General features: G+C 37.4%; 3 protein-coding genes and 2 pseudogenes across 6 annotated transcripts; 2 read left to right on the top strand and 3 right to left on the bottom strand.

Annotated features, from left to right (window-relative positions):
* The first annotated feature begins 41284 nt into the window (after positions 1 to 41284).
* On the top strand, positions 41285 to 41588 carry LOC143619305 (general transcription and DNA repair factor IIH subunit TFB5-like). The gene is made up of 2 exons (XM_077091264.1): positions 41285 to 41319; positions 41411 to 41588. The coding sequence occupies exons 1-2, from the start codon at positions 41285 to 41287 to the stop codon at positions 41586 to 41588; spliced, it is 213 nt and encodes a 70-aa protein (XP_076947379.1).
* A 3627-nt stretch (positions 41589 to 45215) lies between these two features.
* LOC143619304 (uncharacterized) lies at positions 45216 to 49569 on the top strand. 2 transcript variants are annotated; one of them, XM_077091262.1, is made up of 10 exons: positions 45216 to 45288; positions 45534 to 45682; positions 45997 to 46084; positions 46171 to 46414; positions 46491 to 46550; positions 46634 to 46687; positions 47778 to 47875; positions 47970 to 48095; positions 48211 to 48300; positions 48985 to 49569. In XM_077091262.1, the coding sequence occupies exons 1-10, from the start codon at positions 45232 to 45234 to the stop codon at positions 49102 to 49104; spliced, it is 1086 nt and encodes a 361-aa protein (XP_076947377.1). In that variant the 5' UTR covers positions 45216 to 45231; the 3' UTR covers positions 49105 to 49569. The 2 variants fall into 2 exon arrangements, with proteins under 2 accessions (XP_076947377.1, XP_076947378.1); XM_077091263.1 differs by lacking the exon at positions 46491 to 46550 and having other exon boundaries at positions 48985 to 49511.
* Positions 49570 to 53966: 4397 nt separating this feature from the next.
* LOC143619303 (bifunctional dTDP-4-dehydrorhamnose 3,5-epimerase/dTDP-4-dehydrorhamnose reductase-like) lies at positions 53967 to 56161 on the bottom strand (annotated as a pseudogene). Its single transcript, XR_013151164.1, has 2 exons — positions 55709 to 56161; positions 53967 to 54719 (listed from the first exon to the last, which is right to left on the bottom strand). The product of XR_013151164.1 is annotated as a bifunctional dTDP-4-dehydrorhamnose 3,5-epimerase/dTDP-4-dehydrorhamnose reductase-like (transcript).
* Positions 56162 to 58043: 1882 nt separating this feature from the next.
* On the bottom strand, positions 58044 to 60331 carry LOC143619302 (homeobox protein HD1-like; annotated as a pseudogene). The gene is made up of 5 exons (XR_013151163.1): positions 60024 to 60331; positions 59630 to 59750; positions 58767 to 58942; positions 58350 to 58481; positions 58044 to 58253 (listed from the first exon to the last, which is right to left on the bottom strand). The product of XR_013151163.1 is annotated as a homeobox protein HD1-like (transcript).
* A 4741-nt stretch (positions 60332 to 65072) lies between these two features.
* LOC143619358 (putative sugar phosphate/phosphate translocator At1g12500) lies at positions 65073 to 66306 on the bottom strand. The gene is made up of 2 exons (XM_077091307.1): positions 65824 to 66306; positions 65073 to 65722 (listed from the first exon to the last, which is right to left on the bottom strand). The coding sequence occupies exons 1-2, from the start codon at positions 66237 to 66239 to the stop codon at positions 65080 to 65082; spliced, it is 1059 nt and encodes a 352-aa protein (XP_076947422.1). The 5' UTR covers positions 66240 to 66306; the 3' UTR covers positions 65073 to 65079.
* Positions 66307 to 72089: the final 5783 nt, after the last annotated feature.

The following is a 72089-nucleotide window of genomic DNA, read 5'->3' as shown; positions in this document are numbered from 1 at the left end:
GTGCTGGCCCCGCCTCTTGAACTAAGGCCAAATAAACATGCACTACAGGCGACTTTAAGAAGAGGCGAAAACCCCTCAAATCTCGAGATTTAAACCAATAGCCGAGGATAACGAGGAACAAGTCACTATATTTCATGTGCTGGCCCCGCCTCTCGAACTAAGGCTGAATAAACGTGCGCTACAGGCGACGTTAAGAAGAGATGAAAATCCCTTAAACCTTAGAAGAGATGAAAACCCCTTATACCTTAGGAATAAGCTGGCGACGAAGCCCTTTAGAAACTGGCGACGAAGGCCCAAGTTAACTTCATTCCATATGAGAATCCCTCATATCTACAAAACAGTCAACTCTACGTGAGGGGCTAACACCCCTCCGATGCTTAAGTCAGTACGTTGTTTGAAGAATAATAATATTGAAAATGAATATAAATAGAAATTTGAATACATACCTTAGTTGTTTAACATTACTGTTAAATTTTCCTTGGGATAGAAGTCTTACATAAAATATTTTTTGAAGTGGATAGCGTTCCAAGCCCTTGGTAATTAGTCACCATCCAAAGTAGACAATCTGTATGCCCCCTTTTCCTGCTTCTGACTCAATCAAGTAAGGACCTTCCCATTTTGGTGCGAGCTTTCCATCTGCAGGATTTGTAGTATTCTGAAAAGCTTTTCGGAGAACCAAATCTCCTTCTTGAAATCTTCGAACTCTGATATTCTTGTTGTAAGACTTTGCTATCTTCTGTTGATAGGATGCCATTCTGATCTTTGCCAAATCCCGGAGTTCTTCTACCGCATCTAGATCTTCAAGTAGACTTCGAGTATTATCTTCGGGATTTTGATGATTGATTCTGGCTGTCGGGATAACCATCTCTATAGGGATAACTGCTTCAGCTCCAAATACTAATGAGAAAGGAGTCTGACCAGTAGCATTCTTCGAAGTGTTTCTATCTGCCCAAAGAACAAATGGTAGTTCCTCGGCCCACTTTCCTTTCTTAGACCCCAACTTTTTCTTCAGGTTATTGATAATGATTTTGTTGCTTGATTTAGCCTGTCCATTAGCCTGAGGGTGGACAGGTGTTGACGTGATCATCTTGATTCCCCAACTGGCACATAAGTTAGTTGTTCTTTTGCCGATGAATTGCGAGCCATTGTCACACACTATCTCTGCCGGAATCCCAAATCTTGTCAGGATATTACGTTTGATGAATGAGATAACTTCTTTTTCTCTGACTTGAACAAAGGCTTCCTCTTCGATCCACTTCGAGAAATAATCCGTCATAGCCAACATAAAGACTTTACCTCCTGGGGCTCTTGGTAATTTCCCCATGATATCCATTCCCCACTTCATGAAAGGCCAAGGGGATATAATAGGATATAATGGTTCTACTGGCTGGTGCAAAATGTTGCTATGTCTCTGGCATGCATCACATTTCTGAGAATAATTCATAGCATCCCTCTTCATCGTTGGCCAGAAATATACTGTCCTCAGGATTTTGGAGAATAGTGCTCTGCCCCCAGTGTGATTCCCACAATCTCCTTCATGGATATCCTGAAGAACTTCTTGTGCTTCTGACTTCTCCAAACACCTAAGATATGGTCCTGCAAGATATTTTCTGTATAATATATCATTCATTATAGTATATGGGATTACCTTTGTGTGAAAAGCTCTTGGGTTTTCATCCTTTGGGATAACTCCATCCTGAATTATCTCCAGATCAGGATAATCCAAGAATCTTCATTATTCTGAGGATTCTTGACTCCCAAATCTTCATTATCTTCTGATATTTCATTGACACCTTGCTCTCCTATTGCTGGACCTAGGATATGTATGATGGGAATCTTGACACCTTCCGGTATTCTGAAGGATGAAGCTAAATATGCTAGGGCGTCTGCTTCAACATTATCTTCTCTAGGTACCTGTGAAATACCAAACATTTCGAAACACTTTGTTAGTTTTTTGACTAGCTCTAGATATTTCATTAGTTTTTCGCCTCTAACAGTATATGAACCATTAAAATGATTAGCTAATAATAATGAATCAACATGTACTTGAATAAACTTGATTTTCATACTGATTGCTAGTTGTAATCCTACTATCAAAGCTTCATATTCTGCCTCATTATTTGTGGCTTGAAATCCGCAGGATATGGATTGAGGTATAATGTCCCCCTGTGGCGATTTCAGCAGAATCCTAAGACCTGTTCCTCTAACATTTGAAGCACCATCAGTGTATAGAGTCCACTTATCTTTGGTTTCTTCAAGTTGTTGGACTTCTAAGTCTGCCTTTTCTTTAAGTTCACTGGTGAAATCTGCCACAAAGTCTGCTAATGCCTGGGATTTGATGGCAGTCCTAGGTTCATATGTTATATCATATGCACTTAGCTTCACAGCCATTTTGCCATTCTACCTGACATTTCTGGTTTTCTCAAAATAGACTTAATAGGATAATTAGTTTTAACACATATAGGGTGAGTTTCAAAATAGTGTCTAAGTTTAGTAGATGCCATAATAAGTGCTAAAATTAATTTTTCAAGATAAGAATACCTGGTTTCAGCATCCAAAAGACTTTTACTTACATAATATATGGGATGTTGTTGACCTTCGAGATCCTTAGCCAAAACTGTACTTATAGCATTATTTGATACCGTTAGATATAGAGATAGGGATTCACCTTCCTCGGGTTTAACCAGTAGAGGAGCGGAAGAAAGATAAGCTTTTAAGGATGCTAAAGCTTCCTCATGCTTACTGGTCCACTCGAACCTTTTGTTCTTCCTCTGGATATCATAAAATTCTGTACACTTTTCTGAGGATTTGGATATGAATCTATTGAGTGCCGTTATCCTGCCGGTTAGCCTTTGAACATCCTTGACTGATGCTGGGGATTTCAGATTCAGGATAGCTTGTATCTGCTCCGGACTTGCCTCTATCCCCCTTTTGGTGACCATGTAACCCAAGAATTTGCCAGACTTCACTCCGAAATGGCACTTTGAAGGATTCAGCTTCATGTTGTATTTGTCAAGGATATCAAATGCGGTCTTGAGATCTTGGAGGTGATCCTCAGCTTTCTTGGACTTCACCACCATATCATCAATATAGACCTCCATCGTGTCCCCCAGTTTCTCTTTGAACATCATGTTAACTAACCTCTGATAGGTCGCACCTGCATTTATAAGTCCAAAGGGCATAGCAATATAACAATAAATACATGCGGGAGTCATGAAGGCCGTATCTTCTTGATCTTAGGGCTCCATCTGGATTTGCTGAAATCCTGAGGATGCGTCCATAAATGTCAGCATCTCGTGACCGGCTGTAGCGTCTACCATCGAATCAATGTGTGGTAGAGGGAATGGATCTTTAGGACAAGCCTTATTCAAGTCTGTGAAATCTACACAAACTCTCCATTTGCCATTCTTTTTCTGTACAACCACCACATTTGCTAACCATCGGTGATATTGAACTTCCCTGATCATTTTTGCCTTCAAGTGTCTTTCTACTTCTTCTTGAATAATTATGTTTCTTTCTGGTGCAAACTTTCTTCTTTTTTGATGGATTGGCCTGAAAGAATTATCAATTCCAACTTTATGTGTTATAATATCTTTGGAAATACTTGTCATATCTTCATGTTTCCATGCAAATGTTGACAGCCTTGTCTTTAAGAAATCGAGCAGATTTGATTCAATATCCTCAGGAATACTCGTTCCTATCAGCACATTGACTTCAGGATCCTCGGGATAAAGAGGTACTTCTTTAATTTCTTTTTTCCCGGCCTCCATTACGTCTCGTGTTGGCTTCTGTAATTGCTACGCCTGCTGGGGTTTAGCAGTACCCTTCATGGAAGAGGTGTAGCAATTTTTCGCGTCTTGTTGGTCACTGATAAGTTTGATAACTCCCCACGGACTTGGGAGTTTCATGCATTGGTGATAAGTGGATGGTACCGCTTTCATGTCGTGTATCCAGGGCCTGCCTAATATAATATTGCAACAAGATAAACAGTCAATAACCCAAAATTTTTGCATTTTATTTACCCCTTCGACATATATTGGGAGCTTAATCTCCCCAATAGTGTTCTTAGTTTCTCCACTGAATCCAACCAATACTGAGGAACTGGGGATGATCTCATCCTCAGGAATATTCATCTTTTTCAGCACGTCTAATTGAATAATGTTGACAGAGCTTCCATCCTGCGAACATAATGGTTAGCCACATATAAAGTTATTACCAAACTATCATGATGAGGATCCTGAACATCGACTCTATCGCTTTCATCGAAGGATATAATCCTCTCTTGAGTGAGAACAGATGTCTTTGTTGGCCTGTCAGCCACTTCTAACTTTCTTTGGTCAGCATTTCTCTTTGTTGCGGAATAGGAGGTTCCACAGATGTCGGATCCTCCGGATATGAACATGATTGTTCTTGCATCCTTTGGTGGAGGAGTCGGCTTTTCAGGAATTTTCTCGGGATCCTGTTCTCTTCCCTTCTTCTTTCCAAGTAGCTCTTTCAAGTGTCCCTTGCTGAGAAGATAGCTGATCTCTCTTCTGAGTTCTATGCAATCATCAGTCAAGTGCCCAAAGTCTTCGTGGAATGCACACCATTTTGATTTGTCTTTCCAGGCTCCTGGTCTCTCCATTTTCCTTGGCCACCTGGCTTTCTCACCTAAATCCTGCATGGCACACATTAATCCACCAATATCAACAGAAAAATAATATTCAGAGATCTTAGGATATTCTTTATCATTTTTCTCATCTACTGCATTAATCCTGGGGTTATCAGGCTTGTAGTAAGGTTTTGCTCGATACGATTTTCCTCGGGACTCGGATTTCCAGTTTGTCTGATCATACTTCGGGATATCGTCCTTAAAGTTTTTCTTGTCGTCTTCTAGCCTGATAAATCTCAGAGCTCGGCTTCTTGCTTCGTCTAATGACCTGCATGGAGTCATAACGAGATCATCATAGAAAGAGGAGCCTTTTTCTAACCCCAACTTGAGAGCTTCCACTGCTGAAGCTGGGTTTAGATTCGGAATTTCCAGCGACTCCTTACTGAACCTGGTAATAAAATCTCTCAAGGATTCCCCAGGATTCTGGGTAACCCTATAAAGATCACCTGTCATTTTCTCAAAAGTTCGACTACAAGAAAGCTGGTTATTAAACATGTTAACTAAATGAGAAAAAGAATTGATAGTGTTAGGAGGAATACTCAGTAGCCATTTCATGGCTGCTCCGGTCAGGTAGACCCAAACCCTTTGCAAAGACATGCTTCCTTGATTTCCATAAGGATTGGATTGATCACCATACGTTCTCTATATTGTGCGACGTGTTCCTCAGGATCCGTTGAGCCATCATATAGTTTCATATTTGGGGTTTAAAACCGTTTTGGGATCTGTATGTCGCTAATTGATGGCACAAACCGGGATATCCTGTGACTATTAGTGGGAACTTAAGCTATGGAACGGATTACGCCAGGGACATTCGATATCATGTCCTTAAGTTTTTGTAATTCTCGGGCTAAACTCGAACTTATGCATGCATCCTGCAAAAATCCTTGATTAGCATTAAATGGAATCGTATTGGAAGAGTTACCCTGATTAACATTCTGAGGAGCTATCTGGGCGTTGTAGCTCGTATTCCAAAACATAGTATTTCCAGAGTTGGTAAGCGGAGCAGTTGGAGCATTGGCCTGCATCGGGATAAATTATCCCTGATGCACATCATAGAATCCTGAGGGCTGCTGAGCTTGAGCTAATCCTGAAGATACCGCCTGCTAAAAAGGACCAGCCTGATGGAACAATCCTGAGGATCCGGATTGTTGAAACAATCCTGAGGATCCTGACTGCTGGAACAATCCTGAGGATCCAGACTGTTGGAACAATCCTGAGGATCCAGACTGTTGGAACAATCCGGAGGGTCCTCCCGGCTGTGACAATTCTGAGGATCCTGCATGTTGAAAAGGCCCAACAGATGAAGCATACGGGTATCCTTGAGACCCAGATAAGTGCAATTCCGCAGACCCCAAATGCTGGAAAGATGGGGGTCCAGAGTTGTACGCCGTTGTCGGCTCTGGATGCACCAATCCTGAAGATCCTGGAAGAGTGAAATCCAGAGATCTCGGGACTAGTGGTGTGAATTCTTCTGCCGGATTCTTGGCTTTCTTGAAATCTTCCAGTTCCCTCACGAGCATCTGGTTGGTCTTGTTCTGGCGATCCATCTGTTCCTTTAGCCGTCTGTACAGAGACAGAAGGTCGTTGTTGGACACCATAACGGGATCCTGGGGAGATGGCCTCGAACCTGAGAATACAGGAGTAGCAGGTTTCTTCTGAACGTTGTCAGGTTTCTTCGGGATACCACCAGCAGGAGGGAGAGGCATAGGCGGCCTCGCTGAGGAATCTGAGGTTGCGGCAGAGGAAGAAACAATTTTTGGTTGGGAAGACATGTTGTGGATATTGAGAGCAGGGTTTCGTTTGATAGTGAATAATGATCAAAGCACCGTTTTCCCCACGGTGGGCGCCAGATTGTTTTAGTCAAAAATTAACAACATAATTTTGATCAAATTAGTGCGTGAGGTGGAGTGCTTGATCAAGAATAGGATGAACACAAAGACTTGATTTTGAGGGAAAAAGCCCTTGATCGTGAGGATCTCCGGCATAAAAAACCCCCGACGGTGAAAACTATCACTGTCTCTTTTATTAATAACAAAAAGGGTGATTACAAGTGGTAGAGCTGATAGAATATCGAGAGCTAAGTGTTACAGAGTTTGCTAGTAGCTAGGTGAGTGAAAGTGTGTGTTCTAATGATATTATCAGCTCATATATATAATAAAAGATTACAACTTTTATCCCGGGAAATCCGCCCTTGTCTTTAATGCTTTGATTACGTGGTTTAATGGCTTTAAATGCCAAGTTATGTCTCTTAGCCGTTACTCCTCACGTCTTTGACTGACTCTTTAAGGAGTCACTTGTCAAACATAGTCCCATATGCGAAATAACTTCAAATATCCGAGGATAATACAACAGCTAGCAATTATCGGGGATACCGAATATTGAAAACCTGTTAGTAAATCCAGGATCTTAAAACATAGAAATGATTCCTGACAATAATAGAGTTCTTCCACGTGTTAATATTAACTATAAGTGCGAGATTTCAGCATACAGTCAATATTTGACCTTTAACCATTAATTGGCCTTTACTCCTAACGGTTATAACACAATTGACGCGTTTTCTTCAGCCACCAACCGTGTATTTCGCATGGACTAAATCAACAATTAATATATGCAATTATAAATCAACACCAAGAGAGAAATATCTATTTATTAGTATTAATACTCAGGATACTAAACTTATTCGAGAATCCTGAACATATTCAGGATCCTGAGCATAAAATTTGGGCCCTAACAAGTATAGTACCTTGAATGTAAAGGAGAGGTGGCCAACCTCTTGATCATTACACATCTTAATAATATCCTGCATTGATATTTAAAACTTGGAAGAAACAAAATATTAAGAAGACGTTATCCTTAAATTAATAATAAGAAATTGAAAAGGATAAGTAATCAGATAGATATTACCAATTTCGGGGATCCTTGATCCTTTAAGGATAAAATTTCCTCTCAGAATACTGGATCCTGATCAAAAAAAGTATTTCTTGAGGTGGATAGCATTCCATGCTCTTGGTAATATGTTGCCTTCCATTATGAGCAAATGATATGCCCCCTTTCCTGCCTCCGACTCGATCTGATAAGGTCCTTCCTGTTAGGGCGTGAATTTTATGCTGAGGATCCTTAATCCTTAACTGTCTTATGGATAGATTATCCTTGAGATATGTATCAGGATATAAAGGATCAACGATCCTCAGTATTATTTGTTTACTAATGATTGCGTCTAGTATGGTGATGTAAGACAGGTGTAACAATTCTAAGACGTACTTGCATCAATTATCTTCATGGAGTATTCTCTAGCTGGAGTATGGATCTAGGATCCTAATTCAACATAGCTGTTAATGGAGGAATTCATGTGAAGGTTGATGTTTAAATATCAACAAACGGCTCCAAGACTCGTTCTTCCGCTTATCTCGCTACTGAACGACTATTGGCACGTGGTCAAAGTCATGGGAGTGGCTAGTGGAAGACTTCCGGATTATTAGGAAATGTAGTTATTTGTATTTTCTTATATAATCGAGTTATGATCGAGTAAAAACACACATGTATCATCACACACACTAGAGCAGAAGCCATAAACTCTCTCTAATCACTAGTTTACTTTGTAATCTCGATCATCAGCTCCACAACATTTGTATCCACCTTTTATTATCAATATAGTCGACGGTGATAGTTTTCACCGTCCGGGGGTTTTTTGTGCCGGAGATTAATATAATCACGCACTATCCGACCAAAGGTTACCTCGTTGATCCTTGATCGAAGTGATTCGACCAAAGATTACCTCGTGAATCCTTGACCAAAGTCAATCGATCATAGATTACCTTGTTAAGTTTTGACCGAAGTGAGATTATCGTATTCAAGGGCTTTTTCGATCGTGATCAAATCATTGTGTTCACCAAGATTTCGATTACACATTCACTATTATCGTGTTAGCACTATACCTCACTTGACAGAGTTGGATACATTATTCTCAGTTGATTTTTATCCAAAACACTTCCCACTTGGGTGCTAACTTTCCATCAGCCGGATTAGTAGTATTTTGGAAGGCTTTCCTCAAAACTAAATCTCCTTCTTGAAATCTTCTGATCCTTATATTCTTGTTGTATGCCCCAGCTACCCTTTTGTTGATAAGCTACCATTCTGATTTTGGCCAGGTCTCTGAGTTCTTCAACAGTATCCAAGTCTTCAAGAAGGATTTCTTCATTGGCCTCAGGATCACAGATGCTTGTTCTGGCTGTAGGGACCACCATTCTGTAGGGACTACTGCTTCTGATCCAATCACCAATGAGAAGGGTGTCTGGCCTGTTGCATTCTTGGGTGTTGTCCTGTCAGCCCAAAGGACACAAGGTAGCTCTTCAGCCCACTTTCCTTTCTTGGATCCTATCTTCTTCTTTAAGTTGTTGATGATTATCTTGTTGCTAGACTCCGCTTGACCGTTACCTTGAGGATGCACTGGAGTACATGTTATCATCTTGATGCCCCAGCTGTCACAAAAGTTAGTGGTTCTTTTCCCGATAAACTGGGAACCATTGTCACAAACAATTTCCGAGGGGATACCAAATCTAGTAATAATATTTCTTTTAATGAAAGATATCACCTCTTTTTCGCTTACTTGAACAAAAGCTTCTGCTTCTATCCATTTTGAAAAGTAATCCGTCATTGCAAGCATGAATACTTTTCCTCCTGGTGCCTTATGTAGTTTGCCTACAATATCCATACCCCATTTCATGAAAGGCCATGAAGAGGATATAGGATACATAGGTTCTGCAGGCTGGTGAAGGATGTTTGCATGTCTTGGACAAGCATCACATTTCTTTGAATATTCCATCGCGTCTCTCTTCATTGTTGGCCAGAAGTATCCTGTTCTTAGAATCCTAGAAAACAGGGCTCTACCTCCGGTGTGATTACCAAAATCACCTTCGTGAGAATCTTTGAGCACCTCTTGGATTTCAGGATCCTCGATGCACCTCAAGTATGGACCTGCAAGAGATTTCCTGTATAGCATATCATCTAATAAAATATATTGTGATACCTTGAGTTTGAAGGATTTGGGATTCTCAGTGGTTGGAATCTCTCCTATTTGAATGTACTTCTTGATCGGGAGGATCCATGATTCTTGATTATTCGAGGATAATGGATCCCAAAGTACAATCTGCTTATCACTTGTTATTTCCCCAACTTCTTGCTCTCCTATTGCTGGCGAGAGTATGTGAATAATTGGGATCTTCGTATCTTCTGGGATTTTTGGGGATGAGGCTAAATTTGCTAAAGCATCTGCCCCAATATTTTTTTCCCTTGGTACCTGTATTATACTAAACAACTCGAAGGATTTTGCCAATTCCTTAACAATTTCTAAACATTTGACCATATTCTCACCTTTCACGGTATAAGAGCTGTTAAAGTGGTTAGTTATAAGTAAAGAATCTATATAAACTTGAAGATACCTGATCCTCATGCTTTTGGCTAATTGCAAACCTGCGATCAGAGCTTCATATTCTGCCTCATTGTTGGTGGCTTGGAATGCACATGCAATGGACTGGGGTATTATGCCCCCCTGTGGCGATTTCAGTAGTATGCCCAATCCCGTTCCTCTTACGTTGGATGCTCCATCTGTAAAGAGGATCCAAGGATCCTTGGTTACATCTAGTTGCTGAACCTCTAGGTCGGCTTCTTTCTGCATGTCAATGCTGAAATCAGCCACAAAGTCTGCGAGTGCCTGTGACTTGATAGTTGTCCTAGGCTCAAACTGAATGTCGTATGCACTCAGTTTTACAGCCCACTTAGCCATTCTACCTGACAATTCTGGCTTTCTAAGAACATTCTTAACAGGATAATTAGTTTTCAAAATAATAGTATGAGTCTCAAAATAATGTCTTAATTTAGTAGAAGCCATAATTAAAGCAAGAATTAATTTTTCAAGGTGAGAGTACCTGGCTTCTGCATCTAACAGACTCTTACCTACATAATATACAGGGTGTTGTTCACCTTCATGATCCTTGACGAGAACAACACTCACTGCATTACATGAAACTGTTAGGTATAAATACAAGGATTCTCCATCCACAGGCTTCATCAGGGATGGAGCTGAGGATAAGTAATCCTTCAAGGATTTAAGCGCAGTCTCATGCTTTTCTGTCCATTCGAACTTCTTATTCTTTCTAAGAATATCATAGAAGTCTTTGCATTTCTCGGAGGATCTTGAGATGAATCGGTTGATTGAAGCTATTCTTCCCGTTAGTCTTTGGACATCCTTGGCGTTTTCAGGCGACTTTCAGTTGATGATGGCTTCAATCTGCTCTGGGCTTGCTTCAATTCCTCTTTTAGTCACCATATACCCCAGAAACTTTCCAGCCTTAACACCAAAGTAGCATTTTGACGGATTCAGTTTCATGTTATATTGGTCAAGTATATTGAAAGCTTCTTCAAGATCTTTGAGGTGATCCTCAGCCTTCTTTGATTTCACCACCATGTCATCTATGTAGACTTCCATGGTTTTGCCTAGCTGATCCTTGAACATCATGTTGACCAGTCTTTGGTATGTTGCCCCTGCATTCCTTAGTCCAAATGGCATAGCAATATAACAATATATGCCGGTAGGAGTCATGAATGCAGTATCCTCCTGATCAGATGGTTCCATCTGAATTTGTTGAAATCCAGAGGAAGCATCCATAAAGGTAAGCATTTCATGTCCTGCCGTTGCATCCACCATGGAGTCTATATGTGGTAACGGGAAAGGATCCTTGGGACATGCCTTGTTTAAATCTGTAAAGTCAACGCGTACCCTCCACTTTCCATTCTTTTTTGAAACTACAACCACGTTAGCCAACCATCGAGGATACTGAACCTCTCTGATCATACCGGCCTTAAGAAGTTTTTCAACTTCTTCTTGTATGATCTTGTTCCTCTCAGGAGCGAATTTCCTTCGCTTCTGATGGACGGGTTTAATAGATAGATCAAGGCCGAGTTTATGAGTGATTACCTATTTTGAAATACATGTCATATCTGAATGTTTGAAGGCAAAGGTGGATTTTCTTCGTGCTAAGAAGGATACCAAATCCTCCTCGTTCTTACTGGGGATACTGGATCCTTTGAACACCTTTATATCTGGATCCTTGGGGTTTAAGGATACTTCCTTTAATTCTTTCTCCCGGGCTTCCAGCACGTCCCTAGGATGTTGTTGTGGTTGCTATGCAATAGTCTGCTTGGCTGTTGGCTTCATTGATGAGGAATAATAATTCCTGGCCTCTGCTTGATCACCAACTATCTTCACAACTCCCCATGGGGTAGGTAGTTTGATGCATTGGTGGTAAGTTGAGGCCACTGCCTTCGTTCCATGCAGCCAGGGCCTACCTAAAATGACATTACAACAAGAAAGGTTATCAATAACGCAGAATTTTTTTTTTATGAATTTAACCCTTCTATATAAATTGGCAGGTTGATGTCCCCCAATGTCTTCTTAGTTTCTCCGCTGAATCCGACTAGTACTGATGTTCTTGGGACGATCTCGAAATCTGGAATGTTCATTTTCTTGAGGACATCGTGCTGGATAATGTTGATTGAACTTCCACTGTCCACTAGGATCCTGCGTACATAGTGGTTAGCGATAAATAAAGTAATAACTAAACCGTCATGGTGAGGATCCTGGATGTTCAGTTTATCTTCTTCATCGAAGAAGATCCTTTTATCTGTCGTCAAAGTGGTGGATACTATTGGTCGGTCTCCGTTGTCTAACTTGATCTCTTTGGCGAGCCTTTTTGCTACGAAAAAAGATGTTCCACATATGTTGGATCCTTCAGAGATGAAATTGACCATTTGTATATCAAGTTCATCCTGGTGAGGATCCTGGATGCTCAAACCGAAGAATATCCTTTCATCAGTTATTCGAGTAGTGGGGATGAGTGGCCTTCTTTCATCATCTAGCTTGAACTCTTCTTCAGGACAGGAAGTTTGAAGTATGTCATAATCTCTGCAGACGAAGTTGATTACATGAGCGTCTGGTGGTGGTGGCGATGCTTTTTGTGGAAGATCTTCAGGATCCTAGATATTGGATTTCTTCCTTCCCAAAAGCTCTTTGAAGTGGCCCTTGCTCAGGAGGTATCCGATCTCCCTCCTTAAGTCAATGCACTCATCCGTCGTGTGGCCAAAATCTTCGTGGTAAGCGCACCACTTAGACTTGTCTTTGAAGGTGGTTGACTTCTCGTTCTTTCGTGGCCACCTTGCTTTCTCCCCTAGATCCTTCATGGCACAAATTAAACCATGTGTATCTACGGAGAAACAGTACTCTGAAAGGCTGGGGTAGTCCTCATCATCATCCCCCTCTTCAACAGCTCTGACATTTTGGTTATTGAATTTGGAGTAGGGCTTCGAGTTGTTGTTCTTGAATGAGAATCCTTGCTTCTTGTCAGATGATTCTTGCTTTGTTTGACTCCCCAGACGATCCTGGATCCACCTGTCATATTCCAAACGTATGAATCTGAGTGCCCTGTTTCTTACTTCATCTAGGTTCCTGCACGGAGTCATCACAAGGTCATCATAAAAGGGGGAGCCCTTCTGAAGTCCCATATTGAATGCTTCAACAGCGGTAGCCATGTCAAGATTAGGGATTTCTAGAGCTTCCCTGCCGAACCTCGTAACAAAATCCCTTAGGGATTCATCACTAAGTTGGATAACTCGGTATAAATCACTAGTTAACTTCTCAAATTTCCTACTAAAGGAAAATTGGCTGTTGAACAAGTTAACTAAATGTGAGAAAGAAGTAACTGAGAAAGGAGGAAGACTTAGCAGCCATTTTAATGTTGATCCTGTGAGTGTGGATCCGAAGCCTTTGCACAAGTAGGCTTCCTTGAGTCTCTCTGGGATTAGGTTGATTTCCATCCTCTCTCTGTATTGTGCCACATGTTCTTCAGGATCAGTGGTTCTGTCGTAAGTCTTCGTGTTTGGGGTTTGGAATCGCTTCGGGATTTCATCATCACAGATAGGTGGAGCAAATATGGATAACTTATGACTCCCCTCAGGTATCTCGGGAATAGGCCGTATCACCCCGGGAACACAAGATATCATATCCTTGAGCTTCTGTAGCTCCTTGGCCATAGCTTGGTTGATACCTGCATCCTTCACGGGACCATGGTTAGAGTTAAAGGATAGAGGATCATACGAGTTACCTCTTTGTTGGGTGAAGGTAGGCATCCCAGATGAGTAGTTGGGATAAGAGGAGTCTGCAATAGGAGTTGGTCCTCCATAAGCTATGGTTTGCATTGGGATTATATCTCCTTCAAGAACATCGGAAAATCGTTGATGCTGAACTATGGAGGATCCTTGATTCTGAAAGAAGGATCCTTGAGGTTGTGAATTACAGGATCCCAGGTGATATAACCCAGAAGATCCTGGTTGAAGGATGGATGATCCTTGTGGAAAGTTGAGGATCCTTGAGCTAGTTGACCCATGGACCACGGTTGGAGGATAGATGATCCTTGCTGGAAGTATGAGGATCCTTGAGTTTGTTGACCCATGGATCCTTGTTGAAGGATAGATGATCCTGGCTGAAACAATGAGGATCCTTGAATCTGTTGACCCGTGGACCCTTGTTGAAGGATAGATGATCCTTGAGTAAACTGAGCCATGGATCCTGGACTAGTGAAATCCAGCATCCTAGGTATCAGAGGAGTGTGATCATCCGATGGCCTCTTATTCTTCTTGAGATCTTCTATCTCACGAAGGATCCTTTGATTGGTCTTGTTCTGCTGCTCCATATATGCTTTAACCTGCGAAAACATAGATGAAACATCATTGTTAGTACAAACCACCGGGGTGGCAGCAGTGGTTCTTGAGCTTTGGAAGACTGGCAGCTGTGTTTTGCTTCCAGCAGCGGCAGGCCGTGATGCTCCCGTGATTGGCGGAGGCATCGGTGGCAGAGTCCTTGATGAGAGAGGAACCGGTGACGGCATAGTTGATGAAGCAGAGGTTGATTGAGAGGCCATTGATAGTGATATGGGTATGAAAAGGTTGAAAACGATAGGAATAATATGTATTATAGCACCAATTTCCCCACGGTGGGCGCCAAATTGTTTTGGATAAAAATCTGCTAAGGATAATGTATCCAAATTCGTTTAATGAGGATTAGTGCTATGATTATGAAAACAAGTATGTATCGATTGCAAACACAAACACACGGATTTGTTACGGGGAAAAGTCCTTGATCTGGTTCGGATCGCCGGCACAAAAACCCCGGGTGATGACAACTTGTCGATCACCACTTTATTAATATAAAAAATGAGGATAAAAGGTTGGAGATTATGATCAGTATTACAACGAAAGCTATGTGTGTATGTTTTGGACAAAAATCTACTAAGGATCAAGTATCCAAATCTGTTATGTGAGGTAAGGTGCTAATTTGATAATGACAAGTGCGTAATTGTAATATTGGTGAACATAAAGGTTTGATCACGAGGGAAAAAGCCCTTAATCAAGATAGTCTTACTTCGGTCAAAACTTATCAAGGCAATCTTTGGTAAAATAACTTCGGTCAAGGATTAATAAGATAATCTTTGGTTGAATTACTTTAGTCAATGATCAACAAGGTAACCTTTGGTCGAGGAGTATATGATTATCGTGATCTCCGCCACAAAAAACCCCCGGACTGTGAAAACTATCACCGTCAAGTTTATTAATGGTCAAAATCGGGTTACAAATGCGGTGGAGTTTATGATCGAGATTACAAAGTATGCTAGTGTAGAGAGAATGCTAGTTTCTGCTCTAGTGTGTGTATTAATACATGTGTTTTTATACTCGATCATAGCTCGTTTAAATAAGATAACAACATTAACAATATTTCCTAATTATCCGGAGGTCTTCCCCCTATCCGCTCCACGATCTTTGACCACGTGCCAATAGCCGTCCAGTAGCGATATAAGCGGTAGACCAAGTCTTATAGCCGTTGTTGATATTATCGTGTTCATCTTCACATTAGTTCATCCATTAATAGCTATATTGAAGTAGGATCCTAGATCCATGCTCCAGCTAGAGGTTGCTCTATGAGGATAGTTGATACAAATACGTCTTAAAGTTGCCACACCTGTCTAACACATCACCATACTAAACGCAATCATTAGTAAACAAGTAATACCGAGGATCGTCGATCCTTTATATCCTGATACATATTTCAAGGATAACCTATCCATAAGTCAGTTAAGGATAAAGGATCCTCAGTATAAAATTCATGGCCTAACAATTGCCCCCAAAATGGCGGGTGACAGTGGAATACAGCTGTCATTTTGAGATTCAAAATCACTGTGAAAACTGATAGATGGGATGGTTTTACCAGAATATTTACCATTTAGCCCCCAAGGTTAATTATAACCGTCTATATATGCCGCCCTATATCTTTGATTATATACACGCCTTCATCCAACGCATCAGGTATCCTTCTTACCTTTCTCTCTTATTTTATTTAATCATGTCTGCTGCTTCAACTTCTTCTTCTCCGCCCCCCTCTAAACCTTCCGAGCAAACCTTCGACGGCTCTGAGTTAGCCGAAATAGAACCACAATGTCTGCTTGCTAGCCCATCTTCCGAAATCTGCAAGCTTACGAATCCCGAGGTTGAAGACTTTCGTACACTGTTTCCAGCGAAAACCCTCTTCCGACCTTACGAATCCAGCGTCAGATGTGATGTTTACTCGAAGGTTTGGATCTGCTTTTCGGCGACTCCCTTTCTTATCAGCTATAAATACCCTTTTCAACCTTTTACCCAAAGTTTTTTCGATTCTACCGGCATATCTTACATACAAGCTATGCCGGTGATTTAGAGGGTTCTTAGTACTATCGAAAGAATCATCGAGGAGGAAAAAATCGATTTCGGCCTTCCTGAGTTATCATATTTGTATACCCTTACTAACTTCGGTTCTACTCGTTTCATCTTCAAATCCAAGCCTCGACAGCCACATCCGATCTCGAAAGCCACGCTAAATGTTTCCGTGTGGAGGAATTAGTTTTTCTTCGTAAAACATGATTCAATACCATGGGGAACTAATCTTCCTTCAACGTGGGTCACGAAGGGTAGGATCCCGGATCCTTAAGGAGTAGCAGGATCCTTTATACTTCAATCTTTACCCTTATGTTGTTTTTGTTGTTTGCAGTCGAGAACTTCGCTTCATTGAGCAAATTACCTGGAACAGAAGAGAAAGCAAAACGGTTCCTGGAGCTGGATACCGCAGTTAGAACTTTTCAAGCTCGATTTGTTGAAGGTTTTTGTTATATCAAGAAATCAGGAAAGTCCGCTCTTAAGTTCTCCCTTGAAGATATCGATTGTATGGTTACCTCTCCTGCTGTCAAGAAGGAAGCTTCAAAGGCTGGAACTAGCTCTGAACCAAAGACTGCCACGACCAGGGCCAAATCCGCAGCTTCCAAGAGGAAAAGATCCTCTGATCCAGAGACCCATTGTGACATTGCCTGTTCTTTAAGTATACTGTATTCTTCTAATATTTTAGGATCCAATATTGTTCCGATTCTGATATGAAACTTGATGATAGGCCATGACCGCAATGAGGGATTACTATGAAAAGATTATCCATCAGATGAGCGAGAAAATGTCAGGTCTAGGGAAAGCTATGGTTGCTAAGGATAAAGCTATGGTCCAGCTTTCCAAGGAGAAAAAACAATTGGAGAATCAGCTATCCTTAGCCGAAGCCCAACGTCAAGACGCAGTGGAGCAGGCAACTGATGAAGCCAAGGTGTGGGCTACTAGGTCGATATTCCAAGCACGGATCAAGATGGCGACTGAGGCCGGTGATCCTGCTTTTGACAAGTCGGCCTGGGATGTGGAGAAATGGAAGGCTGCCCTTGATGACCTTGGTGGTGAGGATGATGAGGAAATGATTGAGAACACCGAGGCTGGGACCAGTGGCGTTAAGGATGCGGTTGAAGCTGGCAAGGAAGGAGGTGATGCTTTGGTTGAGGATGCAGCTTAAGTGGGCAACGAAGGATATCGAAGACAAGGCCCGAGCCCACTTTTTTATTTTGTGTTGATGTTTTTCTGAACAATTTCTATGGTCTGTAATAAACAATAGTAACTAGCATAAAGGATCCATGATCCTTAAGACAATTTGCAGGGGTGACAAAGGTGGAGGGATCCTCTGTTTGTGGGGATGAAGCATTTGTTGCCCCTGTTTTTAAATTTCATGCAATTATGAATCGTTAGTAACTCTTACTTAACCCGGATGGATGGTCCATCTTTTCGTATGGTGAAGTCCGGGTTAAGAATTTTGGATAAGTCCTCGGGGCTTATTTTAATTAATATATAAATCTTTTGACTTCTTACTTGTTAATTTTCAAAAATCTGTCAGATATAACTTTAGCATTATTAATAGTATGACAAATAATTTTAAGCAAAAGATAAAAGATCATTATGAAAATCGTTTAGTATAGCATATCCTTAAGGAAAAAATATTAGAAAAGAATATCCTTAACAGTTGATAAAATTTATACAAAAGAATTTCCTCAAAGGGCAAATTTTAGGATAAAGTTTCCTTAAGATAGGGAAAAATTTTAATATTAAAATAATTTTAAAGGAATAACTAAACTGAAAAATCCAAAACTATTGCAACAAATATCATACATAAGTTAATTAGCAGAGATCATACCAGAAGGTCAAGATAGACCTAAGTTACCAGAAGTGTTGAGTTCTCAATGATCCTTGAAGGAATAGCTTTAGGATCGGGATCCTTATATTTTTGATCTTCGTAGAAAACTTAGTAATTCTGTTGCAAATAATTCATAATATTAACTGGGATCAAATCCATTAAACTGGGGACAAGCCCAAATAATATACTGGGGACAAGCCCGTGCAACTGAGGACAAGCCCGTGTAATCTGGGTACAAGCCCGTGTAATCTGGGGACAAGCCGGTGCAACTGGGGGCAAGCCCGTGTAATCTGGGGACAAGCCCGTGTAATCTGGGGACAAGCCCGTGCAACTGGTGTTAAACTGGGGACAAGCCCAAATTGGGGACTGGCCCATAGATACAGATGTTAACTGGCGACAAGGCCCTTGAGAAGAGGTGAAAACCCCTTAAACCTTAGGAAATTGTACGTCTACCATAATTCGTAGGATCCTCCATATAGTCGGAGACAACGAAATTGTCAGCCACTAAACGTGTGGTCCCGCTGCCCCGAACTATACGTCGGATAGAGTGCGCAACTGGCGATCGTGAGAAAGGTGAAAACCTTTAAACCTTAGGGTATATGACCGTCGGGGGTCATACCCATTCGTGGGCAAGGCCAAGGGAAATAGTAAAGTACCTTATATGTAAAGGAGAGGTGGCCAACCTCTTAGACATTGAACCTCTCATTGAAATCTACATTGTTACTTAAAAACTTGAAAAAGATAAATGTTAAGAATATATTGTCCTTAGAATAACAAGAATATAAAATAGATAAGTAATCAGAAAGATATTACCGATTTTAGGATCCTTGATCCTTTAAGGATAATATATCCTCTCAGGATACTGGATCCTGATTAGAAAAAGTACTTCTTTAGGTGGATAGCATTCCATGCTCTTGGTAGTCTATTGCCTTCCATTGTGAGAAAATGATATGCCCCCTTTCCTGCTTCCTACTCAATCTGATAAGGTCCTTCCCATTTGGGCGCTAGCTTCCCATCAGCTGGATTTGTTGTGTTTTGGAAGGCTTTCCTTAATACTAGATCTCCTTCTTGAAATCTTCAGATTCGGATATTTTTGTTGTATGCCCCAGCTACCCTTTGTTGATATGCTGCCATCTTGATCTTGGCTAGGTCTCTGAGTTCTTCTATTGTATCCAAGTCTTCAAGAAGGGTTTCTTCATTGGCTATAGGATCACGGATGCTCGTTCTTGCCGTAGGAACCACCATTTCTGTGGGAATTACTGCTTTCGATCCAAACACCAATGAGAAGGGTGTTTGGCCTATTGCATTTTTGGGCGTAGTCCTGTCTGCCCAAAGGACATAAGGAAGTTCTTCAGCCCATTTTCCCTTCTTGGATCCTAACTTCTTTTTTAGATTGTTGATGATGATCTTGTTGCTAGACTCAGCTTGACCATTGGCTTGGGGATGAACCGGAGTGGAAGTAATCATTTTGATGCCCCAACTGTCACAAAAGTTAGTGGTTCTATTCCCGATAAAATGGGAACCATTGTCACAAACAATTTCAGCAGGAATACCAAATCTAGTTATAATATTTCGTTTAATAAAAGATATCACTTCCCTTTCTCGGACTTGTACAAATGCTTCTGCCTCAATCCATTTGGAGAAGTAGTCAGTCATGGCAAGCATAAAGACTTTTCCACCGGGTGCTTTTGGTAGCTTGCCTACAATATCCATACCCCATTTCATGAAAGGCCATGAGAAGGATATATGATATAAAGGCTCCGCTGGCTGATGAAGGATGTTTGCATGTCTTTGACAAGCATCACATTTCCTTGAATACTCCACCGAATCCTTCTTCATTGTTGGCCAGAAGTATCCAGTTCTAAGTATTCTAGAAAATAATGCTCTTCCACCTGTGTGATTGCTGCAATCTACTTCATGAAAATCCTTAAGTACTTCTTTGATCTCAGGATCCTCAATGCACCTCAAGTATGGACCTGCAAGAGATTTTCTATGTAGCATATCATCTAATAAAATATACTGTGATACCTTGAGTTTGAAGGATCTGGGATTCTCTGTTGTTGGAATTTCTACTGTTTGGCTGTACTTTTTGATCGGGAGGATCCAGGATCCTTGATTGTCCGAGGATAGTGGATCCCAAAGTACAATCTGCTTATCACTTGTTATTTCCCCAACTTCTTGTTCTCCTATTGCTGGCGAGAGTATGTGGATAATTGGGATCTTCGTATCTTCTGGAATTTTCAAAGATGAGGCTAAATTTGCAAAAGCATCTGCCCCGGCATTTTCTTCTCTTGGTATCTGTACAATGCTAAATAATTCGAAGGATTTTGCTAATTCCTTAACAACATCTAGGTATCTGATTAGTTTTTCTCCTTTAACAGCATATGAGCCCTTAAAGTGGTTAGCAATCAATAATGAATCTATATATACTTGAAGATACCTGATCCTCATGCACTTAGCTAGTTGCAAACCTGCGATCAAAGCCTCATATTCAGCTTCATTGTTTGTTGCTTGAAACTCACAGGCTATAGACTGGGGTAATATGTCCCTCTGTGGCGATTTCAGTAGGATCCCTAATCCTGTTCCTCTTATGTTGGAAGCACCATTGGTGAAGAGTATCCAAGGATTCTTAGTTTATTCCAGTTGTTGGACCACCAAGTCAGCTTTTTTTTGTAGATCACTAGTGAAATCAGCCACAAAGTCCACTAATACTTGAGACTTGATCGCTGTTCTTGGCTCATATTGGATATCATATGCACTTAACTTCACTGCCCATTTGGCCATTCTACCTGATAGCTCTGGTTTTCTAAGAACATTCTTCACATGATAATTAGTTCTCAAAATAATAGGATGAGTTTCAAAATAATGTATTAATTTAGTGGATGCCATAATGAGTGCAAGAATTAACTTTTCTAAATGATAATACCTGGCTTCCGCATCTAGAAGACTTTTACTTACATAGTAAACGGGATGTTTTTCACCATCATGATCCTTCACCAAGACGGCACTTACTGCGTTTCCTGAGATGGCTAAATACAGGTATAACGATTCTCCATCCACAGGCTTCATTAGGGCTGGAGCTGAGGATAAGTAATCCTTCAAGGCTGCAAGCGCAGCCTCATGCCTTTCCGTCCATTCAAACTTTTTATTCTTCCTAAGAATGTCGTAGAAGTCCTTGCACTTCTCGGATGATCTTGAGATGAACCTATTGAGGGCAGCTATTCTTCCTGTGAGCCTTTGGACATCCTTTGTGTTTGCAGGAGATTTAAAATTGAGGATGGCTTCAATCTGCTCGGGGCTTGCTTCAATTCCTCTCTTCGTCACCATATATCCCAGAAATTTCCAGCCTTAACACCAAAGTGGCATTTTGACGGATTCAATTTCATGTTATATTGGCCGAAGATGTTGACTAATCTTTGATTTTACCACCATATCATCTATGTAGACCTCCATAGTCTTACCCAAATTATCCTTGAACATCATGTTGACTAATCTTTGGTATGTTGCCCCTGCATTTCTTAGTCCAAACGGCATAGCAGTATAACAGTATATGCCGGTAGGAGTCATGAATGTTGTATCCTCTTGATCAGATGGTTCCATCTGAATTTGTTGAAATCCAGAGGAAGCATCCATAAAGGTAAGCATTTCATGTCATGCCGTTATATCCACCATGGAATCTATATGTGGTAATGGGAAAGGATCCTTGGGGCATGCCTTGTTTAAATCAGTAAAATCGACACACACCCTCCACTTTCCATTCTTTTTTGAAACAACGACCACATTAGCTAGCAATCGAGGATATTGAACCTCTCTGATCATACCGGCCTTAAGAAGTTTTTCAACTTCTTCTTGTATGATCTTGTTCCTCTCAGGAGCGAATTTCCTTCGCTTCTGATGGGCGGGTTTAACAGATAAATCAAGGCCGAGTTTGTGAGTGATTACCTCTTTTGAAATACCTGTCATGTCCGAGTGCTTGAAGGAAAAAGTAGATCTCCTTCGAACTAAGAAGGATATTATATCCTCCTCAATCTTACTGGGGATACTGGATCCTAGGAACACCTTTATTTATGGATCCTCGGGGTCCAATGATACTTCTTTAAGGTCTTTCTCCCGAGCTTCCAGCACGTCCCTAGGATGTTGTTGTAGTTGCTATGCTATGGTTGGCTTGGCGGTTGGCTTCATTGATGATGAATAATAGTTCTTGGCCTCCGCTTGGTTACCTACTATCTTTACAACTCCCCAAGGAGTAGGTAGCTTGATGCACTGGTGATAAGTTGAGGCTACAACCTTCATTCCATGGAGCCACGGCCTACCTAAATTAACATTGCAACAGGAAAGGTTATCTATAACACAAAATTTTTTGTATGAATTTAACCCTTCGATATAAATTGGGAGGTTGATATCCCCCAGTGTCTTCTTGGTTTCGCCACTGAAACCAACTAGCACCGAAGTTCTAGGAATGTTCATTTTCTTAAGGACATCATGTTGGATAATGTTGACCGAGCTGCCGCCGTCTACTAGGATCCTGTGTACATAATGGTTAGAGATAAATAAAGTAATAATCAAACCGTCATGATGAGGATCCTGAATGTTCATTTTGTCTTCCTCATCGAAGAATATTCTCTTGTCTGTTGTTAGGGTGGTTGACACGATTGGTTGATCTCCGTTATCCATCTTTATCTCTTTAGCGAGTCTTTTTGCTGCAGAGAAAGAAGTTCCACATATCTCTGAACCACCTGAAATGAAATTGACCGTTCGCACATCCAGCTTGTCCTGGTGAGGATCCTGGATCCTTGAATTAAATAAGATTCTCTTATCAGTCACTCGAGTAGTAGGGATGAGCTGTCTTCTCTCGTCGTCCAGTTCGAATTCTACCACGGGATCTTCTCTTATGGCACAAGAATCTTGAAATAATTCGTAGTCTCTGGAGACAAAGTTGATCACATGAGCATCTGGCGGTGGCGGTGTTGCTTTCTGTGGAAGGTCTTCAGGATCTTGGATCTTGGATTTCTTCCTTCCCAAGAGTTCTTTAAAGTGACCCTTGCTCAGGAGGTAACCAATTTCCCTCCTTAAGCCGATGCATTCATCTGTTGTGTGGCCAAAATCTTCGTGGAAAGCGCACCACTTAGATTTGTCCTTGAAGCCGACAACCTTCTCATTTTTTCGGGGCCACCTTGCTTTTTCTCCCAGATCCTTCATGGCACAGATCAAGCCATGAGTATCCACAGAGAAACAATAATCGGAGATGCAAGGATAGTCTTCATCGTCATCCCCTTCTTCAACTGCCCGCACGTTGTGATTATTGGACTTGGCGTACGGCTTTGAATTGTTGTTCCTATTCCAGGATCCTTTATTCTTCTCGGGAGTTTCTTGCTTCGTTTGTCCTCCAAGACGATCCTGGATCCTTTTGTCTTCTCCAATCGGATGTATCGTAACGCCCTGTTTCTGACTTCGTCTAATGTCCTGCATGGAGTCATCACTAAATCATCATAAACGGGGGAGCTCTTCTGAATTCCCATCTTGAATGCTTCAACAGCAGTAGTCATGTCAAGATTTGGGATTTCTAGAGCTTCCTTGTCGAATCTGGTGACAAAATCCCTAAGGGATTCATCACTGGGTTGGACAACACAATATAAATCACTAGTTAACCTCTCAAATTTCCGACTACAGGAAAATTGAATGTTAAACAAGTTAACTAACTGAGAGAAAGAAGTAATTGAAAAGGGAGGAAGACTTAGCAGCCATTTTGGAGCGGCTCCCGTTAGTGTGGATCCAAAGCCCTTGCATAGGCAAGCTTCCTTAAGTCTCTCCGGAATAGGATTGATCTCCATCCTTTCCCTATACGGTGCTACATGTTCTTCAGGATCAGTGGTCCCGTCGTAAGTCTTCATATTCGGAGTCTGGAACCGCTTCGGGATTTCAGCATCACAGATAGGCGGAGTGAATCTGGATACTCTGTGGCTTCCCTCAGGTATCTCGGGAATTGGTCTTATGACCCCGGGAACACTGGATATCATATCCTTGAGCTTCTGCAGCTCCTTGGCCATAGCTTGGTTGATACCTGCGTCCTGCATGGAACCACGGTTAGCATCTAAGGATAAAGGATCGTACAAGTTACCTCTTTGCTGAGTGAAGGTTGGTATCTCGGATGAGTAGATGGGATAGGAGGAGTCTGCGATAAGAGTTGGTCCTCCAGAGGCTATAGTCTGCATGGGGATTATGTCTCCTTCATGGACTTCGGAGGATCGTTGATGTTGGACGCCTGAGGATCCTTGATTCGGAAAGAAGGATCCTTGATTTGGGATGAAGGTTCCTTGAGGTTGGGTACCATAGGATCCTTGTGGAAGGATGACTGATCCTTGCCGATAATATGAGGATCCTTGATTCTGCTGACCCATGGATCCCTGTTGAAGGATAGATGATCCTGGCTGAAATAGCGAGGATCCTTGAGTCTGTTGACCCATGGACCCCTGTTGAAGGATAGATGATCCTGGCTGAAATAGCGAGGATCTTTGAGTCTGTTGACCCATGGACCCCTGTTGAAGGATAGATGATCCTTGTGAGAACTGAGTCATGGATTCTGGACTGGTGAAATCTAGCATCCTTGGCATCAGGGGGGTGAGATCCTCTGCTAGCCTCTTGTTCTTCTTGAGATCCTCTATCTCACGGAGGATCCTCTGATTAGTCTTGTTCTGCTGCTCCATGTACTCTTTAACCTGCGAAAACATAGATGAAACATCATTGTTAGTACTAACCACCGGGGTAGCAGCATCGGTTTTTGAGCTCTGGAAGACTGGTAGTTGCGTCTTGCTCCCAGCAGCAGCAGGCCATTGCGTTCCCGTGATTGGCGGAGGCATCGGTGGCAAAGTCCTTGATGAGAGAGGAACCGTAGCCGGCATAGTTGATGAAGCAGAGGTTGATTGAGAGGCCATTGATAGTGATATGGGTATGAAAAAGTTGAGAATGATAAGGATAATATGGATTATAGCACCATTTGCCCCACGGTGGGCGCCAAATTGTTTTGGACAAAAATCTACTAAGGATCAAGCATCCAAATCCGTTATGTGAGGTAAGGTGCTAATTTGATAATGACAAGTGCGTAATTGTAATATTGGTGAACACAAAAGTTTGATCACGAGGGAAAAAGCTCTTAATCAAGATAGTCTTACTTCGGTCAAAACTTATCAAGGCAATCTTTGGTAAAATAACTTCGGTCAAGGATTAATAAGATAATCTTTAGTCGAATTACTTTAGTCAATGATCAACAAGGTAACCTTTGGTCGAGGGGTATATGATTATCGTGATCTATGGCACAAAAAACCCCCCGGACGGTGAAAACTATCACCGTCAAGTTTATTAATGGTCAAAATCGGGTTACAAATGCGGTGGAGTTTATGATCTAGATTACAAAGTATGCTAGTGTAGAGAGAATGCTAGTTTCCGCTCTAGTGTGTGTATTAATACATGTGTTTTTCTACTCGATCATAGCTCGTTTAAATAAGATAACAACATTAACAATATTTCCTAATTATCCGGAGGTCTTCCACCTATCCACTCCACGATCTTTAACCACGTGCCAATAGCCGTCCAGTAGCGATATAAGTGGTAGACCAAGTCTTATAGCCGTTGTTGATATTATCGCGTTCATCTTCACATTAGTTCATCCATTAATAGCTATATTGAAGTAGGATCCTGGATCCATGCTCCAGCTAGAGGTTGCTCTATGAGGATAGTTGATACAAATACGTCTTAAAGTTGCCACACCTGTCTAACACATCACCATACTAAACGCAATCATTAGTAAACAAGTAATACCGAGGATCGTCGATCCTTTATATCCTGATACATATTTCAAGGATAACCTATCCATAAGTCAGTTAAGGATAAAGGATCCTCAGTATAAAATTCATGGCCTAACAGTGTATGCTGCTAAATTCGTAGTGAGCAGAGTGTGTTGTTGTGTATTTTCTTAACTGATCATAGCCTCTATTTATACATCAAAGAAAATAACTCAATGGAGTTATGAATAATAAAGACTATTAACTAATAATCCCTAAAAATCCGCCATTGCCTTCAATATAATCGTAACTGCCACTTTGACCACGTGCTCCATCACTCAGACTGCGAAATAGGGGTAGACCAGGTCTTGGAGCCGTTACACTTGATAAATATCAGCCTTCATATAATAAACAACCGTTAATAGCACCAAATACCGAGGATCCATGATCCTGACATAACTCTGGAACTCTTTAGAAGGATAATTGATCCAAACACGTTAATATCTTCTTGACTGCAAGTTAGTGGATAGACTGTGTCTTCTAATCGTTATACCTGCTAAATATAAGACTACACATGAGAACAACCGTTAATTAGTAATAAGTACGGTGGATCCTTGATCCTGACGGGATATGGAACACACGATAAGGATAACTGATCCAAAACATATGCCAGGATAACATATCCACAATGTCAAATTTCTGTGCACTAACAGCATATACTTACCAAATGTTCTCTGTTACATCCCACAAAATCATGCATAACCCATCATAAAACAATAGCGACACTCTCATCCGTTAGATTATTGACATCACTAAATAATTAATTAAATTAACAGTTAGTAAATTAAAAAAAAAAGGAAAAAACCACACTCCCATCTGCTAGCCATCATACATCAACATATATCCATATATAAACATGCAACGACATACATGACAAAAAAAAAAGAGAAAAAAAAGAAGGTAGCTGTCATGTGAAATAGGTTTGAATAATATATAGAAAACAAGTTATCAGAGTAGTTTGTACATATGGGAAGATGACGATTATGAACTAATCTATGAATATACCTGTAAGCAAAGCAGTGTCGGTGCCAACATTTGCTCATCATATGAAGCAAATCAGACGAAGAATGTGGTATGCTTGTGTTGAAATGGGTTCAAATTTTCCTTTTTCCTGAATTTCAAAGATGCCTTATGTTTGACTATGGGCATAGTCTTTATTGTTGATAACTATGTAGTTAACTATGTAGTTAATTTGTGACTGTATAGCATTAGTCTACCTAAATTATCAGACTTATAGTACCTCTTGTCATTTAAGTCAGTTGTGGCTCAATAGTATCGCCCTGCGTTAAGCCGAATAGATATGAGTTTTAGCAAATCACTTTTTTCACATTATAGATATTCGTATGTATCCAACCTACACATGTCTAAAAACCGGTAACAAATTTCTTGTCCTTGACCAATCGCCAAGCAGTGCCGATTTTTTAACGACTCTCATTTGCGATAGAATGGGCTTCTATCAATCTATCATACTTTAATGTTGGAAAGGCATACAGAAGACATGTTGTTAGCATATTTAATTAAATACTAAGCTATGACTACGAAATTACAGTTTGTAAGAAAAATGTACCGGAAAAAAGATTTTAACTTGCTATTTTTCGCCAATTTTTCTTGACCCATTTTTCATTCTTTTCTATAAAATGGAATTTCACGTATGCCCCAAGAGAATTTAACAGTCTTCAATGCCTTCTCGAGTCATTCTTTATCTTCCGGTGACATAAAATCTCTTTTAAATATATGTCATTCAGCATACATTTTAGCTTCAAGCCTGCAAACAAAAATAATATCAAGCTTCAAATTTTACATTTATGTTCCAAAAATATATAAGAACATAAGTTAGATGATAAAAGCATCACTATCCAAAGTAATTAGATCCTCTAGAGAGAAACAGGAAAGAAAATCATGTACGTCTATAGCCAGTTAGTAGTAACAGCTAGCAAAATGTCTCCTCATTCAATTTTAAAACTTAAGCTCTGGACACAATTTATTATGTTTTATTTTGATAGCCACTTTTACAGTGGTTATGTAGTAATGAGATTTAAAGCATCAAGTAAGCATAACTAAAAGTCATTTCACATGATCTTAAAACTTAAAAGTCATTTAAAATGTGTTAAACATATTAAGTCAGTGTTCAAACTAAAATTACTTGACATAATTTTTTAGATAGCTGGACCTTTTTACCTTGACCTCAGAAGTTATGTTAACACAGGTTAAATATAACACACATACACAACCTAATGATGCATCAAAAAAACTGAAAACCTAAATACGAAATACAGATAACTCAAAAGCTAATATAAACAACCAACAATGGACATAACAAATGTGAGCCAAATTGAAAAGATAAACGAACAACCTAGCTACAATTAAGTCCATCCATCTCAAGAATTAAAGTGACAAAAAAAATAACCTAAACTCCAATTAATTTGAAGAACACGCGGACCATCTTCATACAAACCCATGGCGGAAGGAGTCAGAGGAGCAGTTACCGGACAACTAACACCGGACGCCATCTCCCCCCAACGCCGCCACCTGGGGTTACCAAATGCAACCCGGCGACAGCTACGGCTGCAACCTGGCACCAGTAGAATCGAAATCGATACGACCGTCGCCTAGGGTTTGTAAGCTGAAACCGTCGAAGCAGCGATGGTGGTGGCGTCACGGTTGAGTGTAGTGCCGTGATATAAGTGAATCCCGTGTAAAGTTTTGTTTCTTTAATGTTTTGAGTTCGGTTTAGTTCATGTTTCGTTTATCTTATATTTGTCGTGTTTTTAATCTTTTGGTATCTTGAATGTTAAACTTAATTCATTATATTTTTCATGCGAAGTTTATGCTCGTTTTGTTCATCATTGGTTACAAGATTACTCCATTTAGTGTTTTGATTTGTTTTCATGTAGATGATGATTTGTAAGTCAAGGAGAAGAAGTTCCAGAAGGTTCTTATTGTTGCTTGGAAGCTAAGGAAGAGATCTAGCAAGTTTAGGTAATAAATAACATGAAAAATTCGTGGGCTACATCAGAAGGGCGCCGTGCCGCGCTAAGGCAAGGGCCAAGGCGGTCGCGGGGCGCCTAGGGCTCCCTGGTCAGCACGTTTTGCAAGTTACAAGGCCCGGTTCGTTTAATATATAAAGGGTTATAACCTAGCCGATAAGGAGACTTTTGGCAGCCGATTTTGAGAGGTTTTACAAGGTTTTGAAGGTGATTTGAAGCTAGGAACCGAGGATCAAGAGTTCTTTCATCCAGGTGTTCAAGGATCAATTGCTAAGGGTTTTATCGCTCTAACCTTCGTTCCTTGTTCATTATTTTTGATGTCTTTCCTCTTTGCTTTTAATACTTGTTTAGGATTGTTTTTAATAATGATTCTAGGCTAGACTTCATGTCTACCTAGGTTTGATGAACATGTTTGATGCATGATTTTTTGCTTTGGATAATGTTTTGATTATGGTTTCGTTATTTTAATAGTAAAGACTTGATTTTGTTTTCATGATACGTATAAGTTTTTATTATCTTGATTGATTATTAATTATTGCTTCACATGGATCTTGCTTTCTATTGATTGTGTTCTTTAGATATTAGGGTTCATATTTAATCATTACTTGGTGCTTTGATTATTATGGTTGAAATAGGCCTATTAGATCATAGAAGCTTGTTAATCGTTGATTAGGATTTTAAATGCTTTGCTAAATTCCAAAAGTTGTAAGGTGAGGAGTTATTCATGTGTCTTGGTCAATTGCATGCTAGGATAGATAGTGACAATATTCTTGTTTATCGTGTTGATCCATGTTCATGATGTCATGTTAAGTTTATCAAGTTATCTAGGGTTTAGTGTTTCGTAAGATTTCTTACTTTAGATACTATTAATTAACCCTATTTGATAACCGTGAGGAAATCAATACAACTAATCGCTTAATAATCTAATATTCATTTTTTAGGATTTTACTTGATGCGATTGAGGGTCCTTTAGGGTTTGTTAGATGAATACGTTTAGAAATCAGTTTCCATATCATGTTATTTGTCCATTGCTTGATGATTGTTGATACATGGGATTCTTACCTAGGTAGATTCCTTCTCTGATTGGTTTCGATCTTGTGTTTAAATGCTTATTTCTCGTTTACTTTTTTATTTAATTTCTTAGTTAAATCTTAGTTTAAAAACCCCCTTTAAACATTAATAATAAATAGTCGTGTCGTAAGTCGAGTCTAATTAGTTAATTAATGTAATTTATAGAGTCCTGTGGGTTCGATATTCCGGACTTACTTAGCTTTAGTACAATTGACCGGTTCACTTGCCGGTGTTTTGTGTAGTTGAGTCTTAAGTCTAGTTTTTATTACTTGTTTAGTTTAGTTAATATTAATTGACTGTTTCTAGCACATCAAATTTTTGGCGTCGTTGCCGGGGACTCTTGGCAATTGCGTTATTATTAATTGGACTTATTTTCTACATTCGTGCTATTTGTTTATTTTCGTTTGAGTCGTAGGAGTCTAATTTAAGTTTAATTTATTTTTATTTTTAAGTATTCGAGTCTACTCACTTGGTCTGTTGCGTCTTTAAGGATCACCGTTAGATTATCTGGATTTTTCTCCGTTGAAGACCGAGGCTAGCTCGTCAGCAGAGAAACAACCGTCAGAACCCGCGTCTACACCAAATTTGTCACCACCCAGTTCACCGCCTGAAAGTCCGAGAAATCAAGATCAAATGACCGACGATAGAACAATTGCTGCCCAAGCCTTCGATGGCTTAACCGGAAACCAGTCATGCATCGTCGTTCCCGCAATCAACAATCCCAACTCATGGCAGATTCCGTCATACATCATGAACAACATCGTTAATACTAATCAGTTCACGGGGCGTGATGATGAGGATGCACCGGCTCATATTAACCGACTTTACCGCGTTTTGAAAACTTTCAATTTACAAGGTGCTACTGAAGATGTTCTATTCTTACATCTATTTCCGTTTTCACTTGAGGGTAAAGCTGCTATTTGGCTTGACACTCAACCACCTGGCACGTTTACTACTTGGGAGGCGTTACGTTCAGCGTTTATCAAGAAGTACTTCTCACCTGCTAAAGCGGCTGTTCTTCGCGATCAAATTCGTTTCACATGGAACCGGGGGAGAAATATTGTCATGCTTGGGAACGTTTTCAGAACATGCTAGCTCGTTGCTCCCAGAATGGTCTCACACCATGGTCTCTTGTGGAGAAATTTTACAATGGGCTGAACTACGAAACCCAAGTTCGGTTCGACACGGCCGCGGTAGGAAGTTTACTAGCGAGGAAAAATGTCAACGAGGAAAAATGTCAACGAGTGTAACGAGATGTTTGAGAGCTTCGCTCAATCGGACCTTGCCAAAGAGCCACAACGCGGGAATTCCACTCCCGTCAGCAGTACATCCTCATTCGCTCGAGATGTACACCAGGTTAATCTGGATACGAGTGTGGCTGCTGCTTTGGAATCACTGACTAGAGAGGTTAAGAAACTGAAGGCCAAGGTGGATAGATGTGAGTTTTGTAGAGGTGTACATGGTACTTTGGAGTGCCCGGTGATGAATCAACAGGTCGATTTTGTTGCTGGTCAGAATAGGTTTCCCAACAACTTCAACAACAGTCAGAATTGGAACACCTTCAAGAACCCAAATCAGAATAATGCTAATTGGTGTCCGTCTGGTGCACCACCCGAATTTCAAAACTCTTATAATTAAGGACAAGGTCAGTATTATAATAATAACACTGATGGTACTAATGTTCAAAATAATGTGCTGGATTCGAACGGTGGAATGAGGCGTTTGGAAGAGATGATGAATCTAATCATGGAGAGAGATCAAGTTACACAAAAAAAGTTAGCCGAACACGATTTGCTCTTTAAGATTCAACAATATTCTATTCTTGATATTCAAAGAACTGTTGGTGATATCGCTTGTCGTTTAGAAGAAAGGCCCCCAGATCAGTTTTCGGGTATCCCTCAAACTAATCCGGCTGCTCAATTGAACGCCATCTCTACTCGTAGTGGTAGGGTTTTAGGTCCGGAGGTAGTTAGTAGAGAAAGTAGGAAAGATAGGGACGATGAGTTGATAGATGAGGAGATAGAGGTAGAGGCTCCACGTAAGTCACATAGTACAACACCAATCATAGAGCCGCAAGTTAAGAAAAACACTGATAAGATGCCGGTTGGAGTCCGGCCACCATCACACACCATTGACCTAGCCTATGTCCCGTATCCCGCTCGTCTAAAGAATCAAAGGTACACGAAAGATTACGGGAATTTTCTTAATATGTTTAGTCAATGAATGTCAACCTTCCGTTCGTAGAAGTCCTTCAGCATATGCCTAAGTACGCCAAATTTTTGAAAGACCTTCTTAAAAGAAAGGATAAGTTGGAGGAGCTGTCGACTGTGCCCCTAAATGGAGAATGTTCCGCAGTAGTGCTCAATAAAGTTCCAGAGAAATTACCCGACCCCGGTGTTTTTACCATTCCATGCCTTTTCGGAAGTGATACGACATGTCAAGCATTAGCCGATCTAGGAACTAGTATAAACCTTATGCCATATTCTTTATACGAAAAGTTAGACCTAGGAGAGCTCATCCCCACTCGTATGACGTTGTCTTTAGCCGATCGTTCCGTTAAGTACCCGAGGGGTGTCGTAGAGAATTTGCTCGTTAAGGTAGATAATTTGGTTTTCCCCGTAGATTTTGTTGTTTTAGATATGGAGGCCGACGAGAGAGTTCCAATCATTTTAGGTCGTCCATTCTTACGTACTGCTAGAGCGGTCATTGACGTGTTTGAAGGAAAGATTACTCTTAGAGCCGGTGATGATAGTGCCACCTATTTGGCTAAGTCCATGAGACATCCGAGTGGTCAAGACGGTCTCATTGATCCATGTCACCCAGTTTACTCGTTAGAATCATTTATCTCGGGCATGGATCCTAGTCTTGATTGTTCCCGCTCTGTAAGTTTAAGTGTGGGGAAGGAGCGAGCGGTTTCTAGTTCTTGGGAAATGGTGAAGCATGTTGGAGTAAAAATTGGTGGTAAGCGTAAGTTTGAGAAGGTATGTGGAGTTAGAAAGAAGAAGACCAAGATTGACGAATGGTCGGATCGTGATTCGGTATCTTTAAGGGCATTGGAGTTTTACCGAGGTTTAGGAAGGTCCACTCAGTCCGCCACGTGATTAGCATAGCATGGGTTCTTGAGTGAAAACTCAAAGAGTTTATACAATTTCTTTCATTTTATTTTTATTTTCTTTGATTCACTAACGTAGTTTTTTGTAGTTCGACTTTGTTTTATGTTTTTGAGTTTTGTAGTTTTTTGCAGCATCTGCATCTGAGTGTTTATCTTCCGATTTGTCGGAGTTGGCACGAGTGATATGGAGATTTTGGTCGCGAAAGGAGAAGATAACTGAGAAAAGCTTAGCTACAAGGAAGGAGAATATGAGGCCGAATAATATTGATTGAGTGTATTGTTGCCAGTCAAACATTGTAAACAAACAAACAAACCCTACAAACCTAATTGAATATGTAGAGATGGAAACTGAGGAGGAATCCGGTGAGATTGCACTGGGTTTTAATAAATTTAATTTTAGTTGGCTTTACTGATGATCAAACCTAAACTATTGGACTCAAATCACTCATCAGATAGCCTGCAAAATAAATTACTATTGTTTTTATTTATTTAAACTACCAATCTGTCAATCTTAAATATATATAAACGAAATCTTTAAAGTCTCTCTGGTAGATAAAAACACTTGTTTTTATTTATTTAAACTATCAATCTATCTATCTAGCGAATAAGTGTACTATAAAACTGATGTTTTATAACTCATATATCAAGTTTCCTGTTACGGTGTATTACAATAACACCAAAATGGTTAAACGTCATGTAAGGTTAAAATTATAAGACCCAAGTGTCAAGTGTCATATTAAGTTATGTTATAATAAAACTCTAGCGAATAAGCGTCTTATAAAACATATGTTTTATGACTACAATATTAAGTATCCTATTACGGTGTATTATAATAACACCACAATGATTAAGCGTCCTATAAAGGTTAAAGTTAAAAGATTCAAGTGCCAAGTGTCCTGTTAAGTTATGTTATAATAAAACTCCAGCAAATAATCGTCCTATAAACCAGATGTTTTATGACTAAAATATATCAAATGTTCTATTACGGTGTATTATAATAACACCACAATGATTATGCATCTTATAAAGGTTAAAGTTATATGACCATAGTGTAAAATGTCCTATTAAGTTATATTCTTATATGACTTCGACTAGAAAGGGTCCTATAACAACGAACATATATGACTTAACTACAAAGTGTCCTATTAAGTTATGTTATAATAAGATCTCTAGTGATAAAGTGTCCTATTACATTACCACATATGGGACACTAGCAATTACATGTCTTATAGATTACTTTATTAGGATTTACATTTTAAGTGTCTTATTAAGTTATATGATAATACGACCCCAAAGAATCATCCATCCTATTAAATAACTTTTTAGGACACCGGTTCTGTAGCGTATATTGTAAAAGGACTCCAAATGTTCATTTGTCCTATTAAATAGATTTTATGACCCTATTTTACAAACGTCCTACACAAAAGGTCCTAAAAAGCCCTTTTTGTTGTAGTGAATTACTAAGCTAATATATAATAAGGTATAATTAATTATTTTGATCTATTATTATATAAATGATAATGATGGTTATATAAATAAATATATAAAATATATTTATTCTTACAGAATCACCATTCAAAAATACAGTGTGTGAATGACGTAACAATTCTACTCTTACTGATTTATGATCTCGTCGTCATAACATGAGAAGTGTTTATACAACTAAAAATTTAAAAGAAAAAAGATATAAACTTTTAATATACGTGTTTATAAGAGGATACTCATTAATGATGTAAACATTGAAAAGATATTCAGGGGACACTTGGTCGATCTAAGCATGATCCTTCTAGTTCTGGGAGTAACGTTGCCTTTAGATGTACTTATATATATTTTCCTTTTTTTGCCTCTTGACAAACCCACACAACTGTTTACCGTTTTTCCACTAAGAAAATGAGATTCAAACTATTTTATAAAACTTTATCTTAGTCTATAAAATTCTTACATATATATTTGTCATTGTATAAGAACGACTAACTCGCATACCCCCTAATTCTTTATCTAAATGTGCACCAAAATGCTAACATAAAAGAAAATTTCCTTTTGTTGTGTGACATTTGCCATATTACTCCGCTATTCAACCATTCCTTTACCGACGTATTATTATTTTTCTTATATATAATAGCTTTACAAAATAAAAGTCACTTAAATATAAATAATATTGTTAAATAAATTTCTTTGGTCTTGAACCTTTAATGTCCTTAAATCTTTTATAAATAAATAAATGACATAGTATACAAATATCATCGCATTTACTATTAAGGTTGATAGAAACACAAAACTTTGATAGTAAATGCCTTCAACATGATATTCGTATACCATTTAGAGCATGTTTGGGATTGAGTTTGAAAAATGCTTATTGGATTATTGATGTTTTCAAAAAGCTAAAATGTTTAAATGTGTTTGACAATCACAAAAAGCTTTCTTATTTTAGCTTTTTAAAAGGGTTACAAAACAATTTTTCAAAAACCTTAAATCCTGGCTTTTTAAAATGGCTTTTTGAAAAAGCACATAAACCAATAAGCATTTTTCAAACTCAACATATATACTAAGTAAATTAACATTTATATATATCTATAATATATATAAACAAAGACATAAAAATTCTACATGTCGCGACGTGGCAGCTCCCTCTTTTTTTATGGAGTCACCAGATTTGCTTGATTTTTAAATAGATGCTTCACATGCATTTGACCCGAATTTATGGGTATGGGTCTTACCAAACCCAGATATTCCTTACACGGGTTATAACATCTCATTAAATTAAAAATTATTCTCACCAAATTATTGATGTAAAAATCCTATAAAATAGGATATAATAAAAACTAATATCTTATTTATTTTAAAAAAGATATATATATATATATATTATTTAAATTAAAAAACCAATTTGATAGTAAAAAAAATAAAAGAGTCTTGGGTCTCATCAAAACCATATAACTTTTTAACCGGGTTATAACATATCATTTATTTGTGAAACGATTTATCATCAAACCATAAATATATTATTAACTTTTATACAATAAAAAATTATAAATTCAAAAAATAAATAAATATTAGAACGGACAATATAAAACAACCCCCATAATACGGGGGATAAAAACTGGTATATATATATATGTATTGGATCATTTCAGAAGTTTTTTTATAGCGAGAAGTGCGAGAAGTTAAGATGTAACTCCATTAATCCCTAATTTCACTCCCTTTCTTCTGTGTAGGTGCGTTGTGTAGGTGCATATGTATGTGTGTAAGTACATATGTTTGTATAGTGTACGCATGTTTGTATATGTGTATGTATGTCTGTATGTGTGTGGGTACATAGGTTTGAATGTGGCTCGGTACATTTATATGTTTTTTGGTTGGTTTGAATGTGTAATTAAGACATAAATACAACCAACCTACATATATGTATGTAACATCATATGAAAGGGAGTGAAATTAGGGATTAATGGGGTTATACATTTACTTATTGCACTTCTTGCTGTAATATCATTTCTCGCAATATACATATATATATATATATATATATATATATATATATATATATATAGAAAATTGTTCAAAAAAAAAGAAAGAGTTTCCTAGAAATGGTAAGAACCAATAGAATTTTAACATGTGCCATTACAACATATGGTGAAAGAACAAATTTAGGAAACTATGTCGGTTATAATGGTAAAAGAGTAATTCTAGGAAACTATGATGGTTTTTGATAATTTTAAATCTCAATCATTGATTAACATGATCCAATGGCTATGATTTATTCTTAATTTTCCTAGGAAATTATTTGGTTTTAGAATAACCCTCCCCTATATATATTTATACAATCTTGAGAAACATAATTTTATGAATTGTTTGTTTGGGCGTTTAAAGTTCCTTTTCAAAATAGATAAGGGAGAATTAATTGAGTTGAATCTAGCATTTTCTAGTGAACTAAGGGGGTGTTTGGTAGAGAGATTTGAGGGTGGAGAATTAGGTTTCTCTTGTTTGGGAGAATTAGGCGGAGAATTGGGCGGAGAATTGGTTTTCTCTGAGAATTGGGTGTAGGCAAAAAGTAGAGAAATCTAATTCTCTCCATTTGGAAGAGAAATTGAATTCTCTCTGCTTCTAAATCGCGTCTCTGCTCTACTCCGTTCGCGTATGATGATGATGATGCTCCGACCGGCGATGGTGATGATGATGCCGACGTCCGGCACGGCGGCCGACGCCGCAGCCACGTCCGTTCGCGTCTCTGAGCCAAAACGAAACCCTAAATCGCGAGGCGGTGTTGCGAGGCGGAACCCTAAATCGCGGTGTTGATGTTGCGCGGCGATGATGATGACGCTCTACTCCGTTCGCGGTGTTGCGACGCGTCTCTGAGCCACCATTTCTCCACCATGATGATGCCGAGGCGGAACCCTAATCACGTCTCTGCTCCCGTTTCTCCACCCATTTCTCTATTGTACCAAACAAAGGAAATGATTGTCAATTCTCCACCCATTTCTATTTCTCTCCAATTCCATTTCTCTCCCATTTCTATTTCCATTTCTTCCCATTCTTTTTCTCTGTACCAAACACCCCCTAAGAGTAATATAATCATAAATGAATTATGAATGTTTTGTGACTTTTCATGAATATCTAGATACATGTGGTATTGTTTCAATGAATAAGAGACAAAATATCCACATTTTGGGCCTATTTTTTACAAGTTTTTATTTTTAATTAAATTGATAAACAAGTTTTTTAATTAAAATAAAGGCAAAACATGTAAAAATGATTAAAATTGATCAATTTCAAACGAAGAAACAATCAAACGTCGTTATAAATAAAAAATCGATGTTTATTTTTTAATTTACGTAAATATTCTAAAATTGAAAATGTGCATGAATGTTTTCAACTAAATATTTCGTGTAGTTTTAAGCATAATTAAAAACTTTTTTTTTTATCAAAAACATGTTGACTCTAGTCTAACTTTCATTTTGACAAGAACTTAATTTTGTGTTAAATAATTAACTTACTAGCTAGTATCTCACATATTTCTCAGGGCCGGCCCTACAGTGATATTAGGTAAAGCTAGGGCTTGAGGCCCCCGAAAAATTAAGGCATCCGTTTAAAATTTTAAATACTCATTCAGTCATTTGTATGCAGTTTCCGTATTAAAAACATATAATTGAATTGTGTAGCACTAGTATTCATTGCCCCAGTGGTTAAAGCTCTGGTTTCCCACCTTCCAAAGGCATTTGTTTGGCCATGTTTGACTCTCGTAAGAACCATTTTTTGTTGTTTCTCAATAGATTTTTTTTTCTTTCTCATTTTCTTTCTCACTTTTTTTTATAGATGCATCTACCTTGAATTTACATCATACATAATTCACGTCCATCCATTTTCTAAAATAAAAGATCAAAATTTTATATATAAAACACGGCATATCGATCGGTAAATTTAAAAATAAGATTATATATACGTGTGTGTTTATATACATGTGTGTATATACAAATTCCTTTCATTTGTATTGTTCATATATCAAAATCTATTTTTAAAAAGAAAATGGATTCTTATGTAATTTCCATGTACAGAACATGGCAATCGCTCGGTAAACTTTAAAATAAGAATTTTAAATTCTATAATTTCATTAAGAAGACACAAGTGCGGAAGATGAAGGTAGCAGAAATGAGAATGCTACGTTGGATGTGTGGGCACACAAGGTTAGACCGAATAACAAACGTTGTGTTTCGGGAGAGATTAGGGGTAGCGAACATAGCAGACAAGATAAGAGAGTGGAGATTGAGATGGTTTAGACATGTGAAGAGAAGACAGACGACGAATCCTTTTAAATCCGTAGAAAGCATTACTATAGAGGGGAGGAGGGGTAGAGGACAACCTAAATTGACTTGGGACGAGAGGATTAGGCATGATTTGATAGACCTAAACCTCTCCGAGAACATGGTTGAGGATAGGAATTCTTGGAGAAGTAGAATTAAAGTTAAGAATTTTTAGAGAGAAAGGAATACCTTAGGGCTTCTATTTTCCTTATTTTGATCACACACCAGAATGATATTCTCTTTACATATATATAGTATTATTATTATTACTATTATAATTATTATTAGTATTATTAGTATTTTATATTAATGTTGAACTTTGATTACCTTTGTATTGATTTATACATATGCACTTTAGAGCTGAGGGTCTCTCTGGAAGCCACCTCTTTATCCCTTTGGATAGAGGTACGGTGTGCCTACATCCCACCCTCCCCAGACCCTACTTATAGCTTTGCTGTTGGTTGGACTTCACTTGGTATGATTGATTGATTGATTGACATCTCCCAAACTCATGGTAAGGCCCTAAAATTTCCGTTTGCTTTAGGCCTCCAAAATGGTTGGGCCGCCACTGATATTTCTTACACTAAAATAAGATTCATTCTACGTACCAAAACCCATTTCTCATAGTTAATAATAGACTTAAAACATACAAACTTAGTTACCTGTTTTAATCTCTAATTTGTATGTTGTGACATGAAATTGGCAGTTTTCGTTTTGTTCCTGAGTCTCACTTAAGAGAGGAAAGGAAATGAAATGGAAGGAAATGTAAAAGGGAGTGTGTTCCTAAGGTTTTTTTTGGAAGGAAAGAAAAGGAATTATTAAAATCTTGTGTTCCCTAGATTCATTTAAGATAAAAAAAAAGAAAATGAAAAGAGAAGAAAAGTAAAGGATTTAAAGAGCAGGTGATTTCCTTCCAATTTAAAAGGAATTAGACAGAAATAAAAAAAACGAAAGGAGAATGAATGAAAATGAAAAGAAAATATACTTTTTCCTTTCTTTTATTACATGAACTCGAGAACACAACACAGTGTTAGGCTAGAATGAAACATGGGTAAAAAGTGATTGGGACCGAGCATCTCAAAAAACCTAATATGTTTAAGTAACGTGAAACATATCACCTGTCTTCGTAAATGAGTGGGACTTGTGCATCAAATGTTCAATTATTAACTTTCACACCAAGTGCCACCGATTTGCCCCAAAAAACACACGTGCTATAACGGTTTGATATTATTTTTTTATAATGCATTGATATTTAATATATAGCCATTAAGAAATATAAATGATTTATAACGAAAGTTAGTCGTTTAATTCGTGTTTGTTTGTCGATCAGGACTTGAATCTAATGAATCCTACGGGCCTATGAAATTCATTAATTATGTAATAGGTTTATGGGGTTGCAATTATGATTTATTATATTTGGTAATTACTTGTTGGCCAAGTTCGGGTTACCGTATAAATACATAGTCATGATAGGGTTATTGTATTATGAAAGGGATTATTGTATTCGATTTTTGAGTCAGTATCTTGATTATAATAATACTAGAGGTTTACCCTAAACACTGTGTGCTCGTTTGTGTTTCTATCATCAATTCGTTCTTGAAGTTTTCTTGTTGTAATCTTGGGTAGTATCCTCATTTAGAAAACTAGCGTTTCTAATTTGATCGATCAAATTCCTTTTTCTATTTGGTGCTTTTGTATGTAGAAACTATTATTTGATAGCAAATTTATAGAATTGGTTGTCACAATGCTACCTACGTTGTTCGTTTAAATTTATAATGTTTGAAGAAACAGGTTTTCGATAGCAAAAATAAGCAGGTTTTGGATTGTTATTTCTTCCTCATTTAACTAGCAGGTCATGTTTTGTTTTATAAACAACTACACGAGTCATGTTCGGTTTGACCTGCTCAACCTGTTTAACTCGTTACAACTTGATCACAACCCGGTTGACTTGGTAGATAAATAGGTTGCATGGTGTCGTGTTTATCTTACAACCGACACGATTGACAACGCTAGTTTCATTCATGTTCTTGCTATTAAAATTGTTTTCTTCATTTGAAAAATTGTATCACCAAAGTATCCAAACTATACCTATTAAGAATATCTTTATTTGTGCAACAATGATCATCTGTTAATCTTATAAATCTAACTTCTGCAGGGTTGCCATTGCATTTAACTACTAAAACTTTGTAGATTCAACATCATGGTACATGCAGCCAAAGGACTCTTTATTTCATGGTAAGACACTTTATATTGTCCAAATCTATGTTTAATTACAATTTTGTACGAACCGTAAGAGAACCTATCTGTTAATTTGTGATCGATGCAGCGACATACCAATGGCGCAATTTATAATCAATTACAACACGTCGGTACCGCAATCACAGAAGTTCATTATACACATTTTGGATGATACTCGTCTTTTTGTTAGAAGCGATGCGGATAGAATGATAAGAGATGCCATTAAAGAGTTTAGAGAGAAGAACGCCTATGAGAAACCTGCTTGATTTGCGAACTTTGTCATCTAAAAGTTTATTTTTTTTGTGTTTTGTGCTTGTATATATATCATAACTAACTAGTCAGGTGCCCGCGCGATGCAACGGAGAACAACACAAAGGTTGTTAGCGAGTTAAACCTAGCCAAGTCAAGGCTAGCTCAACCTCGACTCGAATTTCATACCGAGTTGGCTCAACTAAGCTCGAAATTAAAGCTTAAACCTTAAACTCGAGTTCGTCTTGATTATTATGATATCTATAAAACTTGAGTACTTTTAATCAGATCTATATCTAGTGAGGTTTAAATTATTAATGTTGTGCACACGATATGAAAATTTCATTTGGATCAATTTTGACGGTCAAAATTTAGATAATATTTATTTTTATTTTATAAAATCCTATAAAATTAAAATCATATAAAACACATAGTTGATAATTAGTAAAACATTTATAAGGAATTTAATGTGTTTTAATAATGTTAAAATACACAATATCACACAAGAGCTAGGATTAGTTAAAACTATAGCTAAAATGGAGGAAACTTATGTATTTAGATAACTTATTATTCAAAAGAAAAATACTACAAAAAAGTACCTTTAAGAGACTTGTACGTTGATGCAACTATGACTTGTACCTTATTATCCGTATCTCGATATTCAATAAAATTTATATCGAAACGTAGACAAAAATAAGCACTTCATAGCGGTATGTTTGAAATTTTTTTAAAACTTAATATATTCAAAGATATAAAAGAAAAACAAAAATAAAATAAAATTGAGGAATGTATGGGTAAACTTAAGGGGTGGAAGAGTAATAATTATTAAAATTATGTATAGTTGAGGGGTAGAAATTGTATTTATAATTTAACAATTAAAAGTCTGGAAGATTATTGATTATTCTTTAAGACATATAGTATGAAAAAAAGGTTAGACCTCTTAAAAATTAAGAGATACCTGAGATTCTTTTTTTTTATATATAGTAAATATATAGATTATTATTCTTTTTATATATAGTAAAGATATAGATAATTGACATTATTAATAAGTAAATAATATATATTATATGTATAGGATGTGGATTATTAATAAATTGTTTAGTAATGTGACAAAATACATGACGGCGGCAGCCGGCAGTGGGGTGATAGAGAAATAATAAGGGTTCTATTTATTATTTTTATTAAAGAGTGAAAATAAAGGATAACAAATTCTAATGTAGTATAGATAATATTCTATTTTGGATATAACAAATTACATGGCATTGTGGTTACTTTAAGTCTTTAACATGTACATACTTAAGCTATGATACAGTGAATACTTGAAGTTGTTTTCAATATAATTAAACATTGTTGGAAGGTTGGTTGAGTACGAATATCAACTAGACCATATACTTTTTCAATGTACAATCGTTATATAGATATTAAGTCGAAGGATGATAGTTTGTTTGGTTCCTATTAAACTTAACAGGAGCGAAAAATAGAATAGTAAAAATGTTTATGCACATGTCAAAACCTAATTCACATTTACCACAATCCGAAACCAATCTAATCCAAAATTCGGTATGGGAGAAACCTGTTTGAAACAGTACCAATCCGCCAATTTGTAATCGATTTGTATATATTACTGCTGGAATCGGTTTGTGTGCAACTGGCCGGTTCGTACCGTTTGAATGTTTATAGTTGTTATGTCACCGCTAGTTACTGTTATTTTATCCTTTATATATTACGTTACTTACCCTATGCCCCATATTTGCTCGTATATGTGGTATTATATGTATTGGCTACTCACAACATTGGAAAACTCTATTTAATCATAACCCATAAACTAATGATTTAATAGCATGGTGTTTGTCTCCCCAAAAGTGAGGTCGGTGGTTCAAATTGGGAGTGAGCTCAGTGCCATAACGGTACCGATCCCGAATTTCCCAAAAAATTGGTACCGGTACCAAACCGTACCGGTATCATACTAATCCCGAAACCTCAAATAGTTTGTATCGAATCGGTACTAACAAACAATACCCATTTTGGTATCGGAATCAATTGCACATCCCTGGTTTAAATGCTTATAAGTGTAAGGTTAGAAGGATTTTATATGGAAAAATAGATTGTTAAAAAAACATCAAAAACTCTAATGGCATATGAATATGGTCAATCACGGTTTTTCATTGGTCTTGGATGTTCGACAAACCACTCAATGGTTTACAAACCGGTTTCAAATCTTCTGGTCACAAACCTATCCTAACCAGTTTGTATAGCTTGAATTTTCTCCCTAAAAGTCGTTTTTTTAAGCTGGCAATCGTCATGACAAACTTTTATTTAAACTAAACAGAAACAATAAACTAAGTTTTAGTTTATCAATTAAACTTGGGCTTAGCTCTAGCTTGGCCCATAACCCTAATCCACCCTATTTCCGGTTCCAAATAAAGCTGGTTCTAGTACATAACCGATTTTGAAATACCCGGTTTTGTCCACCTCCTACTCCTAGGCTCTAGGAACATTACGGCCCAAATTTAATCTAAGCCCAATTCAATCGGCCCAACATATTTGAGGAAGAACATAAGTACATAACTGCATAACATATTTCATACCACATCAGCTGATACTATGATGTCAGGATCCATGAAATAGTCTACTTCACTCATAATTAACACAATCAACTTTCATTCAAATATCCCGCGATCAAACTATTCATCGCATACCAAATTACCAATCATTTCACGAGGTTTTCAATTTGCATATCGATGTGGTAACTCCTAACAATCTCTTCTTTACATTTCAGAGAATATGAAATCAAATCAAATAAATCAAATTGTTTTCAAAACTATTCAAGAAGCCATCAAAGCCCAAGTTCATTTCTTAACCCCTTTAATTAATTTCGATGTATTCATTCATTTTAGTTTTCCCTAATGTCTTGACATAATATTATGTCATGTAGACAAATTAACCATACCAATGGTTAAGTGAATTTGATTAACCGCCCTTTCGGTTATGGTTACGCTTTACGTGTCTTCGTTAACCAGACTTAACGAAGCCGAACCGAATGTTGTATTGTTTTTTTCGTTCAAAGTTTTTACCTCTGTGACTAAGCTTGGAACCGACATATTTCAGCTTCGAATAATTGAGCTACAAGCACCATAACCGAACTATTTTAAACTGAAACAAAGAAAAAAATACAAAGAGCAATTAACCAAAACTTACCCATAACTAATGGTTAATCTGACTAAACCGAACCGTCTTTGTACACCTCTAAATAGATGTCTAGTGCATTGATGATAAAGTATGTGTTATTGGAGGCAAAACAAAGTTAGTCCAAGATGAGAACCAATATAAAATACGCATTAACGCATGTATCTTATCAACACAAACATGACTGAATCTAATAAAAAAAACGCCATCACCATATTCACCTATAGTGGCCTTATGTATTATATTTGGACATGGCCCATAAAATAATAAGTTGATATTTGGGCCATGCCGATGCCGCCCAGATCCTACGGCTGTAATTAAAATATCATAACCCCACCTAAATTCAACGGCTAAAATCAGAAATTAAAACCCTAAAATACTAATTCTTTTTTAGATGTATGTATTTATAAAGAGGTATTTTGTGATTTACACAAGAACCTAATTCCAATTTTCCAATCTTCAATTCATTGATTCATGAAAGGAACCAAGCGGCTTGGCGTATCGGAATCCACTGCAGACACCAATTCGTTTGTACGAATCCTAATTTTAATACTTTTGTTTCAGCTTCTGTAATTGTTGATTACTGAATTCAGCTCAATTTGATTGGTTTAGTTTCCGATTGTATGATTTTAGCTGTTTTTTGATCTGGGTTTTAATCAGAATTCAATTCTAGCTAAATCTTGATCATTTGATTGTAGTTTTAGTTGTTGGTGATATAATGGTGGTTTAAAGGTTAAAACTTTCAATTGTTTATATATAATTTGTATTGTTTTCAGAGTAAGAAACTTATGATGGGACCCCAGATTGACTTCCCGTGGGCTGCGTCTTCCGCTCAACCGAAAGCAATGGGTACTTCCGCGTTAGATATGCAACGGGCTGAATCATCGAGGCAACATGTGAGAGCTCTTAATAACCAATTTACAAGGTATATCATTTAATTTGCAACTTGAAGTTTTTTGATAGTTCAATTGGTACGCAGTGTTGTAGAAATTGCTAGGCGCTAGTCGGGTGGTGGGGTAGGGACTAGCGATTAAACGGATTAATTGGATTGGAATTTATATGTAAATTTTCAAATACGCATATACATATACAATTTTCAGTTTTGACTAAATAGCGATTAATTAGCCACTAGTCGGTAGGGTACTGACTAGCTAGCGATTAATCGGAGCCTAGGCAGGGAATTACAACCATGTTTGATGCATTTTGGTTTTGAATAATTTGTATTTTGATTATGTGCAGTTGGGTTCAATCTCAATTAAAGAACCATCCTGATGAACTTTGGGAAGACGGGGTTCGCGACTACCTTGCTCACGCCTCAAACATTTTGGTTCCGACCTAAACTCATAGATTAAGTTATATTTGCTATATGCTAGGAAAAATAATGTTTACCATCAGTTGAATTTATTGATATAGGAGAAATTTAGTGACGTTGTTAACTGGCTAAAATCAAACTCACCAAAAAGTGAAAATTTGTTGGAGTCCGGATCACATGTTGCTCAGAAGAAACTTGTTACCGAAAATAAGGAAATTACAAATGTACCCTTACAAGAGAAGACACCAAACGCCCCCGTGGCCCCACTTTCTGGGCCCACTACAATGTTTGCAACTTCAGGCTTTGCAAGCTCATGGAGTAACAATCAGTCCTCTTTTTCGTTTGGTAGGTATCGTTGACTTGTTTCCTGTTATTTTGGTGACTTTTAGTGGTATTGAGTTGTTATTTTATTTTCTTTCAGGTTTACCTAGTTCAGTTGGTGTAAAGGCAGATGCTTCAAAAGAGTCCTCTTTTTCGTTTGGTGGGTGTTGTTGACTTGTTTCCTGTTATTTTGACTTTCTTTGACTTTTAGTGATATTGAGTTGCTATTTTATTTTCTTTTAGGGTTACCTAGTTCAATTGGTGTGAAGCCGGATACTTCAAATGACGCAGAGGGCGGTAAGACAATAAATGTGATCTTTTATTGTTTTGTAACATATTTTTGTGATCTTATATAGTTTCATTTAATTAAGAGTTATTTACTCAGATGGTCCCTGGGGTTTGCCCATATTCCAAGTTTGATCCTTAAGTTTGAAAAATTACATTTATGCTTCCCACTGTTTCTAAAATGCAACCCAAATGGTCCTTGAATGGATAAACGCTTATTTTCCAGTTAAGGGTGTTTGATAGGTAGCCGATTCGAGATGGCTAATCTCCCAAGAGACCCGTAGAGTGGGTTAGGCTCCAAAGAATATAGATGAAGAAGACTAGAACTTTTCAACAATTTTTCTCATTAAACTCAAAGTGTAACGTACATGGAATATAAATATGCAAACAAATAATGCATGCAGTAATTGAAATGTTATCCTATTTTAATGCAATGGAATTTCTTTCAACTAATGACAACGTGGGACACGTAAAAATGAAACTTCTCCTAAATGCATGCAACATAAAACCAACTAAACGTGAGAGCTTCACGGGTCGGGTCAACGGGTCACAGGATCGTATCAGTGTTTTAGTCATTGCACATGCACTTAAATGGAAAAACTAAGGGGGTGTTTGGGATTCCTTATTTTACCTCCTTATAACTTTTCAATAAGTTTGTAAGTTACGAAAGTGTAACTTATGGAACTTTTCCTCTCACATCAAAAGCAATCCCAAACACCTTATTCCTTTTCAAAAGTTAATAACTTATAAGTTGGTGAAAATAAGCAAATCCCAAACACCCCCTAAGTAACTAACGCCCGTCCATTCCAAGGACCACACCACACTGGGGATCATACACATGATTTCTCAAACTGAAGGACCAAGCTTGCATTATGGTAAAACCACAGGGACCATTGTTTCTAAAACGTAACACGAACGTTCCTTAGATTGGATGGGGTGTTAGTTTTACTAGTCCAGGGTATTTTAGTCATTTCACACGCGCTTAACTATACATTTAATTTCTCAAACTTTAGGACTAAACTTGCAAAATGGGCAAAAACCAATAACCATAGGGACTATCCGAGTAATTAAAGTCTTTCACTAAAATTATAATATGCAACAGATGATGAAGTTGAGCAGCCAAGTAGCCCATCTGTGAAGAAGACCGAAGAAACTGGCATCTTGGTGGTACATGAAATCAAATGTAAGCTCTATATTAAGGTAATTATATACTTTTAGACATATATACAATCTTTTTATAAATAATACATAAATTTTGCTAATTATATGGTCAAATTTGACTTCTTTTTATCAGTCGACTGATCCAACGGATAAAGTTTCATGGAAAGATAGAGGCACAGGAAAATTATCCATCAAATGCAAAGAAGGTGTTACCAAAGGCACTAAAGACTCCAAACCAACAATTCTTGTTAGAAATGATGTATGTGTTTTTTTTATAATAATATTATTTATGTTTAATAACATAAATAATATTATTTATGTTTGTAACTTTTGTATATGTTTAATAACATATTTTTGTATGTCACCTATGTCAGGTGGGAAGATTGCTTCTTAACGCATTATTATACCCGGGCATTAAAACAAACTTGCAAAAGAACTCCATTGTTGCTATTTTTCATACCGCGGTACGTTCATACTTTGTATACTTATCGCATATTTGTTTTTTTTTGGGGGGGGCTTAGAGGGGTTGTTTGATTGTATATAGGGGTCGAAATTTTGACACGACACGAACTGACCACGAAACAATGAAAAATGTGTTTAATGGTATAACTTAAACTGATTGGTTTTTTTTTCCGATTGTTTTAAAAGACAGAGAAGAGTATCATGGTTTATACTTTATAGTTTAAACCTAATTGTGTTGTGCACATTTGTATTTATTGTTCTAAAATTTGTATATTTAGAGTATTAAGACCCAAAAAGCCACTCTGTAGCGAAAAAACCGAACCAAAACAAAAACTGTCAGCTTGGTTTTATGTTTTCGTAAATACCAAATTTTCTGTTCGGTTCTGGTTTTGCATATAATTAAAAACTAAAAAACGAACCGAACTAAATGTATGGATTTTCATTTTTTTGTTTGAATGTTAAGTAATTTATAAGAATATAACAAATACTGTAACCCAAATATGTAATAATCAACTAATCATTAATTAACAAAAGATTTAGGTCCAAATGATAAAACCGAACAATTTTATAAATCGATTTTTCAATAAACTAAAATTTCTGGTTCATGATGGGTTTACCTGCCATCTGCCAACCCACAAACATGACCCATTTAGCATCCGTAATTCATGTGACCATGTTTTTCTTAGGATGATAGTGGGAGCGACGATAACAAAGTTGTTGCAAGAACATTTTTGATAAGGACTAAAAACGAGGAGGATCAGGACAAGCTCGCAGCTGCTATTAAAGAATATGCTCCTGCTGCTTGAGTGTGTGACATGTGTCATTCTCTCATTGGTACACCATTAACCGAAAGCAAATGATGTGGTTTTGTGGACGGGATACCCGCTAATCTTATAATGGGTGTGACCACGAAGACCAGTTATGAACCAGGTTAGCGGAATGGTGTGAGTTGAGGTCAGTTTATTTATTAATTTACAAGTTGGGGAATTCCCTCATACATGTTGTCTGTATGGTATAAATCAGATGCGAAGATGTATTATCGATTATGATTTAATGCAATTAGAGAGCGTTTTCTCTTCTCACCGTTGAAAAATACTTTTTGGTTTTATTGCGGTTGAGCTTGCAGAATTGAAATGTAGGTGTCCTTTGCTATTGTTTATGTTATTATCTTCTAGTTCGATCTTTTAAATTGTTCCGATAAAATATTTGACATGAATATTGAAAACAGTTACTACTGTGGCCGTGGAGTTAAAGATTGTGGATCAAATGGATGGATGGGTGTATGTATTTTACAGTAACTATAGGCATCTCTTCCATCTCTTTAAGATATCATTCCCTATGGACCCCCTATCCATCTCCATACATTCATGTGTAAATATCATGCTTCTAATAGAATCTAACACCTTTCTTGAGATGAAGAAACTTTAGCTTTCATGGAATCAGATCTCTTTCACTGAGGATAATAATATCCATGGCATAAACCATTGGCATATCCTATTTCTTCAATGGTCTATAAGTCAAAACAAACACACATATATATGCATCAAGTATATGAACTTTCACAGCAGGATCATATGCACAAACACAAGCTCACAAACGCAAATGTTCGGTTTTACAGTCTAATAAGCAAATTAGTTATAGGGTTTCTCTCCCTTGGCAGCTAAATATTCGTGTTAAAGAAATACTCGTTTTGATCTACAATATTTTAACCGCCAAAGGAGAGTTGCCCTGTGACTACTTTGTTTACAATCAAGAATGCCAGTTTGTGTCAAGTTTGTTCGATACATGCCTTGCAGAATCAAAGGTATGATGAAATATTTTGATAAAATTGGGGCTTTGTGTATGGCAACCTGTATTCTATATGGTGGTATCTTGTAACACTATCCATTGAAAATAAGGGTATGTATTATGGTGTACATTTCGGAAATGAAAATGATACATAAAAGCATGTTAAAAACGAAAAAAATGTGTTAACTATGTTTAATTAAATATGCATTTTAATGACCACATGTCCATTTATCTCCATACAAACTCAAGAAATTTAGTGAAGTATGTTAGCCACTGATGATAATACCATATGATGCTCAATGGTTGTGTTAAGTTTTACCTCCCACACGCAAACACGGTCCATTTAGCACCCCCTAAATTCTTCTGACCACTTTTTCATATGATGATAATGCGAGTGACAACAAGTTGTTGCAAGAACGTGTTTGATAACGACAAAAAGAGGAGGACCGAGACAAACTTGCAGCTGCTATTCAAGAATATACTCTTGCTGCTTGAGCCCGTGACATGTGCTATCCTCTCATTGGTACATCGTTAACCGAAAGCAATTGATCTGGTTTTGTGGATGGGTTAATCATTAATGCTATAGTGGCTATGAACATGATGACCAGCTATGAACAGGGTTAGCAGAATGGGTCGTTTATTTTACAATGTAGAGACACGAAGCTGTAATGTCGATTGTGGTTTGTTTGAATAATCAAATCTTAGTTTTATGACTTTATCATAAGTTTCAATAATGGTTATTATTTGTATTATAAATTATATCCTAGGTATGATAGTTATAGTGAGTTAAGTTAGTTAATTGGCTGTTATTGGCGGTAAAACCAACCATGATGGTAGTTACCGTTAACTAACAGTTAGTTTGTGTGTATAAATACTTGCAAACTCTTCATCTGTAAATAAGTAATACATGTGTGTGAATATTGAATAATAAAGTGAAATCGCCTCCAAATCGTTCTTCAAATTTCTTTCATTTGTTCTATGTTTATTGTTAGTACATACAAGTCCCTCTGAATCGACTCTCTTGATCATACAAAGATCCTGGTGGTGCAGAAACTGTGTGTGCTGGAGGTGATCTCGATGCAGGTGTAAAGATGGAAGTAGTTGGAGAAAATGGAGTGATCAAGACCGATGTATGTAGGTTGATGGATGAAGGCGAGTAATCGATGAAAGAGCAAAGTTGTTGAGGCAACAATCAAAGAACACACATCAACCAAAGATTTATCATAAAGCCTTGATCAAGGGGGAGATTGTTGAAATAATCACGTCTTAGTTTTATCATAAAATTTATTGTTATTATATGTATTATAAATTATATCCTAAGTAAGGAAGTTACAGTAGTTTAAGTTAGTTAAATGGAGGTTATTGCCAATTTTACTAATCATGATGATAGTTACTGCTAAACCATAAATTAGTTTGTGTCTACATATATACTCTTCATTTGTAGAACATATGCGCGCGTGTAAATAATGAAGGGAAACCACATATCCTTGCATGTTCACTTGAAGGTTGAATTAAATTTCATTCTATCTTTAAGAGAGACTCGAAATATGTTTTATGGGGCTCGTGTTTAATGCAAAGACTCACCCACCATCTCAACTTTTTAGTTAGTTCATTCTTGCAGCCAATTACACTCTTGAAGTTCTCATCGATGGCACTGATTCGATTCACGTTCATGTTAATTAATCTTGGAGGTTAACATTTTGCAATCTGTTTCATTAACAGTATTCTACAACACACGTCCCATACAAATAAAGACGTGTCTTTATTGTATATCTATTATTAACATTTTAATCAAATGGTATAATTTTACCTAATAAGTACTTGTGTTTTTACACACAATTCTTACCCCCAAACAACAACAACTCCAATGACCACACGTTTCACCGCTTGTATGGTACAAGGCTTGATTTATGCAAACCCTGGTGGGCTACCGGGCTTACTGTTTTCCTGCATGCACCAGTTCAAAAAATTATTTATAACCAAGTGTGAATTTCTGCTTGTAATCCTTGTAAATGACACATTAAGGGGTTATATATTTATGACCGACTTGTTAAATTACATACGGAAAATATCCTAGAAAGTCAGAAGGATGTGTTGAAGGGATCAGAATCACTATTGACTATTTTAACGGGTTTTTTTAAAAAGTATTTTTCACCTACAGGATTTGAACCTTCACCCTTTAGAAAGACAATCTTATCGGACTCCTTGATACACTAGCCACTTGACCAAAGGTCTTTTGGCGAATTCTTCTAATTTGATCTTCAAATTGTCCCCATAAAATATTTTGAATTTAATATAAAAATAACATAGGCACAACTTCCATCTCCTTTAGATATCATTCCCTAAATACCCTATCAATCTTCACACATTCATGTGTTAATATTATGCTTCAAACAGAATCTAAAACTTTTTATTTTTGAGCTTTCATGGAATAGATCTTCCTCTCTATGAGGATAATAATATCCAAAGCATAAACCTTTGGTATATCCAAATTCTTCAATGGTTTATACGTCAAAACAAACACATATATAAGCTCCAAGTATGGGACCTTTCAAAGCATGATCGATCGTGCACAAACACAGATGTTCGATTTACAATCTAATAAGCAAACTAGTTATAGGGTTTCTCTCTCTTGGCAGTCATATGCGATGTGTTAAAGAAAGACCCGTCTTGATCTTGAATCAAGACATCAATACTGTCTTTTTTATCCAACAAACTATAACCGCCAAAGGAGAGTTGCCCTGTGACAACTTTGCTTACAATCAAGAATATATGTTCATGTCAAGTTTGTTTGTTATATATCTTGCAAGTAAAATATCTAGATGTTTTGGTTTGGAATTATAAATTGCAGATGACTAACACTTTGAAGGCGACTGGACAAGATAAAGTTGGAACTTGGAACTACCACTTCACCAACGGGCTCACGAAGTTTAAAAGACATATATCATCAAACCGAGCCCAGTTTCTCGCTTTGTACATAGGGCATAATAAGGAAGGAGCAAGGAAGTTTAACAAAAGAAGACGCTTTGATTTCAGTCCCGTCGTTGAAGCTGTTAAATTTTGGGGATGATGTTAAGAAAGACGTTTAAACTTAGCATTAGTTTTTTATTATCATTATTGATCGAATTATGTAATATGTAACGATTAAGACATTATCTCATGACACGGCGGCTTCTTAACGACCTATTATCAAACCGTTGCAAGGGCGATAACCACCAAATCAAGTATTCATGTATGTAAAGCATTCACCAAGTTATCATTTGTTGTTCTTGTTACTTTGTTGTTCATTCACTGTATACACAAACACACAATTTGTGGGTTTAGTTTTGTTTATTAATTTTGGTTTCCATCGGTACAAGGTAAAACTTAGGTGGTAGCGCTTGACTAGTCGGGTCTTATGATAGTTTTTTAGTTCGAAAGGAGCATCGCCTCCTTTATTAAAGGCAAATTCACCATTAGACTTGTACAAGATTGCATGGGGTTGGTATTTAACTTTGATGTTGACTAACTTGATTGTGGTGTTAATCTAAACATTCATATTTTCTTGCATATAAGTCATCATCAAATGAGTCTTACTATACTTAAGATTCACATGTTCTTGCTGTGTGTATTATCAATGTGGTCATCTTCATTACAAATTTACAATCTTCACTCAAATTGGCAATTTATAAAAGCTGTCAGAGAAACGGTTTTAAAAAACTCAAAACCGAAATTTCGGTTTGAGTCCAAAACTGACCCGTGCACACCCGAAATGTATAATTAAATAAGTTCATGGGGTTGACCAATTTAATTAAAAGGGTTAAACAAGGACAACCCAAAAACCGATTACTGTCGTTGTGTCACGAATTATCGCCCTTGTGCATTACTTAATTCTTGTTACTTGAAATTCTGGGTTAAAATCATTTACTGATCAATGTCGCAGGCATCCCAACAAGCCGCAAAACCATATTGTGATAAAAAAAAAAGGTCGAACCGGGAACTTTAATCAACAAGCAAGTTGGCAACATGTACATGGCTTCTATAGCAAACCGTTGCAACATATTTTATTACCAATCAAATCAATCTAAATGATACAACACTAAAAATACAATGCATATCATGTAGAAAAACAAAAGAACCATAATCACCATAACAACAATAACCACAAATATAAAACGGTTCAAAAAGAAGCCAAACCTCTAAGAAGTCTTCGGTGTCTTACGATTCGGCTCAAACACATACTTTATAAGCGAATCTTTAATCGACAAAAGCTCGGGAAACTCGGTTTTCAGCTTGGTGGTGTCAACCTCATTATTACTTCTAGGAGCAATAATTACTTTAGCCTGCTCCTCAAGGTTAAAATTCTTCCAAGTAAACTTTGGGTCGATGTAATCGCGATACATTTCCAATATTTGGTTGTGGCTAATGCACCCGGGGTTTGTAAAGTTGTATATCCCGGTTAGGTTTCTTTTTGCCATTTCTATTGATATCGGAAGAAGCTCGTCAAGAACCGTCATGGAGTTTGGGATATTGACCACTTTCTCATAACGAGTGATTTTTGTGATAAAGTTTCGCGGGTTTGTTAAGTCTGATGATATGGGCATACGAACGCGTAATGTGCAACGTTTTCATAGTTCTTAAGCAAATCTTCCACCTAAACATGATAAGAAGTTAGACTACAATTTATATCTTATGCTCAAAGATATTACATTTGACCTTCAAAATTGAATCACAATTTGAATCATGAAGATGGAAAACTTAATAATATTGGATTTTCACAAGTCACAAAGCACAGTTGATGCAAAATTTGTAAGAATATTGATATCAATTCTAAACTCAAAAGTCTTTACTTTGACTTCTTAAAGTCAAAATTTAAATGGGTTCTAAAATATGAGAGTTAATTAGTCAAGAATGAACATTATAAAACAAACTAGATATCATAATATTAAACTTGACACTAAATCCATAAAGCATTCATATGAAATTCAAATTTCAAGATAATAGTCTTCAATTTGACTCTAAAAAGTTAAAATAATCGGATCTCGAATATCATTTCTCAAAAATAGGAATGGAAGGGATGCAAACGAGCTGAGCCACTCGAAATTGGATCGATAAAAAGCTTGAGCCGAGCCCGAGCCTCAATTAAGGCTTGTTTAGGCATCGAGCCGGGCTCGAGCCTTGCATGGGAAGCTCGTCGAGCCTTGGGTATACTTAAGTTTTACCTCTTTTGGACAATGTATTAATTTCACATTGCACAACGGAGCTCTGGTCAAGCTTTGACTCACTTAAGGCACTACACGAGCTACCAGCCGGGCTTAGGCTCATTAAAGGTTTTTCTCAAAATAAATAAAAATAATTTAAAACGTATATAGGTTAATTAATTAATATATGATAATAACCTAGCCTAGCCCGAACTTAAAAAGTGTCTCACAAGCCTAGTTCCAACTTTCTACTAAAGAGCTTGAAATGATCCGAGCTCGAAACTCTTGAAAATCAAAGTGAGCTAAGCTCGAGCTCAACTCCGCTCGTTTACACACACCCCTACTCAAAAACTTGAAATTTCACGAAAATCAAGATTCACATATAAACATCAAAATCTCATAACAAAAATTAAAACTTGATTCCAAGTAACAACAACATTACCATGGCTTTGGTCTTGGAATAAAACGACCCGACGAAATTCGGAGTATCCTCTTCCTTAAACCCGACACCCGACCCGATGGGATGCCCCGAATCATACTCAAATATACACCCGGTGGCAAAATTAACCAAGACCAACCCATTCTCACGGCAGACGTCAGCAAGCGTCAGGGTTCCGACAACATTAGCACGAATGGTCTCCACCTTATGCGACTCGCACCAGTCAACGTTTGGTCGTCCGGTAACGCAGGCGGCGTTGAAGACATGGGTGGGTTTGACGGCGTTAATGTCGGCGATTAAGGAGTCACGTGACTCGAGACGACCCGAGGCGTATGAGTAACTGATGGATTGGGACTGGCAGAGCTTGCCCAATAAGCCTCCGATCCAACCGGTTTTGCCGTAGATCAGGAAGTTTAACGGCGTCGTTTTGGACGGTCCGTTTAATTGGGAAGCCATGATGGGGTACTGGGACGGTGGTGGGGTGGGAGATATTATTATTATTATTATTGGATCGGAGGTGGTGCGAGAAATGTGGCGGTAAAAAAGATTGGGATATTTGTTGGTGTCTGTAAAATGGTGATTTTGTGTGGGTGAAAGATGGGATATTTTCAGTTTGACCCCACTTTTGACATAGAGTACGTTTTTTCATATTTGTGTTTTCTACTGTTTAGAGTTTAGACTTTAGTGCACACACAGTAAAATTCAGGACTATGAACTGACTCGAAAATCAAATCGAAATGAAACTGGTTTGAAATCGATTATATAGAAACCGGTTTGGAACCAACTGAAATCATAGGTTCAGGAGCGGTTTGTAATTTTCTCCACAGAAACCGGTTCCAAACCAGTTAACTGAACCAAATCGGCCAAAACCCGAACGGAAACCGATCGTAATATGGTCAAGAAACCGGTTTCAACCCGAATCAAAACCGATCATAAATCGGTTTTGACTTTGATGCCCAAACCGGTTTTGGGTTTTAAACCGGTTTGTGTACATCTAGTCGGGAGCGGTCGGGAAACCCGGAGCCGGGCTTGAACACCACCTCCGTGGATTCAAATCACTTTCTGTGCTCTTATTGAGTAAGCATAAATAGGGTTGTTGATGAGCTGAAATGAACCGAGTGAGGGCTTGCTCGTGTTAGCTCGTTTACGAATAAAACCTAGTCGACCAACTAATTTTACGAACCGAGTCAAAATTGAATGAGCATTTTATGAGCTATTTTTTGAGCGAGTTTCGAGTGTTACTAATTTCTTTTAAAAGAAATTAAATGAAAAAAGTTATGAAGTTGAAAATCATGTACTTCAAAACGAATTAGTAACTTTTAGTCAAACTTAAACTTATAGATTGCAGATCTCTAAAAGAAAGAAGTTTAAAGTTTGATTGAATATATATGTGACAAACTTCTAATAGCCTGACAACTTAAAGTGAGGAAATGAAACTATAAAAATAATGAGAGTGAGAGAAATTTAAAAATGTTTAAATAATTGTATGTATGTGTGTGTACATAATATTTAATTCGAGCCAATCGAACCGAACCTCACTTGAGTGAACCTTTGCTCATGCATGGCTCGTTTACTAACCGAACCGAGCTGATCAACTTGTTTACAAACCAAAGCAAAATAGTACGATCATTTTGTCGAGCAGTTTGGACAACATAAACATAAATCATTTTACCGTAAATACTACAAAGATGTTACAAATGGGTGGGTTTGAGAGACTTATTTATAGTTTTGCTAAGTTACATGGTTAAGTTAAAAGTTTTCATTTTTATCCTATTTTATTAAGCATATAAATATCTTCTTCTTTTTGATCACTCGTCACACTTTTAGTCATTTAAAGGGAGTCATCAGGCCCGGCCATCTTTAGTTAGTTCGATCAAGCACATTAATACTTGAGAAACGGTGTTTTTTGTGATCAATAAATCTTCAGAACGAGACACTGATGCACGAATCATCAAGTCCAAGCCATGGTCCAATTCGTACAATTCACATACTACATCCGAACAGACCGAGACCACTACAGATCATGAAGAGTCAGGAAGGTTTGATTAGATTGAGTGAATCAGGATTCTTACATGTTATTTAGATCTCTATACTCCCAACAGCTATATTCATACCAACAGGGGATACAAACTCATGTGACATATATACATGCTCACTTCCAAGCAAACTATATTGCAACAATATATCTAGAATCTAGAGAATAAAAATGAGAAGCTTGAGGAATCATGTGAACACAATGCTAATTAGTGAGATACCGAAATGTGTTAGAACTAAGCCAGTCATACATGCAATGGTTAGCATATATTTTACAACTAGATCGATAATTAGGTCTTTCCTTAAAAACTAAGTTATCATCTCCCCACCATAGTTTTGATCATGACAAATGCAACAATTTTGGTTTCATGTTCTATCTTTTGCGCTTGGGCTTTAGAGTGGTTACAAAGTTCGAACTGCTCTGCCAATTTCTTTTCCTTTGATTAATAAACCAATTGTTAATTTGCTTTAGTTGTAGCCCCGTTTCTTCCACCAGTTTAGCCTTCTCATCTTCCTATTAAAAAGTCACAACATAACTTGTTACCATATGTTGCTTAAATAATACTTGAGTTTAACTTTGTTTCTATTTTTCAAAATATTTATCACTTACCGTTGGATACGGCCATTTGGAATGTTGTTGCCACCAATCTTTGAGCACAGAAGTAGTATCTCCTGGTAATTTTCCTGCCCTCCTCTTTCTCAGTATTTCCTCTCTTACATCCTCTATTTTCGTTCTAAATCCCTAAATACAAACATTTTAAATGCTATATATTTAGTAGTAGAACTAATGATATGTGAGTTGCAAGATTACACGACTAGAAAAGTATTTATAATTTCGCAACTGATAAAAAAGTTGCAAATATGGTGATCAACCCAGATCCAGTCGCATATCTTATTTCAGTACGTTGCAACGGAAGCAAAAATCATACAAAGTAATTAATGAAAATAAAAATATAAACACCAGTAATAAATATGTGAATAATAAGAAGAAAAAATATAATATGGTCACAATATATAAAGTGGGCACCTGTTTGAGTTCGATTTTCAATTCTTGATGAACTCTGTCTATTAAAGTACGTTCAGATTCGAGAAGAGGACCAAAGCCTGACATTTCACCAGATTGATCTGATGAAAAATCCATTGCCATCTCATCTTCATCATCATCTGACATTGTTGCTCCTGCGCCTTCTCCAAGTTTTACTCCTGAAATTAGTTAACATTAGATAAAAACATTTTTTGTATAAATACTACGTTTACAACAATTTTTATTCATTATCTTTCTTTGCATATAGTATATACATAGACATGTTATTGTACAAATACCTGTTAGCATTTTAACCAAATTAGCACCATTTTCATTTATGTGACGACAATGTAAATGATATGTCTTGTTATGTGCTTCCATAAATTTCATTTTTTTTAGTTTGTATAATAATGTTATCTTGTGATGTTAAATAAATATATCTTGCAAAATACATAAATGTAGACTAAAAGCTAACAAGAACATGACATAAATAGTAGGTGGTGATGTAAATGTTCGTTCACTCCATCAACTCAACTAACTCCACCTTCTTTCGGCTCCTGACTATTTATTAAAAATACAATAAGGTAAACCATAGATAGAAATTAAGTGGTGGTCCTACATTACACCCACCTTTGTGATGTATGAGTTGTCATTGAAGATTAAAACAAACCCGGACCCGAGGTGATGATAACTATGATATAGTTCAAAACGTGACACGACTTTCATTGCTGAATGACTAGTTTATTGTTTGGATAACGTAATATATTGGATAAATTAACAAGGTTTGTTTTGAGTTAAAAATATCTATAAGCATTAAGACACAATAGTATATTCATGTGTATGTGAATATGAAGAGAAGGTGTTACCGGTCATAGCTTGTAAGTTGTGCTCAATTTCACGGCAAGCCATGACAGCCTCGACAGCATCAACTCTCACATGTTTTTGCAAGCGATCTTTAAACGCATTTTAAACCATCAAATATTGTGTCTGTTCCATGTAAAAGAAAAGTTGGTAAATACTCAAAAAAGACATGACCAAAACGTCTTTGGTCTAGCAGTATCAGAATAATTAATGTTACTGGATAAGTCTTTGTCTTTTCAAGTTTTAAGGATTTGAGTCCCGTCATTGTAAAACAAGGGTGTTGTAGTTTAGGAGTAAAGTTAGATTTGTGGTTTATAAAAGAAGTTAACAAAAGAAAACTAAATAAGAAGTGGCAGCCATCAAGAATGAACATTCATTCACAAACACTACTAAACGTACCATAATATTGTCAAGCTCATGGCGGTCTTCGTGGCCAGTCTGCTGGTGGTTGTTGGCCATGTAGGGAAGGAGGAGACTGTGGGAGTGGGACAATTGAGCGTCGATAAGCGGTAGTTGGTCGATCGGAGTGGCCACACGTAGACACCCTACATGGGCAGAGAGAAGATGCTGATAGAGATGGTGGTTGGCAATCTCGGCCTTCATTTGGCGGTTTTGATGACCCGAAAGGGTTACCAACATATCCGCAAAAGCACCAGTGTCATCACCACTTGTTACCACCATTCCTAGAGCTAGATCTTGCATATTATTTTGTTTTTTTTTTTTTAAAAAAAACAATGAATCAAAGTTGTTTGTAAAAGACAATTAATAAGCGTAAATTTGATGTCAGAAATGGAGGTGAAGCTAGATGGGTGTTTTATAAAAGCATGTGGGGTTTTAGGACCACTTGAGCTTTAAAGAAGCATATTGCCAGCCATTGAAAGCAATCTCTCTTCTTTTATTTTTATTTTTATTTTTTACATGGAAAAGTGAGAAAGAGCAGAGGACGGATTTTTAGGGATTAGATACCAAATAATTTTTTTGTTCACTTCTGTGAATCAGTTTAATTCAGTTTTACTTGGACAGGTAAAAATATCTGTTCATATTTGAATTAATTAGTTAAAAGTTTCACACATATATATAATAAAGAAGTTCACACATACCCGTTAATATCTATCTTAATTATAAATTTCTTTAGGTATATTCGTAAAGCTTTGTGTTAATTGTTAAACCTACATTATAAATTTCTTTAATATATCCCGTAAAACCATCTAGGTTGTATTTCAAGAAATTGATTACAGGATACCATACATTACTAGACTATGGAGTGTTACCAATCAGCCGATATCCCAATGGTTGAGCACTTGAGTGTTATGTGTCTTATGCCCAAGTCTTGATGCAAAACTACTAACGAGTCGGGGTTCTTACCGAAAGCAGCCTCTCTAATCCTACAAGGTAGAGGTTATAAGGTTGTTTACATCTTACCCTCCTCAGACCCTACCATAGCTTTGTTATTGGTAGGATTTAATAAGTACAATGATGATGATGATGATGATGATGATGATGATGAAAGGTTTGTATGAGATCCCGTCACTTAGTCTTGGAAAGATCAACAATCACCGATGTTTACCCACAAAAACCAATGCTAAAACGTCGATATAATTTTGAGGGACCTTATTGTCGTTGGTATGAGTATGACAAAACCCCAAAAGATTGTTATCAATCAATTGTGTCATAAGCCCCAAAATGACTGTAATTTGTAACACAATGTTTGTTCGCCTAACATAAACTCTCAATAACAAATGGTAAGATCCATTAAGGCCTACAATTGTACAAGTAATCTTACACAATGTAAGACGAAAATAACCCCTATCACATGGTAAAGCCTATTAAGGCACTTAAACCTACAACTCTACAAGTAATCATACACATGCATCAAAAGCCCCCAAATGACCGTGATCTTTCTATAAACATTAAGTATTAGAAAATTATTTGAAAGCTCATTTTATAGAAGGTTTGAATTATAGTACATGTGTTTGGCATGATCAAAAGTGTGACCACCGACATATATGTCAAAGCAAGAGTAAGATGTGTGGTTTGATAGTACGAGCTTCAAAGAAGCATGATTGTCGCCAATGACAGCAATATCTCTTCTTTTTTTGTACATGTACAGGATAGAGAGCGACGGGATTAGACACCATAACATTTAACATATTTGTTCGGTCAGGAGAAATCATTTTATCCGATAAAACCATAAATACATTCCTAAAGTTAGATATGTTTTAAATATATGTATCATTACTCTTGGGCCTTGGCCTCTGGGGTTCATGTGGCCATGTGGGAGTGTGGTATTCTTTGTTAAATTTATTCAAGAAGTTTTAAGTTAATGACATAAATGGCCCCAATGGATTGCCAAAAATAACAGTCTAAGGGCAAAGAAGTAACATGTAATTAAGTTAGGTTATTTACACTAACTAATGTTAGAATTACTTAAATTGTCAGTTGGGGTAAAAAGACCTACTGTTACAACATCGTGTCTAAGACTGTCCGTATCAGTTTGGTGCAATTTTTTACACAAACAACCTAGTCAGCATGTCACATCAGCTTTTCATTCATTCTTTCCACAAACACTTTTTACCTACAACACTAACATATTCATTCATTCCACAAACAACCTTATATTTTTCACATCACCAACATTAGGGACCCACCAACCACCATTCTCCACCATCCATGGTGAAGGATGCTCAAGGATGGATGGTCTCCACCTCAACCTTCACAATAGTTGTCTTTTCCATCATTCTCACAAATATCCTCCACATAAGCCATGGATGGCCTTGATGCGGAATGTCTAATATATTACAAGATGTGTTCAACTTTAACCTGCAGTTTTTTTTTCTTTAGTAATTATTATATTTCTCATTAAAACAATTGATTAAAACCCACAGTTGATAAAACAATACGTCCAACTTTCCAGGTCTAGTTCAATTTTCTAACTAGTTCTGATTACGAAGGTATGTTTCTCCCGTTACAAGGGTGTATCCAACCTATTGTATGATGTAACCTTGTGTATAGAGATGTAAAAAAAAACGATTTGGAACAGGTTCACTGCAAACCAACCCAAACCGGTTTGACAAAAGAACCAGTTTCAACCAAACTGGGTCCCAAACCGACCCAGCCCGCTGATTGTATCACCAGTTCCCCTTCTGAACTACCAAACCGGTTTGAGAAAAAACCGGTTTAAATTGCGTTTAAATCGGTTCTAAACATAACCAAATCGATTTGGACCAATTCGATCTTTCATGCTCCTAAACAAGTTTCTAAACTGAATCGATTTGAGTTAAGCCAGTTTTGACCATGGTTTGACCAGAGCGGTTCGGTTTGACAAAAAACCGTGTTTGTACAGCTTCACTTGTGTATATTGTTACCAAAACCATTTGTAGTTAATTTGTATTTAGAAAACTATTGTGATTTATCAACGGTAAACGTTAATTACGCAAATCATGATCACAAACAACCATAGAACCCCATGCCATAATGTAGCAAAGCGGGCTCAACTGCAATTAATGAGCATTGGTTTGTGTTTCAACTCGTCTTCAATGGCTCAACTTGAAAGAAACGTATGAACAGTCATGCACGCCTCAATTGTAAATTTGTAATTACCTCATGTCAGTGATTCTTAAAGGGAGATTAGTAATGGGATTTTAGGCAATTAGCGTTTTAAGGATCCTTGCTTTGTTATCATAGATATTTATGTACAACGGTATTTTAAAAAAGAACTAAAGAAGTGACAAGAGTACAAATGTAGCAATGAAATTGCATACACATTTCTTGTATGTCAATGTGACATCCTAAACTTTTGTGGGTCCCATCTTATACAAGTATCCTACACTGTCGGAATACTAAACTAGACATAGTCAGAGTGAGTTATCTAAAAGAGATGGCATCAACCCAATATATGGAAAATTCTAACATAAATTTGAGGCAACAAGAACAAATTAGTGTAAACAACACTTAACTAATTGCAAACTTAGCTTCTAAGCAAAAAATCTGTTTCTCCCAACAGTCAATGTAATACCATTATCATATTCTGATCTATGATTACAAGTAAACTTGAATCAGAACACACTCAAAAGCAGCTAATTTAACACAACACACAAATCAATATCAAGAAATATGATCATTCAGTACAAAAATCAGATGGCTAAATTAACAAACAATTAGGAAACTTATAAATCATGTTTAGTAATTGAAGAGGTAGGTCCCAGCAGAGCCCAGTTGGACCCGCAAGACTCACCTTCAAAAGAGACGTCTGCGCAGAAACCAACTGAATACGCAGGACCCACCATGCTCAGAGACGTGACGTCCTTACGCGCAGTACGCAAGCTGTTCCCGCAGGAAATGCCTCCCAATGGTGAAGTACTCTGCCTGTTCCCGCAGCTGCGAATACAAGCCATCAGGGAAGGCCACCCGCGCAGCAAGGCTACACGCACAAGGCACTTAGCTCTCAATCATTCAATGTCACCTGAAGGAATGAGCAAAGCCGGGAACAATCCCGCACAAAGGCGGGAGGGGGAATACTCCCGCCCATAAGCCAGTCCGTACGATACGGGAAGATCTTCTGTACTGTACCTGACGAGGTATGGGCAAAAGATCTGACCAAAGATACGACAGCTCATTGACAGCAGTATGGCGAGCAGCATGCTCTTGTACTGTATGTCACTATTAGCCGCTGCCTACTCACCAACTCCTGTCATACCACGTGCATAGCCGGCAGTTGGTGGAAAAGGAATAGTACACAGCAGGCCTGGTCACTATCAGCCGCTGCCTACCCACCAACTACCAGCAGGGCACGTGCGTAGGCCACAGTTGGTAGAACAGGAATACTATTCAGCCGGCCACACCTCCTTGGAAACCTACCTTCGGCTATAAATACCCCAAATGGTATGATCATCTCATCTTATCACATTATCATCATATTATACCTGATATCTGCTCTAGCAATCTCTTAATATACATTTATATTTAAAGAGCAATCTAGTCTGATTCTCACGCCGGAGGGTGGTCACAAGGAGGAACCCCCCCCCCCTTCTCAGTGACGAGCTCACGGTGTCTGTTTTGCAGGTTATCAGAAGAACCATCTTTGCCGGGTCTAACCCCTCGTGGGAAACATCTATCTAACCCCCAGGTTACCCGTAATCTGCCCGGGGTCCGGTTAGTGTTTCTTCAGTAATTGAGCTTTCTACCCAAATAACAACAAAAAATGATATAATTTGAACAATTTCTCATGTAATTAGTATTACAAACTATGCAATAAAGCATAAATTTCAAAAAGAACCCACCCTCTTTTCCCAATCCAATTGATCTTATCTGTTACCCAATAGAAGAATCAAATCATGTTCTTTGCTTTACATTTAACCCAACTTTGAATAAATCATGAAACAAATTGAACAACAAAAGAACAGAGGATTCGGATTCGCATTTGCATTCGCACCGTGTGATCTCTTTTACTTACCTGTCAATGAGCTGTAACCTTCAACCTCCTCTTTGCCTCACTGTAAAGGACCACTCCCATTATTGTCACACCGAACCCCGAAATCCCCATAACCGTCACCGGATTCCTAAAAATCAAAACCGACACCACCGCAGCCACCGCAGCCTTCGCATTCCCAAGCACCTGCAACGTCAACGCACTCGTATGCTTCGTCACCAAAAAATTCGTCAAGTTCACCAGATACGCCACGGTCGCGTTCCCAATCAACAACACCGCCATAAACGAATCTGAACCGAACTTCTCCACCGTTTTCGCAAACACATTCCCTTCAATATACAAACTAAACGGCAACAGTATCATCGCCGCCATCGGCGCCATATACAACAACAAATTCATCGAATGCAGCTTCTCCGAATCCGAAGTTAATAACAACCCTTGGACTACCGATTTCAACGCCCGGCCCGCAGTAGATCCAACACACATTAGAAATCCGAATAAATGAAACAACGGCTCGCTATTACTCGCTAATACGATCCCAAACACAACAGGTAGTAAAGTCAAGTATACCTCAGCAGATTCCCTCTTACACGTAATTAAAAACGCGAAAATCGCAGTGAAAAACGGCGTCGTGGCGCCAATTGCTTGATTGAAGGATACCGGAAGGTACCTAATATAATATATAATATTAGAACATAATCCGATTCATTAGGATTTATTAGAACTTACAATATATCATAAGGAATCGAGTTAGGTTCTAATAATATATACCTGAGTGATGTGTTGCCGCAGACGACTGAGAAGCAGAAGATAGCGGACAATGCGAAGATCTTAAAAAACTGTTTTCTCGACGAGATCTGCTGAAACGGGACGATGTGGAACCAGCGGATGGCGATTAAGCTGTAGAATGTGCAGGAAAGCATGTGGAGCATGGTGAGGAAGATGGGGTACTTGAAGCCGTAGAAGCTGAGGAGGTACTTGTTGAGTAACAAGACGCCGATGTTGGACAGGTACCAAGAGGCGATGATGAGTGCGGTGAGGATGGTGGGAGAGATGAATGAGGTGGCGAAGATGTTGTTGTTGGTGCCGTAACGGACTTCGCCGGTCGGAGTGGACGGGATGTCCACCGAGGTTTCGAACCTAGGGTTGCTGCTCCGGCGAGTGGTCCATGACTGTGAGTCAACCATTGGGTATTGGGGGTAGGATGGTAATTTTGAGGAAAGTGGAGTGTGTGTGTGTGTGTGTGTGTGTGTGTGTGTGTGTGTGTGTGTGTGTGGGTTTGGATTGGATCCAGAATATGTGAGTGTGTGTGAAGATGATTATGATAGGACCAGTGGTGGTTTTTTGAAATAGTCCCTGAAGTTTGGTTTTATGGCAATCTGTATCCTGAATAAATTAAAATATAAAGATCTAGATTTATTATACAAAGGGGAGGCTAAAATATATGGTCTTGATAATTTGGTTTAGTCATCTTAGTCTCAACATAAGTATGCTATCGTGCTCATGCATATATATCGGGCACACACTATACATTACCTATTAGGTTTTTTTGATATACTTGCGTGTTTCAAGCTGTATGTCTGCTTATGGTCCTATATAGTTAAAAAGTACTTATCAAAATGTTAATTACTAAAACTCAATCATAAATACACCTAAAACAACCACTAAAAGATAAGTTGTTAACTATACTTGTAACACTTATATTATTTTTTATGTAATTTTAAGTTTCCAACAATCTTAACAAATTATTTGAATTTATATGATATATAATAAATTGGTTTAGGTAATTAAACAAGTATTCTCTTATACCGTACTCTATCCCAACCCAAGATTTTTTTCAAACCAATTACAACCCTGAACCTATCCCATTACTTGTTTCGAGTGTTTTAAATCTTCTCATCATATTCGATTTCTTTTATGGTTCTTTGTTCTTATATATTTTGGAATAAATTAATGAACCGTCCTTTAGTTATACCTGGATTGGGGTGCAATGAAAGAGTCTTTAAGTACAAGTAAAGTTATTAGAGAGTTATTGATAATTATCAACTTTGGATTAAATATCTTAATTGTTTTTATTATTTTATTAGAGTCCTAGTTATAGTCTAAACGAGTTATGTCTAGTTATATATATCAAGTCATGATAAGGGTTGTATTAGATTGCGTTTCAAAGTTAAACGTTTTATTCAAATACGTTTATGTTTAGTTTTGAGTTATTTCACCACCGTTAATATGATTCCCCGTATTACAACATGATAGTTTTGTTTTAATCGCAAAGATCCCCATACATGAGGGACTTACTAGAGATATATATTGAATCTGATCAGAGGGACAAAATTGTGAGAGAACATAGGAAAGAGTGAGGACGTTAGCTGAAGCGAAATAATTATTAGATCTAGGCTTGTTAATATTGCGTCAACAAAGTGTCGGTATACGAAGAAATAACTAAATACCATAGCAAATAATGAAATAAAAATAATCATTTTTAACAGCAAATTATCATTTGTTGAGGAGGTAGATTATTGTAATAAAACTACAAGGCTTAGTGTAGTGGGTGAGAACTTGGGGTGATGAGGGGTGAATTTTTGTTGGAACCCCCCCCCCTCTCCCCCGCGAACGATAACTAGGGCGAGGAGGGTGGGGGGGCAAATACTACTCGCCTTGCTTTATTATTATAATCAAATTGACCGTTGGAACGGTCATAAATTTAAAAAAATATACAAAATTAATTAAAACAATATATATATATACACACACCTCTTTTTCTCCAACCTCATATTCATTTCATACAAACCGTTAACCAAATTCTTAAAAAAAACATACAAAAATGAATCCTAGAAACAACCCGAACCAACCATTCTCTCATTTCGGTCAATACCATGGTCCGCAAAACCAACCGAACATAAACTATCGGTTTCCTTTTCCCGACCCGAAATTTAACATGTAAGCCAACTACCTCATGGCCCAAAACCTCATGCCGGTGTTCGGGTCTACCCAACCGGAGCCGGTGACAGTGCCAGAGACTCAAACGACACGGGCCTCCGGTTCAAGCAAAAAGGCGACCCGTAAGCACAAAAAAAACCGGGGAGCCGATGGTGACGTGATTCATACGTGCAATGGACCGAGGACGAGGAAGTAGCCCTCGCAAGGGCTTGGATTGTCGTTTCGGAGGATCCCGACGTTGGTAAGGTTTTTAATATTAAGTATTTATATAACTTTATTTAGTGTTTATTAAAAATCTATTTTAATATAAATTTAATTTGTAGCTAACTTTCAAGCCGTCGGAATATTTTGGAGGAAAGTATTTGAAGCTTGGCTTGCGTTAACGGGTAAGCCGGAAGACTACCGGGGTAAAGAAGTGGTTTAAGCCCACTAAAAGGCCATTAATTCAGAATGCCAAAAGTTTACCGAGATATACAACAGCTTGCGTCGAAGCGGTTGGCGTAGCGGGCAAAACGACGCCGACATCCAATCTAAAGCGTTAAGCGACTTTCGAACTTAAGGGCAAACCGAAGGGCGGATCGGGAAAGCGTTTAAGCATTTAAGTTGTTGGGAAAAACTAAGGGTATGCCCGAAATGGAATGGGGCACCCACTGTTCCGGTCGCTCGACGAGCCGACACATCATCCCGAGCTTCAAAATAGTCGAGGACATTGTCGTCGACAAATCCGAGCACACCAAACACACCCTCCGATGCTCGTAACTTCAACCTTGTTGATGAACACGACGCGCTTAATTTAGACGCCGACGCCGACAAAGTACATGAGTTGGCTCGACCCCCCGGGAGAGCAAGAAAAAATAATACAAAAAATGGAAGGGTTCGTTGTCGTCATAATCAATACGGCGGCCAGTGAAGAAGTCGAATATATAAATGAGATGTTCGGTCGTTTCGAAACACACACTGTGGAAATGGTAAAGGACATAAAAGAATCCAACAAATACCACGAAAAGCTAGCCCAGATGTTGGAATTGCGACAAATGAATAAAGACCACGAATCCCTCAAAGTGGCCGGTGAACACGAAGAGGCCGCATTATTACAACGACGACGACGACTTGAAAAAATGCACGAATATTATGGATATTCGTTTTTTTGTTATGTATTTTTTTTGTATTTTTTTTAATTTTAATGTATTTTTATTTAATTATTTAATTTAATGGGTTTTTATTTGTCTAGTTTATTTATAAAAAAATAATAATAACAAAAGGTGACGTGGCAAAGGAGGTGCTATAACACCATTATACCCCAAAAACAAAAACCTACACTTTACCGACTGGACGTCATGTGTCGCAATTCACCCATTTGTAGTACATCCACTACACATAGCCTAATATTTTGTTTTTCTTTTATAACTTCTAATATATAACTAAGTGTTATTACTCGTATGTTGCTCCTTAGCACGTTTTTTACATTTTAGTTTTTAAGTATTAACATAATAAAGTAGCCAACAAATATCAATTTGAGATTGCTCATGTAATCATTAAAGTTAAAAAAAATAGTAACTAAAGTACTTAACTCAATCCACGTATAAAATACTAACACTGCATTCTGAGGTTTAAAATACAAAAAAAGAAATGATAAGATTGGATAGGGGAAGAAAGGAAAAGAAATTGTATACTTAAAAGGAATTCTCGAGTAAAAATAAAAGAAAAGAAAAGAAAATGTTAATTACATTCTTGAGTTAGATCGGAAGGAAATGATAGGGAAAAAAATTGTAACTTTACAATTATGTCTTCATAGCAACATGAAAAAGAGAATTGAGATAGGATAAATTAGTAATATTGTAATGAGCTATAAATTTTCCTTCACAATCATGTCATATTTGGTAGGAAAGTTTTGAAAGAAAAAAGACTTTAAGTTTTCTTTTCATTCTCTTTATTTTCTTTTAATGAAAAAACTCAAGAATGAAAAAAGAAAATTTTTCTTATCTTTTCTTTTCCAGGCCGTTAAATAAAAAACTCAAGAATGCAGTGTAAAATTTTAGTTTTTAAGTATTAACATAATAAAGTAGCCAACAAATATCAATTTGAGATTGCTCATGTAATCATTAAAGTTAAAAAAAATAGTAACTAAAGTACTTAACTCAATCCACGTATAAAATACTAACACTGCATTCTGAGGTTTAAAATACAAAAAAAGAAATGATAAGATTGGATAGGGGAAGAAAGGAAAAGAAATTGTATACTTAAAAGGAATTCTCGAGTAAAAATAAAAGAAAAGAAAAGAAAATGTTAATTACATTCTTGAGTTAGATCGGAAGGAAATGATAGGGAAAAAAATTGTAACTTTACAATTATGTCTTCATAGCAACATGAAAAAGAGAATTGAGATAGGATAAATTAGTAATATTGTAATGAGCTATAAATTTTCCTTCACAATCATGTCATATTTGGTAGGAAAGTTTTGAAAGAAAAAAGACTTTAAGTTTTCTTTTCATTCTCTTTATTTTCTTTTAATGAAAAAACTCAAGAATGAAAAAAGAAAATTTTTCTTATCTTTTCTTTTCCAGGCCGTTAAATAAAAAACTCAAGAATGCAGTGTAAAAGATGTAATCCTATAAGTGGTCCTTATCAACTCTAACGCTATGATTCCGAGTTCATTATATAAGAGAAAAAAAGGAAAAATATTTCTTTTATTTTATTTCCTCTTTTACCTTTCTTTAAGGCTTGGGTTATACATACACCATGTTGGTTTTTCACACACCAGGGTAGCCTATACGAGTCGTATAGGCTCTATACGGCTCGTATAAGTGAATAGTCAAGTTATTTTCAAGCAGAAGTGTCAGGTTTTATTCTTTTTTATCGTATAGCCCCTAAACGGCTCGTATAGGGCTATATGACTCGTATAGGGGCTATTTGACTCGTATAGTTTTTTTTTCAATTTTAAAATTACAAAATATTAAATATAACACCCGAGTAGGTTACAAAATAAATCTTACACCCAAATGTACAATAAGACATACAACTTTTGGTATTATCTTACAAAGCAACACACAAATCTTACATGGTTTGAGAAATAAAATCCGATACATGGTCTATACGGGTCGTATACCACCTATACGAGTCGTATAGACCATAAAAGTAATTAAAAATATCTGGTTAAAGTACATGTTGACATGTTGTATATATGAGTCGTATAGACCCTATACGGGTCGTATACCACCTATACGAGTCGTATAGACCATAAAAGTAATTAAAAATATCTAGTTAAAGTACATGTTGACATGCTGTATATATGAGTCGTATAGACCCTATACGGGTCGTATAGGTCAGACGAGTTACGCAGGCTATACGAGCTGGAAAATCTATACGGCTCGAATAGACTGCAAAAAGCTGCCACACTGACACGTTCGTACGTAGGTCAATAAGTTAAGGTTATACGGCTCGTATAGGGCATACGAATCGTATAGGCCCTATACGAGCCGTATAACCTTATTCCCACACCAGGGGCTGGTGTATGCATAGCATGACCCTTCTTTAATTTCTTTCTTTTCATTTCTTTTCAATTGGAAAGAAAATAATTCCTTCCAACTTACTCTTTATTTCTCCTTATTTTCTTTCCATCTGTTTTCTTTCAGTTAATAAAAGTCGGAAACATAATTTTCTCTCATCTTCTTTCTTTTCCTTCTTTTAGAAAAACCTTTGGAACACAATAATTCTTTTCTTTCCCCCCATTTCATTTCTTTTCTTCTAATAAATTAACTCGGGAACACAATGTAAATGTATATCATCTTCATCAAGTATGTTTGGGTTCAGTTTAGAAGTTTTATAAAATTGTTGAAAACGCCTTCGCACCCAGATTATTGTGGGTGAGTTGTTATTGAGGGTAAGAGGACCTTGTGTGATGAATTCTTCTTGGGTAGTTTGTTCCATATCCCTCCTCTCACTTTTGACTTGGGTAATCGTTTGAAATAACTACTATATCTTACATGAAATTTACTGACTCCTTAATTATCTTACATATTTATACTAAACTATCCTTACTTGAAACTACTAGCTAATACTTGAAAAGCTTTTGAGAATGTTGTTGTCAATGCCATGCT

Source organism: Bidens hawaiensis, unplaced genomic scaffold (genome assembly GCF_021521415.1).
Source record: "Bidens hawaiensis isolate Kalapana, Puna unplaced genomic scaffold, B.hawaiensis_p1.1 tig00002423_1, whole genome shotgun sequence".
Lineage (NCBI taxonomy): Eukaryota > Viridiplantae > Streptophyta > Magnoliopsida > Asterales > Asteraceae > Bidens > Bidens hawaiensis.
The sequence above is the reverse complement of the archived record's forward strand: the minus strand, read 5'-3'. Positions and strand labels throughout refer to the sequence as shown.

Bases quoted from the DNA above. Each gene is read 5' to 3' on its own strand.
- LOC143619304 (XM_077091262.1), top strand. From the start codon at position 45,232: ATGAAAGGAACCAAGCGGCTTGGCGTATCGGAATCCACTGCAGACACC. The intron at 45,683-45,996 runs GTATATCATTTA...GATTATGTGCAG, and splicing joins CTTAATAACCAATTTACAAG to TTGGGTTCAATCTCAATTAA. The intron at 46,415-46,490 runs GTAGGTATCGTT...ATTTTCTTTCAG, and splicing joins TCAGTCCTCTTTTTCGTTTG to GTTTACCTAGTTCAGTTGGT.
- LOC143619305 (XM_077091264.1), top strand. From the start codon at position 41,285: ATGGTACATGCAGCCAAAGGACTCTTTATTTCATG. The intron at 41,320-41,410 runs GTAAGACACTTT...TGATCGATGCAG, and splicing joins AAAGGACTCTTTATTTCATG to CGACATACCAATGGCGCAAT.
- LOC143619358 (XM_077091307.1), bottom strand. From the start codon at position 66,239: ATGGTTGACTCACAGTCATGGACCACTCGCCGGAGCAGCAACCCTAGG. The intron at 65,723-65,823 runs GTATATATTATT...ATATTATATTAG, and splicing joins TGCGGCAACACATCACTCAG to GTACCTTCCGGTATCCTTCA.